A 72,089-nucleotide genomic window follows, 5' to 3' on the forward strand; every position below is an offset into this window, starting at 1 on the left:
CCCAGCTATTTTCCATTTCACATGACAGAGAGAGACAATGGCTTGGGGCTGCCTGCTAAGAGTTTTCCTATGAATTTCACTTGCACCAGCCCTTCCTCCATTCTTGTTTTGCTACTTACAGGGAGGCTGGTACCTTGTGCTCGCCAGCCGGGTGGAAGTAATGTTTATGAAGCACTTACATTTGCACCTGTAATCTCTTATTTGCCCCAGGGCTTTACAAGACATTGCTCAGCAAGTAGCAGCAAATTTGTATCCGAGGAGTGAAACGTCTGCAGGGGAGAAATATCTGGTGTAAATAAGAATCTTTAAGACCGTTCACTCCATTAGGGAACCATTGTAGGACACCACTGCACACTCATCCCTAAGCTGAAATAGTAGGGGCTACTAAGTGTCCCTTGTGTAAATATAACATCTGAAAGGTTTCTGGTGGTGAAGAGCTTGATCCAACAGAAACATCCTCAACTGCCACAGTTTTTAGCCATTTTAATATAAGGATATAGTTATAGTATTTAAAATAATAGAAGGAAGTTTGGGGAGAAATTTAGTTACCACCGACATAGTAAATTAGGTTGAAAAAGACAAATACATGAAGTTCAAGCTTTTATATCTGTATAAAAACTGCCTTACTGCAAGTAGATCCGAAAACCTCAGAGGTGGAAAAAAATCCTTCCTGACTACAAGATGGCAATTGGTCCAGTCCCTGTATGAAGAACTATTTTGAATAACTATGATTCCCTCACTTGCAAAAGAGGCGTCCAACCACTCCTTAAAGGAGAACTAAACCCCCTTGCTAATAAAAATCCCTACCCTCTATAGTCCCCCTCCCTGCTCCCCCCGCACAGGTGTTAACACAGGTAAATGCCCCATAGCCGGTAATTACCCCTCGTTGCAGAGTCTGTGCAGCGAAGCTCACGGGGGCCATCTTCCGGCGCTTCTGTAATTTTCGTCACTTTCGGCTCATACACAGTTGTAACGAACAGGGAAAATGCTCCAACTCCGCTTGTGCCGATACGGCGATAACTTACTGAAGACTCCCGAAGCGCTGGAGATGGCCCCCATGAGCTCCTGTGTGTGTGTTTGTGGGGAGGAGGAAGAGGGGACTATGGAGGGTGAGGGTTTGTATTAGCAAGGGGGTTTAGTTCTCCTTTAAAGTTATCTAATGTATGAGAATTCCACATCTTCACAGCTCTCACTGTAACAAACCCCTTCCCAATATTTAGGTGGAACCTCTTTTCTTCTAATCGGAATCGGTGACCTTGTGTCAGCTGGAAAGACCTACTGGTAAATAAATCATTAGAGAGATTATTATATGATCCCCTTATATATTTATACATAGTCATCATATCACCCCTTAAGCGCCTCTTCTCCAGCGTGAACATCCCCAATTTGGCCAGTCTTTCCTCATAGCTAAGATTTTCCTTCTCATTACAGCGTATCATACTTCATAGGCACCTTTCTTCTCCTAACCAATACATTGATCCTACATCCCTTATCTGCTGGTTATATATACAGATTATATATATATATATATATATATATATATATCGATCGAAACGTCGAGTTAAATAAAAAATTTTTCTTTATTTTGCCTGAAAATCCTGCGAGTGCCGCCATTCTTCACCTATACATTTACCCTGCTGGCTCGGGCACCCAGGTACTCAATCCTGTAAATGGTGTGCACCTTTGGGACTGTATATATATATATATATATATATATATATACAAATATATACATATACACACACAGGTTTATACACACATTGTCCAAGGCCTATTGCAAATGATTTTGACTATTGTAGAGCAGCTGATCCCAAACTATGGGGCTGCCCACCTAGGTGACCAAAGCAGTGGCTGGTGATCCCAGCCTGAATAGCATTTAGGTTTAATTAAGATTATTTGTTTTAATTATAATTTGTTATACATCTCTACAACTGATCTGATCTAAAAGGGGGTCATGTTGATTGCAAAAGTGGGCTTGAATCAGAAAAGTCCCTAAAAGCCAACATTATAGATTAGTTCTATAAGCAGCTAAGGTTGATACAAATACATAACTAAACTCCAACCCAAATGTAATAAATACATAAGTATGAGCATTACATTTGTAGTATGAAGGGCTTGGGTGCAAGATTTGGCCAAATTAGGATCTTGCACAAGAATTACGGAGATTCAACCATATCCCAAGCCTGTACTTATAGTACATCTATTAGGCCATATCAGTAGTTGTTTTAGGCAGCAGAAAAGCAGTTTTCTATTCAGAGGCTCCAGCCAATAAGAATCTGATGGAACAGGACACAAAGCATTGGCCTCGTGAGACAGCAACTCGTAATGAAGAATCACAAAAACAAAAGAATTAGTGTTTAATGGCAGAGAGGTCAAATATATTGAGACTATAATCCTGTTAGGGTGCATGTAAAGCAAAACACTTTATGGCAATTTAGAATTTTCCTAATCCCTAGTAATTACCTTCCCAGGCCAGATAATCTTGTTTAAGGAAAAGTTGGTGCAAATGTTTTCACCAGGACCCAACGACAGGAATCAACTAGTTTAATACTGGAGGCAAATAATCATTTCTGGTACGTTACATCACTCCCCCATTTATTTGATGATCATGTAAACGTGAGGTTTATACTTCCTGATCTATTCTAAAGGGCAACAGGGCATCACAATCCATCAGCTGATGCTCCTTGTATGTCAAGCTGAGTGTGCTGGCACACGGGGTGTTTTTATCCTCTGGTCTTCTCATAGAGAACCATGGAAAACGAACACTAACTTTCCTATGCCCAGAAGAAACTTGTAACAATATATTACAGAGCAGTGTGTTAAAGGGATACTGTCATGGGAAAAAAGTTTTCTTTCAAAATGAATCAGTTAATAGTGCTGCTCCAGCAGAATTCTGCACTGAAATCCATTTCTCAAAAGAGCAAACAGATTTTTTTATATTCAATTTTGAAATCTGACATGGGGCTAGACATATTGTCAATTTCCCAGCTGCCCCATGTCATGTGACTTGTGCTCTGATAAACTTCAATCACTCTTTACTGCTGTACTGCAAGTTGGAGTGATATCACACCCCTCCCTTTTCCCCCCCAGCAGCCAAACAAAAGAACAATGGGAAGGTAACCAGATAACAGCTCCCTAACACAAGATAACAGCTGCCTGGTAGATCTAAGAACAGCACTCAATAGTAAAAACCCATGTCTCACTGAGACACATTCAGTTACATTGAGAAGGAAAAACAGCAGCCTGCCAGAAAGCATTTCTCTCCTAAAGTGCAGCAACAAGTCACATGACTGGGGCAGCTGGGAAATTGGCAACATGTCTAGCCCCATGTCAGATTTCAAAATTGAATATAAAAAAATCTGTTTGCTCTTTTGAGAAATGGATTTCAGTGCAGAATTCTGCTGGAGTAGCACTATTAACTGGTGCGTTTTGAAAAAAACATGTTTTCCAATGACAGGATCCCTTTAACCAATAAAGAGAATGGGAAGTCACCACAAATGCAGCAAAATACTTGCCCCAAGGCCTCTCAAAGGGGATCTCATTCAGACATCCACCTTTGTTTAATGCAGTGGTTCCCAAACTATGGGACCACCCCCCAAATGACCAAAGCAATGGTTGGGGGTCCCGGCCTGAATTACATATGGGTTGAAATAAGACTTGTTGATCGGGATAGCATATTTCATGTATGTCTAAAGTTCTATCTATTTATGGTCCTGTAGGTATATTCCACACGCTCACCAGAGAACATGGCTGATATTTGTAGGTATTTTCCACACACTCATAGAAGGACATGGCTGAAATTTGTAGGTATGTTCCGCAAGCTCATCAGAGGACATGGCTGAAATTGACGAGCGTGTGGAACATACCTACAAATTTCAGCCATGTCCTTCTAGGAGTGTGTTAAAAATACCTACAAATTTCAGCCATGTTCTCTGGTGAGCGTGTGGAATATACATACAGGAGGACATGGCTGAAATCTGTAGGTATGTTCCACACACTCATCTGAGGACATGGCTGAAATCTGTAGGTAGGCCCCGCACACTGATCCAAGGACATGGCCAACACACTCATCCAAGGATAAGGCTGAAATCTGTAGGTATGTCCCTCACACACTTACCCAATGACATGGCTGAAATCTGAAGGTATGGCTAATATACTCAACCAATGACATGGCAGAATTCTGTAGGTATGACCTGCACACTCATCCAAGGACATGAGTGAAACCTGTAGTTATGTTCCACACACTCATCTGAGGGCATGGCTGAAACTAGTGGGCCGGTACACTTATCCAACAACATGACTGAAATCTGTATGGATGCCCCACACACTCGCCTGAGGATGTGGCTGAAATCTATAGGTACAGTGTATGCCCTGCACATGTTTCATGAGAAACCAAAATTTTTGTGATGTTGCTCTGCTTAGAAAACAAAAGTTAGCGAGAAAAGAAAAGTCAGACATTTTTCTGTTCGGTTCTAGCAGTCAACTGAAATTACCAGCAGATGGTGCTGCAATTTTTGAAAAAGCAGCTTGAAAATAATATATTGAAAACAGGAAAAAAAATAAAATAAAATTACACGTGTTTAGAAGAGCACTCTGGGAAAATGTTACTTTCATTTGTTTTGCCCCAATGATCTTAGGCAATGCTTACAATTTAAAAGATTTGGCCAGGAGCTTGCACACACCTAGGGTTGCCACCTGGCCGGTATTTTACCGGCCTGGCCGGTAAAAATTATGCTTGATGCCAATGTTAATAGGAAAAAAACGGCAAGAATCTAGGAAGGCCGGTATTTTTTTTCCAGAAAAGGTGGCAACCCTATACACAGCATGAGTCCAACTTTTTTAAACCTGGACCCGACCCCAAATTGCCATTTTTACGCACTCAGCCCGGCATCAGACTTATCCACAACCCAATCCACAACCTGCCAAACAGGAAGTGCTGCAAACCCAAAGTGATCATCAGAATGATTATTTTTTAAAAAAAAAAAGTATAATAGAGTATAGTATAAATATAATATGGGAAATAGATAAAACCTGCATGTATGCACCCAAATATCCTACCCGCAAAACACCCAGGGTACCAGCTTTATGCAGGGCAGCATGACACATAATAATAGAGATAAACCCTCCTTATTAACAAGAGAATTCTTCCATGTAGAAACATGTTGTTACATTGCGCCGGCATTTCATGTCTTTGCATTTCATTTAGTCTAAAAACACATTGTCCAAGAGGAAGAATGGGATCCAGACATTTATTAATAAAAAAAAGAAAAAAAGAATTACATTGGGCGCAGTTGCTTTGTAATGAGTCTGTGCAGGAAATAATTACGCTGTGAACAAGACCATAATCATTTCTGTGGCCGAGCTTCATGTGAATAACATAAGATCTGACATCAAGCTGAGCTTCTCATTGCCGCAATCTCCCAACAAGCAAATGTAGGACTCCGAGAAAGCAGCGGCGGTATAAATAGCAGGCGTTTGGGTGGAAAAAAGGCTAAAACTATATTTTCTTTTTTAAAAAAAAAGTTGTTTTTATTACAAAATCCTTACATCTGTCTTGTGTTAACGAGTTACACTTGTAAAGGGGAGAGGGGGGTGTGGATGATACAGAAATAGGCGGAGAATATCGCAGCACCTAATAGAATATAAAACCGCACATTCCCTCGTGTCCAGCACTTTATGAAACAGAGCAGCCGTCACTTTAACAGGCAGGAAAATCTCCCGGTAGCTTCTGGGAAAGCCACGGGCAACATGAGCCGACACCTGCAGAAACAATGGCCAACTCATCCCACATAAACTTAATAACTTTACCCAAACACATTGATATGTAGTTATAGAAATTGCTGGGCGGGGCTTTCATTGTGAATAACTCCACCCTCATTGGGCACTGAGATCCTGAGGCCCAAAGTGGTCACATTATTCTTGGCTGGTGCAAAAAGTAAACTTGTAGATTTCCAAAGGCCATACACCTGTTTAGAGAGGTCTCACATTCTGGGTCAAACTAGGCTGATCTAATTGTTGGGTCGGGGCCTTGAGAGTCTCATCAATGCCTTGAGCCAAAAATCAGCCTTCTAAATATGCCATTTTTAGCTTTACAGATTATACTTCTTTTCCTCAAGTCATCACGTTGGCTCTGGATATAGAGAAAAGGGAGGGCGGCACTTTATGGTAATGTTACTCAGGGCAGTTGCAGGTGCTCTGAGCGGCAGGTATTTTTCGGTAGCCCATAAATGAATCATTAGCAGCCCATAGACTAACACTGTAACTGCCAATTGCCAATATGATCAGTTGTCTGGCAGTTGCAGTTCTAGTCTATGAGGGGCTGTCGTGTTGCCACTTTAATGCTGGATGTTTTAGGGCTTATTAAAAGGGATGGTGTTGAAAAAGCCAACAATTGTGCCATGTAGCATAACCCTTATTTGGGATGCAAGTTAACATCCCAAAAAACATCTAATTTTCACTGCCATACAGAATATGCATAGAGACAACCAAACGTACATGTGCATCTTCCAAAGTGGCAGCTAGAAATGGCAGCCAAAAAATGGCAGCTCCCTCTCCACGAACATTTTTCCCTTCTTTGTGATTTTTAAGCCTTCACTTGCTGGTGCCCCAGTTCATTATGTTTGTAAAGATTCTCGTTCATTTAGGTCATGGTATATCTGGTTATTTTAGAACCAAGGAGGTTGAAAGGTTCACCAGCTGAGCGCAGCAAAAATGCCAGAGCCAAACGCCAACAGCTCATTTATGGTAATTAAACGTACAGTTGCTTGGCCAGAAATCTATTCAATATCACTTTGGTGCAGCCGGGCACTTGAGTGGGATCATAGTCTCAGGTTCCCTAAGGATAGGTCTTATGTTTTTAGGAGAAGGACCCAAAAGAGTCAGTGAAGTGGAAATTGTATCTCAGTGGGGCCCAGAAAGCCCTAGAGCCACAAGTATTAGACTTGAACCCTTTCATCCCATTTCTGTCCTGCCAAGATGGACTTCAGCTGCTCACATCCCCACATGGTGATTCTACTATATTCTTCTATATAAGTGTCTGGTCCTGTCAATCCCCCAGATCATTTCTCATGCACCTCCCCCACCTTTACACTGGACAGGTCTGTTACTAAATTCTCTGTGAAATCGACGACAGAGTTTTGACAAGAAAATCTATCCTGGTAAACAAACAAGAATAAACAACATAAACATATATAAGAAGATAAAACATTTAGAGAGATACAGTCAGTGTACATCCATGATATATAGCTATGTACAAATGCTAACTACTATAAAAACATCATTGATAAAAAAAAAATAATTAAAATTCTTCAGATTCCTCCGACAGCTAAGGAGCAGGGGGGTGTATTTGTGCAACATTTATCAGGTTATCACACACCTATGCCTCGTACACCCATGTTCCCATAATGTTTTTTGATTGGAGGATGGAGATCAGATAGTTACTGACCTGTGCAGTTACTGCTGTGATGTCATCATGGGTCAGAGGGATTTCAGTTAATAAGTTACAAATGTATAAATTTCCAACATAGAAACAAACTTTACATTTTTGGTCAGTGATGTTCCCAATAATGAACCAAAGCCCATCAAACGTTTGTTGTACAATATTCCCACGGGAAGCACCAAATGCAGGATTCAGTAGAGGATTTGGCTCCACCCTAGAGCACCTTTTGCCGGAATTGGCAAGTCGAATCTGGAACCTTCAATGAAATCAAAACCCTCAAAAAACAAATGTAAAATTGCTCAATTTTCTTCATTCATGCACTTTTCCAGTTGATATTATTAACTACATATCATGATATTAGCAATTTCTAATTTAATGAAAATGAAACAGTGCCACCTGCTGGTCAGTTCTAGGGATGCACTGAATCCAGAATTCGGCCTTTTTCTTTTCATCAGGATTCGGATTGGGCCGATATCCCCTGCCCAGCCGAACCAAATCCTAATTTGCATATGTAAATTAGGGGCGGGAAGGGAAATCACATGACTTTTTGCTAGGGATGCACGAATCCACTATTTTGGAGATTTGGCCGAATACCGAACCCAAACTAGGGTTGGGAAGGGGAAAAATGTTTAACTTCCCTGTTTTCTGACAAAAAATTACGTAATTTCCCTCCCCTTCCTTAATTTGCATATGCAAAATAGGATTTGGTTCGGCTGGGCAGAAGGATTCGGCCGAATCCTGCTGAAAAAGGCCGAATCCTGGATTCAGTGCATCCCTACTTTTTGCCACAAAACAAGGAAGTAAAAAATGGTTTCCCCTTCTCACTCGTAATTTGCAAACTAGGATTCGGACAATCTTTTGCAAAGGATTCGGCCGAATCCAAAATAGTGGATTCTGTGCATCCCTAGTCCGTTCTATTGACTTTTCCGACAGAAGAAAATTTTCGACGTGGAGGAAGTTTCCCCATGTTTCAAATAGCTCTTATCTGCTCTTTTGCAATTGGAAAAACATCGGACGACTTTCCTTTTCTGAAATTTTCCCCAGACTGTCAGACAATTCAGCAAAATTGCCAATATCTTGAAATATATTAAAATTACGAGTGATTCGAAAAGCACTCCGAGCCATTTATCACTCATTTGTTGTGAGGGTTTACATTCCCTTTAAATGGCAAGTCTGATAAACTGAAAGTTAGAAATTAAGGAATTATGCAAATTAGGGTTCAGCTTTGGTTTGTCATATGGCCAAACGTTTTGGCAGAACCCTAGAATTACAGATTTAGCGCATCCCTAAATCAGAATAATTTCATTATTCAGTCTAAAACATATTAATAAGCATTAATAATTCATTAATCACCTACTACAGTCAAGGAGGGGAAATAGGGGTAAAGATTTATACAGGAATATCAAACTGGAGAATATTAAAAAAAAAAAACACCTCCAAAAATATACAAGTAAACTGGGAGAATTTTTTTTTACCCTTTGATAAATATTGATTTTTTTTGTGCCTTCAGATATAAAATTTGCTCATATTAAAGGACCAGTAACGTCAATTTTTTTTTTTTAAATGTGTTTGTGTATAACAAAAAAAATATTTAACTTTAAAATCGCAGAGTCTTTATTAAAAAATAACTTACCGAAACTCCGCTTGCACTCCTCTTTAGAAAAGGCTAACAATCTATTTCTCCTCCCTGGCTATCTCCTATGGAAGGCAGGGAGGAAAAATCAAGCGCGACACGATGGATCGTCGCCCTGTTGCATTTTCTGAAGAGGAGTGTAAGTAGGGTTGCCACCTTTTCCTGAAAAAAATACCGGCCTTTTATCTCTATTAATATCATTGGGATAAACCATCATTTTTAAAATAAAATACCGGCCAGGATCGCCCCCTGAAGTGCAACCGGAGTTTGAGTAAGATATTTTTTTAATAAAAGACTTTGCGATTTTAAAGTTAAATATGTATCTGTGGTTTTTTTTTCCATTATATACAAACAAATTTTTTTTTCAAAATAAATTGACGTTACTGGTCCTTTAAGCAAGCATTATTTACTCATAGGTGCTGCTAAGATTTGCAGCAATGCGGCACAACGATATTGCAATAAAAAAGACGCTATCTATCTGGGGTGCGGTTCCGCCCCTATGCACTTCTCACGGAGAAGAGAAACGCACCGTTTACCGCTACACGTCTCCTGGCAAATGTAAAGGACACAAGATGTAAATATAGACATATATTGCTTTTCCGTGTATTCATCACGACTTGGAAACAGAACACTGTGAGAATCTGGTCGTTGGAAGAGCAGACGAGGACCTGCCGAATGCCACCGAGCCTTTCCCTGTCCTCTTGCTGCTCTGTCCTCTGGGGCTGCTGCTGATGTTCTCTGAGGAACAAGAAACGCAGGATCAAACCAAGTCTTCTGTACAGTGAATAAGGCTACAGCACTGAGAGGACACTGAATCCAACATTTCTTTGAATAATTCCGCATGATATGTTAAAGGGCTTATTCACCTTTCAATTAACTGTTAGTATGATATAGAGAGGGATATTCTGAGACAATTTGCAATTGATTTTCATTCTTTATTATTGAAGGTTTTTGCGTTATTTAGCTTTTTATTCAGCAGCTCTCTAGTTTGCAATTTCAACCATCTGGTCACTAGGGTCCAAATGACCCGAACAAGCAATGATTGATTTGAATAAGAGACTGGAATATGAATAGGAGAGGCCTGAATAGAAAGGAGTCATAAAAAGCAATAACAATGAATTTGTTGCCTTACAGAGCTTTTGTTTATTAAGATAGGGTTAGTGACCCCCATCTGGAAGCTGGAAAGAGTTTTAAGAAAAATGCAAATAATTTAAAAACTATAAAAAATAAATAAATGAAGACCAATTTAAAAGTTGCTTACAATTAGTCATTCTATAACATACTAAAAGGTGAACCATCCCTTGTGAAGTCCGCTGCCAGAATCTGCGACGAGGGGTAAGTATAAAGTATGGGGCATTTCCCCAGGGGGGTTACAGGGTTTCATTCTCTTTTAAGATATGAAATACAATGAAACCTTGATTTAAAAGGGGTTGTTCATCTGTAAATTAACGTTTTGAACCACCCCTTTAAGTCCCCTGATTTTAAGTTTCCCCGCATTTTACATTATTTATTTGTGGTCCCACAGATTTATAATACATTTCAATGGGTGCATTTCCCTGATTTTAAGTAATGTTTTCTCAGATTTTACACCAACATTTTGTGCTGATATAAAATACTAATCAGATGTATATTTTGCCATGGTTCTGCCTGTAAATGGTCAATTGCAATGAGTCTTCCCCTTATACAGTCCTGCACCAATCACTTATTGCTTTAGGTTGTGTATGTGACTGTCAGAGTCTTGCAATTGTCCCCCATAGTGTAACATTAACACTGCAATGCTTAACCCTTGTTATTAACACACAAACCCACATATGCAATAAAAGGCACTAATTTTGCACAGGAGCAGTAACCCATAGCAACCAATAGGATTTTTGATTTTAAACAGGTGACCAGTAAATTCTACCTTCTGATTGGTTACTGCTCCTGGGCAAAATTAGTGCCTTTTATTACATAACCCCCTAAATATTGTATCTCAAAGAAAAACTGACTCCTGCGCTTATATCCTTTCAGTACTTGAAGAAAAAGTTACTTTAAAGAAGAATTCAACCCATAATAAAACAAAAAAGGTCTATTTTAACATCACAGACAGAGTTGGAAATATTTCTACTACAAACCCTCACCTTCCAGGACAGGCTATAGCCACAGGCAGCATGTGTCAGATTCATATGAATAGGGAGAACTTGCAGGCAGACATTTAGGAAGCTGCAGTTCCACCAATCAAAATAGAGAGACTGCGTGAAATGCTCCAATCAAATCACCTTACCGGATATTGTAGGCGGCTGCTGTGATTTTTTGATTGTGCTCATCTGAAGCCTGGCAATACGGCTTTGAGCCAAGGTCCCTTTCCCTGTTCGGGACATGGATGAACTGTAAAAGAAAGATTAGGGGCATATTTATTAAGGCGAAGTTGAAAAATCGCGAAATTTGAAATTTTCAAAAAGATCAACCGAAATTAAGTTGAAGTTTTTTTTTTTGGCCAAATAGGTCCGTTTTCGATCGAATAGGTCCGTATTCAAATCATACGAATCAAAGTAATAGCGCATTCGATTGAATTCAAATCAAAGTTTTTCCCGAAAAAAAAACTTTGATTTTTTAAAGTCCACCATTTGATTCCGAATAGGTTCTAGGAGGTCCCCCATAGGCTAAAAAGAGCTATTCAGCAAGTTTTAGATGGCGAATGGTCAAAGTCAAATTTTTAAAGACACAGTACATGATAAATTTCCATATTCGAATTTTTTTTAAATTCGAATCAAATCTGGACTATTCTCTACTCGCAGTACACAAACAATAGCTCTAACTACGAATTTTTTTAATTCGAAAATTCACCTCGACGTTTGATAAATCTGCCCCTAAGTGTAACCAAATTTTTGCAACACGAATTCTATATCAAGGGGAAACAAAAACCCTATTGTGATTTTTTGCTTTAACAAATTGATATACCCTTACATGTTCACTGGCTACTTCTATTCAACAGGAAATAAATATCATGGGTACATAAACACATTGTATGTTTTATCCCTCACACTTTGCTTCTGGGCACCATATTCATTGCTGGAAACCATTGGCATAGGTATGGGACCTGATATCCAGAATGCTCGGGACCTGGGTTTTCTGGATAATGGATCTTTCCGTAATTTGGATCTTCATACCTTAAGTCTACTAGAAAATCATATAAATATTAAATAACCCCAATAGGCTGGTTTTGCTTTCAATAAGGATTAATTATATCTTAGTTGGGATCAAGTACAAGCTACTGTTTTATTATTACAGAGAAAAAGCAAATCATTTTCCAAAATTTGTATTATTTGGATGGGAGAGAGCAAATCCGTAATTGAGCTTTCTAACACTTTCCCGCCAGCCTCTTTGACCTTATCACTTGTTTTTGCCATACAAGTGGCGCAGTGTAGATCAAAGAAGATAACGGGAACAGAAAATCCACGGCGCTGGCAGTTACGTATGTGACAGTTGATTTTATGATGTGTGGCAGGCGAGCAGCCTGTAATTAGAATTATACCCAAATATGAAAATGCCTCCATTTACCTATTAAAAGGGGAAATACCATTTATAAATTCAGCTATGGGATCCATTATCCAGAAAGCTCCGAATTACAGAAAGGCCGTCTCCCATTGACTTAATTTTATCCAAATTTTGAAAAATGATTTCCTTTTTCTCTGTAATAATAAAACAGAAGCTTGTACTTGATCCCAACTAAGATATAATTAATCCTTATTAGAGGCAAAAACAACCTTATTGGGTTTATTTAATGTTTACATGATGAAGATCCAAATTATGGAAAGATCCATTATCTATAAGACTCCAGGTCCGGAGCATTCTGGATAACAGATCCCATACCTGTATTTTTTTCTGAGGTATTATACCTAGAATTTCAGAAGTCAGAAGTCCTTGCTGCAAACAAGAATTTACTAAAGCGACTAAACGTTTCCAGGCTCTCGAGAGAATTCCTCAGCCCACCGTGTGACTCCTGACTGTTTACATTGCCTACCTGCTGGAACGTCTCCTCTTGTGTGAGTAGGATTTGGCTGCAGACGCCATCTGATTCGCATTCATGTTTTTTACAGAGAGGCCCTTCATGGTAAAGACAGCAACATCAGAGCTGGGAAGTGCAAACAACTGAGATGTAAACACTGCAATACAATCTCCCTCTCCCGTCAATCGCTGTATCAAATTTATTCAAAACCAGCAAATTCAGTAAACGGACATAAAATTATTTCTTGAAATGATATCGGATTGCATTAAGCTCTAAAGGCTCCTAGTAACAGGTTAAAATGTATAATGTTTTATATCCCCTTTAAAGGAGAACTAAAGCTTAACTAAAGAAGAAGATAGAAATGTTGTACATTATGTTTTGTGCTTCTGTACCAGCCCAAGGCAACCACAGCCCTTTAGCAGTAAAGATCTGTCTCTCCAAAGATGCCCCAGTAGCTCCCCATCTTCTTTTCTGCTGTGTCACTGCACATGCTCTGTGCTGCTGTCACTTACTGAGCTTAGGGACCCACTCACAATATACAGTACACATAGAAATGTCACAATATAAGGCTGATTATTAATTAATACAGATAATTACTACATGGCAGCACAGAAACCAGTGCAATTAGCATCAGAATTTAATAATCAGCCCTGTAGCATCAGCTTATATTACAGACCAACCTCATTTTCTGCTGGATAATTAGTGATGAGCCCTAAGCTTAGCTTCTCAACAGCTGCTCAGAGCCCACTGAGCATGTGAGTGTCACAGACACTTTCCAAGATGGTGACCCCCTGTGACAAGTTTGAAGTCCTGGATCATTGCTGCTATTGACAAGCTGAAACTTTAGGTTGGTGCAATAAGTTCAGCATATAAAATATGACATTTTTAGCCACATTAATTTTTAGGGTTTAGTTCTCCTTTAATATAACAGCATTAAGTGAACTATAGCTTAGAGACCAGATTGAAAAAGGGAAGCATAAGTACCGATATTAAGACATGGAGAGAGAATTCTGCGTTTTAGGAACCAACCTTTTTCCAAAAGTGCTGTTGATGTCGTGAATTGGCACATTTTCCCATCCTGGAAAGTTAGAGGTTCCGAAAGTGACGGTTTTATCCAGCTCCGATACGAAGCATCCCTCCTCAGACAAATCAAAAGTCGTATTCAGATCCCTCGGCCCCAGGGCTGATGCAGGAACAGAGGCACAGTTCTGAATGGCAGAGGTTCCCAAAGGAACCCGGGGTTTAGTGACTGTGTGTGACTGGATATTTGCAGCCTGGGTTGTTTGTTTAGGGGTGCAGAAAGAAGAGAACTGGACAGCAGGGTCTTTTGTATTACTGGCCAGTAAATTTAAGCTGGATCTCAGGGAGATTCGGCATCGACTGGGGATCGAGGATTTTCTGGGTCTCTTGACTTGGACTTCCGGTGTGCGGGGGACCACTGATTTGGTCGGAGTGTTTGCCGCTTCTCTTCTTCTCTTCACCGGCACAATTGGGCTTTGGAGTGAGGGACTGTTGTCTGCAAGAATGTGCCCTCGGGTGCGTTTCTCTGGTTTCCTTTTCCTGGTAGGGGGGACTGGGGCCTCTACCATCTCCTCTTTAATATCCAAAACAACATCTACAATAAAACAGAGATAAAAATGGCACCGCAAGAATTTCATCTACTGCCCCCTGTCTACAGAGGAGATATCATGGCAATTTTATTGAAATGTTTTTACATAGTTAGTTACATAGTTAAATTGGGTTGAAAAAAGTTAAGTCCATCAAGTTCAACCCCTCCAAATGAAAACCCAGCATCCATACATACACCCCTCCCTACTGAATGTCCTCTAATGTACTTGTAAAGTGTAATCATGTTCCCTCGCAAGCGTTTACAGAGAGTTTACAGAATGTTTATATGATTTTTTTTAAAGGAGCAATTAAAGGGATTCTTCCAGTTTGCAATTTGATTGTGGTGAGCCGTTAAAGTAAAGGGACAATATGTGCAACATGAGTACAATTAATGTTTGTGCAGAACGTACGTTTTACCAATTGATTTAATCATAAAATCTGTGTTTTTTGTTATTTCTTGAGAAGCAGGTGAAGCAGGGGATTAAAGATACTTCACTTTGGTCCTTGCGCGGTAGATAATTAGATTATCTGCATAGTTAACCCTGCCAAAAAAAGCAGTCACCACAAAGGACAAAGTGCGGGGTTATAGGTCTAATTATTCACCTTGCACAGATCAAACATGGAGTAACTTCAATTTCCCTGTTAACCTGAAAAAGAAAAACCAACGAAAAAAGTTTTTCTTTTATGATGTAAACAACAGGCAAATGGGAGGGCCAGAACAAGCCATATTCATTGCATGCATGTTAAAGGACCAGTAACAGCAAACAATTTCTAAAAAAAAAAAAAATCGCCAACACATATTAAACTTTAAAATCGCTAAGTCTTTATTAAGAAATAAAGACGAAGATCCATTTCCATTTCCGCTCCATTTCTCCCCCCTGCCTTCCTTATAGGAGAGGGAGGAGAAATCAATCGCTGCACGATGGATCGTATCCCTGTCGCGGTTTCTGAAGAGGAGCGCAAGCAGAGTTTCGGTAAGTTATTTCTTAATAAAGACTTTGCGATTTTAAAGTTTAACATATGTTGGTGTCTTTTATTCGTAGCATACTACATTTTTTTTTAGAAAATTTTTGCTGTTACTGGACCTTTAAACAAACGAGGGTAATGTCCTTTTAAAACATCCTGGTGGCTCACCTATTACAGGGCAATTACCATCTACAGCAAATGGGTTGTTCACCCTACACCAACGTTTAGTATGATATAGAGAGTGATATTCTGAGACAATTTGCAATTGTTTTTCATTTATTATTATTTGTGGTTCTTGAGTTATTTGGCTTTTTATTCAGCAGCTCTCCAGTTACCATAGCAACCATGCCTTGATTTGAATGAGAATATGAATAGTAGAGGCCTGAATAGAAAGACGAGTAATAAAAAGTAGCTATCACAATAAATGTGTAGCCTTACAGAGAATTTGTTTTTAGATGAGGTCAATGACCCCATTTGAAAGCTGGAAAAAGTCAGAAGTCAAATAATTTGAAAATTGTAAAAAAAAATAAAGACCAATTGAAAAGTTGCTTAGAATTGGTAATTCTATAATTACTAAAAGTCAGTTTAAAGGTAAAACCCCTTGTCCTTGCGGATTCTTATTTTGGACCTTTATGGAAAGAGCAGTTTGTGTAAAGTAGGGCTCCACCAAATCCAAGATTCTTTCTGACCAAATCAAGTACCTGGCTGAAATGAATTGGAATCCTTAACATCACATCACTTTTCATTATTCGAACAAAGATCCTTATCTGGGTTCAGGATTTGTCCGAATCCCAAAATAGTTGATTTGGTGCATCCCTATGGCATGTCCAGACTAGAACTTTTTGATTGTGTGTCATTCTGTATATCAAGGAGCTAGATTACATGAATTCCCTTAAAGGAACAGTTCCATGTAAAAATAAAAACTGGGTAAATAGATAGGCTGTGCAAAATAAAAAATTTTATTAATATAGTTAGGTAGCCAAAAATGTAATATATAAAGGCTGGAGTGACTGAATGTCTAATATAATAGCCAGAACACTACTTCCTGCTTTTCAGCTCTCTAACTCTTGAGTTAGTCAATGACTTGACGGGGGGCCACAAGGGACATAACTGTTCAGTGAGTTTGCAATTGATTCTCAGCATTCAGCTCAGGTTCAAAAGCAACAGATATGACCCATGTGGCCCTCCCTCAAGTCACTGATTGGTTACTGCCTGGTAACCAATCAGTGGAAACCAAGAGAGCCGCAAAGCAGGAAGTAGTGTTCTGGCTATTATGTTAGACATCCACTCACTCCAGCCTTTATACATTACATTTTTGGATAACCAACTATATTAGAAATATTTTTTATTTACAAAGTTTTTATTTTTATACTGAACAATTCCTTTAAAAGCAAGACATTGCAATCTTTCCACTTACAACACAAGACAACCGAGCCTCACCTTCTAGTAATGGACTCCGAGGGACCTCTTCTATTTGCTTCTCATTGCTTTCCATTTCACATGCCTCTTCTGTCTTCTGTTCATTCTCTGTAACCTTTTCGGCTGGTGCCTTCTGTCCTCCCAGGGCTAAATATTCCAGTTGCCTCAGCTCATCCTCAAGTTCTGGAGTCTGCAGGCCAGCACACTTCAGAATCTCACACTGCTTCCACACAAAGTTTAACAGAGACGTGACCAACCTGGAACAAAATGTGATTGTGGTGAAATGGATAACGGTTAAAAAAAGCTAAAAAATACTAATTGCGGGCACTGTGCTCCAATGTAACAGGATTATACAGATCTAATCCAATACAGAGTATTATCTTAAAGGGGTGATTCACCTTTTTGTTATCTTTTAGTATGTTATAGAATGGCTTATTCTAAGCAACTTTTCAACTGGTTTTCATTATTTATTTTTTTTATATTTTTTAATTATTTGCCTTCTTCTTCTTCTAACTCTTTCTAGATTTGAAATGGGGGTCACTGACCCCATTTAAAAAACAAATGCTCTGTAGGGTTACATATTTATTGTATTGCTACTTTTAATTACTCATCTTTCTATTCAGGCCTCTTCAATTCATATTCCAGTCTCTTATTTAAAACAATGCATGGTTGCTAGGGGAATTTGGACCATAGCTACCAAAATAGCAGACTGGAGAGCTGCTGAATAAAAAGCTAAATAATGACAAATAATAAAATATGAAAACCAATTGCAAATTATCTTCGAATATCGCCCTCTACATCATACTAAGAGTTAAAGGTGAACCCCTTTAATGTGTTCACCTCTCTGACTATTACAGGTGGTGATTCACAATGTATTTATTTATTAGGAATTGAATAGAAGATGAACCATACTGTAAAAAGGTATATATATTTCTATATACTGTAGCTGTATGCGAGGTTCTCTCTAGTTAATCATTATTTTAACTGCTTGTATATTCAGGCCATGATATTAATGTGACCTTTCCTCTCTAAATGCATAATTAGACTGTCTGTAGAAGCATCCTCGCACATAGTCTAATTATGCATTTAGAGAGGAAGATTTTTTTCAGGCAAGTAGAAGATCAGGAATTTCCACCCAGAGTATTATGCATAGTGAGCCCCATGTGTCATACCCCAAGGATGCATACCCCCAAAATATTTGTTTCTTGCCAAGACTCACTTTGTAAATGTAATACATGTATTATTCTTGAATGGCCAAATCAGTCACCTGAACCTGCATTTCACCTGTTAAAGACTAAATTTCGGACAGAAAGGCCCACAAACAAACAGCAACTGAAAGCCACTGCAGTAAAGGCCTGGCAGAGCCTTAAAAAGGAGGAAACCCAGAATCTGGAGATGTCCATGAGTTCAAGACTTCAGGCTGTCATTGCCAGCAAAGGGTTTTCAACCAAGTATTAAAAAAAAGGCTTTAGTTCCTCAAATTTTTATGCAATCTTTTAGCTCAACCCAATGAATTAAAGCTGAAAGTCTGCAGTTCAACTGCATCTGAGTTGTTTCATTTAAAATTCATTGTGGTCATGTACAGAACCAAAATTAGAAAAAAAAAAAAGTTGTCTCTGTCCAAATATTTATAGACCTAACTGTACAGCATCAGCCACACCTCCAGGAGCACTTACGTCTCTGCAGCATTATCTTTTAAGGCTTCATGATGACAAGGATTCTTCTCAAGGTCTTCTCGTTCTAGACTGCAGTTTAGTGGTATGTCGTCCTAAAATGAGAATAAATGAAAGGCTAAGTGACAGTCTGAGCTCTGGGACAGTGAAAATGCTTGATTCCTGGCTCTGTCATGATTTTTATGGTGTAGTTTATATTTCTAAATTACACTGCAAATAATTCACGCTACAATATAAAATTTCATTCCTGAACCAGCAAGTGTATTTTTTCAGTAATACTGGTGTGTAGGCAGCTATCTCAGTTCATTTCGCCTGGTCATGCGATTTCAGAAAGAGCCAGCACTTTAGGATGGAACTATTGTTTCTGCTACTCAATGTAACAATGTGTCGACCAATGTGTGGGACCTGGATTTTACTATTGAGTGCTGTTCTTATATCTACCAGGGAGCGGTTATCTTGTTTAAGGGAGCTGCTATCTGGTTACCTTCCCATTGTTCTTTTGTTTGGCTGCTGGGGTGGGGGAAAGGGAGGGGGTAGCATCACTCCAACTTGCAGTCTAGCAGTAAAGTCACATGACTGGGGGCTTATGGGAAACTGACAATATAGCCCCATGTCAGATTTCAAAATTAAATATAAAAAAAATCGGTTTGCTCTTTGGAGAAATGGATTTTAGTGCGGAATTCTGCTGGAGCAGCACTATTAACTGATTCATTTTGAAGAAAACATGTTTTTCCATGACAGTATCACTAACGTTTTTCCTTACCCTCCGATCCAGGATTTCCCTACCACTCCTACTCTTCTCCCTTTGTGCAATTAAGACATTTAATAGTTTGCTACCAGTTGCAAGTTACTTCTTTCCTTTCTAAAGTGAGAATTAATAAAAGGCACATTGAGAAGGGGCCAAGTCTTCAATGCTTCCCAGTGGATCGAGCTACTAAATATATAACCATATCAATAGAGCTTGGCTTTAGGGACTGCATCTTATACTGTGTAGATCCCAGCTGGGTTACCAGACTTGATGGTTTACTGGTTAAAGTATATTACCACACTGCAAAAGTTGTAAGGGTGACAAGCGTGTGACTTTGTGTAACTGATGAACAAATTAGGCTTAGAAACAGATGCTACATACATTCGAGAGGAAGCAAAACATCCAGGATACGACCTCGTGGGAATAAACCTGACAAAAATTGCTACCAAGCAAATAGATTCCAAAAAATAATGAAGCCGTCAACGTCAGTTTCCCTATGTAAAAACATTATGAAGTGAACATAAAAACAATAAGCCAAATTTACCGAGTTCCATAAAGAATGTTGTCTATATCTCCAAATGGCAATTACACACATTCTTTTATTTCATATCTTTAAAGGAGAAGGAAAGTAATTTTATATACTTGGGGGTGCCAAAAAAGTTATGCACGCCAAAGTGATTGTATATACTTACCTGAAACCCCAGGCTGGAGCTCCTATCAGCAGAAAACTGCACCGGCCCAGGGTTATTCCAGGGAGCACCACGTAGCGATCCTCTTGCTTCCTTCTTTCTTCAGGTGGCTGAACATGTGCATTAGATTGAAAAGCCGAACTTTTACAAAAAAAAATCAGCTATTTCATTCCACTGCACATGTCTCTGCACCGGGAAATTTGAAGAAAGATGAAGCAGGAAGACGATCGGTCCGTGGCGCTCACTGTAAGAATCCTGGGACGGTGTCTGCTGATACGAGCACTGGCCCAGGGTTTGGGTAAGTAAATACAATCACTTGGGGGGGGGGGGGGTGCCTAACTAACTATAAAATTACTTTCCTTCTCCTTTAAAAGGCTGTCAGCAATGGCCATAAAGAATGCCGCAGGCAAGAGCTTGGAGCTTCCAACTATTAAAGGGGAACTAAAGTTAAAATGAAAATTTAATAATAGGCTGTGCAGAATAAAAAATGTTTCTAATATAGTTAGTTAGCCAAAGATGTAATGTATAAAGGCTGGAGTGACTGAATGTCTAACATAATAGCCAGAACACTACTTCCTGAATTAGTCAGTGACTTGAAGGGGGGCACATGGGACATAACTGTTCAGTGAGTTTGCAATTGATCCTCAGCATTCAGCTCAGATTCAAATGCAACAGTAATGGCCCATGTGCCCCCCCCCTCAAGACTCTAATTGGTTAGTGACTGGTGACCAATCAGTGGAAACCAAGAGAGCTGCAAAGTAGAAGTAGTGTTCTGGCTATTATGTTAGACATTCAGTCACTCCAGCCTTTATACATTTTATTTTTGGATAACTAACTATATTAGAATAATTGTTTTATTTTGCACAGCCTATTTACCCAGTTTTTATTTTTACAATGAACAATTCCTTTAATATAGGGGAGCGTGTAAAAACGTATATGGAACTAATTGCACATTCTTTCTCCTGCTTCGGGCAGCACAGCCTGGAGAACATGCTACTCACTGACATTTATCATTTACCCATTTGCTGTGGTTCTTCTTAGCGGGTTGGCAATCCTGCAGCTGGCAATTTCGAGGCTGGCAAGTCAACGTGCTTAGTCGATGGACTTCGGATCCCTGTTCCGGACTTCCTAGGTCAGAGTGTTCTTCCAGCCTGTGGCACAGTACCAAATCAAAGAATAGAGTTTATTTTCCCTTCAAAGCCATTCAAGCATGGAGAGCTGCAAGTATACAGCAACACACTGTTGGGCATCATAAAATGGTTTGTAAAGTGCTTTATAATATGGAAAAGCCCTAGAGCAGATGTTAGAATCGTTAAAATTCTGATGTGAGCATTGGCAGCAGAGAGAATTGTTGCCCTGTCCCATGCTAATGATTAAAAATACAATTTTGGGGGGAAACAATTCTGCTACACAGGTTTCACTAATCAGTAGAACCCCAATTTTCCATTTTTCAGGGGACCAGGAAAAATGATGTAAAATTCGAGATTTTACGTTTTTCCGCATTTTACATTTTTTATTTGTGGTCCCACCAATTTCTAATGCATTTCAATGGGTGCATTTCCCTGATTTTAAGTAATGTTTTCCCCGATTTTACATCAAAATTTTGTCCTGATGTACCAAAAACTGCTTTTTTTCCTCTATTAATATTATTTGTGAAATAAAGAGGTTTAAAATAGTAACCAGATGTATATTTTGCCCTGGTTCTGCCTGTAAATGGTAAATTCCAATGAGTCTGCCCTTATACAGTCCTGCACCAATCACTTATTGCTTTAGGTTGTGTATGTGACTGACAGAGAGTCTTGCACATGCCCCCCATAGTGTAACATTAACACTGCAATGTTTAACCCTTGTTATTAACACACTAAATATTGTATCTCTAAGTAAAACGGACTCCTGGGCTTATATCCTTTCAGTACTTGAAGAAAGAGTTACTTTAACACATTTCCCTGATTTTACATTTTCCTGTAGTTCCATAATTATTTTTGCCTTTCCCTTGAAAAAAAATGTAAAATGGGGTTTCTACTGTATATGATTAATTATTGCCTTCCAAATTAGGAAGGGGGTTCACTACTCCTATATGTCTCCTTTAAAGGTGAACTACCCCTTAATAGAAAAGTGTGCAAACTAGGGTTGCACCGAATCCACTATTTTGGGTTTGGCCGAACCCCTGAATCCTTCGCGAAAGATTCGTCAGAATACTCAACCGAATTCTAATCTGCATATGCAAATTAGGGGTGGGAAGGGGAAACCAGTTTTTACTTCCTTGTTGTGACAAAAAGTCACGCGATTTCCCTTCCCTAATTTGCATATGCAAATAAGGATTTGGTTTGGCCGAATCCTGCTGAAAAAGGAGGAATACCGAACCGAATCCTGGATTCCGTGCATCCCTAGTGCAAACCTTACAAGTCTGGAACTAGACACAGAACTCCCTAATTGGCTTTATAAAAGCCTAAAAAAGTATTGTGTTCATTCAGCTAGATACCAAAAATATATAGGGAAAAATTCCTCCTTTTAGGCATCAGCTTATTTAGTCTGACTTATGTATAAAAAAACATGATCTAAACTGTCAACTGTGAGAAGGTCTGATCTTCAGGTTGAAGGACAGCTTGTGTGGCATGGTCTGGGGTAGGCACAAAAAAAAAAAAAAACCCATTACTCCCAGAAGGCACGCAATAAAATCACACGTTCATTCAATGAATTCCAAAGCCCCAGCAGGGACAATGAAGCGTGTGGATAATATTAAAGAGAAACATCAAATAACTGGACTTGGCAGCATGTAAACAAGATGAGCATGAAAGCGGGAGGCAAACATATTGCTCTGCTGGGATTGCTGTTTCCGTGCCGTAAATATAACAATAATAAAGAAAATACTAAGTGAAAAGAAACATTTAAAAGAGAACAAAGCCTAACGTTGAGGAGCCCCATATTTTTTTTTTTTTTACTTCTTGCAGACCTTAATGGTGAGAAATAAAAGAGAAAAAGAGACAAAGCTAAAAGGAGAGAATTTTTCCGATGCCCTGCAGCAGGCTGAGCACATGTAATGTATTTCAGTTAAACTGTTCCAGACTCCCGGGTCTGCTGGTGCTGTATTGTGAGTAGAGTGTAACATCGAGCGAGGAGCTCGAGCTGAATTGTTGTCATTGCAGAGACGATATTCATTTGCTCTTCCAGCAGCAGCAGCGGCCATTCACAGGTCATTTCATTTACACTCCTTCGGCAGCGGAGCTTGTAATTACAGCGGACAGGGGTTTAGATATACAGGTATGGGACCTGTTATCCAGAATGTTTCGGGACCTGGGATTTCCAGATAATGGATCTTTCCATAATTTGGCTATGTATACCTTAAAGGAGAAGGAAAGTCCTTTTTTTACTTGGGGTGCCAAAAGTGATGCACCCCCAAGTGATTGTATTTAAAGTTCACCTGTCACCCAGACATAAAAAGCTGTATAATAAAAGTCCTTTCCAAATTAAACATGAAACCCGTATTCTTTTTTTTATTTATTTATTTTTTTTTTTAAAGCATCCATACCGGTTTTAAACCCTTATGAAAATCTCAGCTGTCAATCATATTTTGCCTGCCCCTCCTCTATGCCTTAGGCATAGAGGTGGGGCAGGCAAGTACTTTCACTTTCCATTTTGCACTTCCTAGATGTCACTGCTCTCCTCATATTCCACCTCCCTCCTCAACATCTTATGGTGTAGCCAGAGCATAGGCATCAGCCCCCCCCATTCAGGCACATAAATAAGATTTTGGCATGATGCAAAGCTTGCCTTAATAACAGAGCCCATAAAATGGCTGCTGCCTGCTTGTTGTGATTATGAATTCCAAGACTAAAAAAAAACAAGATTTAAATAATTTTTATAGTGTAAGTAAAGTTGATTTTGCTTGACTTACATCATAAAATAGGATTTGATATTTCTTAAAGTGGGCCTGTCACCCAGACACAAAAATCTGTATAATAAAAGTCCTTTTCAAATTAAAGGGATACTGTCATGGGAAAAAAAAATGTTTTCAAAATGAATCAGTTAATAGTGCTGCTCCAGCAGAATTCTGCACTGAAATCCATTTCTCAAAAGAGAAAGATTTTTTTATATTCAATTTTGAAATCTGACATGGGGCTAGACATTTTGTCAATTTCCCAGCTGCCCCATGTCATGTGACTTGTGCTCTGATAAACTTCAATCACTCTTTACTGCTGTACTGCAAGTTGGAGTGATATCACCCCCCTCCCTTTTCCCCCCCAGCAGCCAAATAAAAGAACAATGGGAAGGTAACCAGATAGCAGCTCCCTAACACAAGATAAGAGCTGCCTGGTAGATCTAAGAACAACACTCAATAGTAAAAACCCATGTCCCACTGAGACACATTCAGTTACATTGAGAAGGAAAAACAGCAGCCTGCCAGAAAGTATTTCTCTCCTGAAGTGCAGGCACAAGTCACATGACATGGGGCAGCTGGGAAATTGACAATATGTCTAGCCCCATGTCAGATTTCAAAATTGAATATAAAAAAATCTGTTTGCTCTTTTGAGAAATGGATTTCAGTGCAGAATTCTGCTGGAGCAGCACTATTAACTGATTCATTTTGAAAACATTTTTTTTTCCCATGACAGTATCCCTTTAAACATGAAATCCAATTTCTATTTTTTATTAAAGCATTCATAGCTGTTGTAAGATCATTTAAAAATTTCAGCTGTCAATCAAATGCCTTAGGCATAGAGGCGGGGCAGACAATTACTTTCACTTTCCATTCAGCACTTCCGAGTAGCCAGGACATGGGGATGGACATTAAGTCTCCCATTCTGGTGCACAAACAAGATTCTGAGATGATGCAAGACTTGCCTTAATAACAGTGTCCACAACATGGCACCTGCCTGCTTGCTATACTTTTGAGTTCCCAGACTGAAGGAAACAAGATTCAAATAATTTATACAGTGTAATTAAAGTTCATTTTGTTTGACTAATGGAATAAAATAGGATTCTGAATATTTTTTTCGGAGTTAGGGGGCCCCTTTAAGGTGACAGGTCTCCTTTAACTGACTTGACTGGCCCAGGGTTCTTCCAGAGAGCACCGCACAGAGATCCTCTTCCTTCTTCAGATTTTCCAGGGCAGACGCATGCACAGTAGAACGAAATAGCCGACTTTTTCATTCAAGTTCAGCTTTTCACTCTACTTCGCATTTGCAGCTGTGAGAAGAAAGAAGAATCAGGAAGAGGATCGCTCCGTGGTGCTCACTGGAATAACCCCGGACCTGCTGAGCATCGGCCTTGGGTGTCAGGTGTGATCACTTGGGGGTGCCTAACCCCCAAGTATAAAAGGACTTTCCTTCTTTGAGTCTACTTAGACATTAATTAAACCTAACTGGCTGTTTTTTCTTCTAACGAGGATTAATTAAGGTGGACATACACTATTAGATCCACTAGTTTGACGAGGTCGCCAAACGAGCGGATCTTAACCTGATATGTCCACTAATGGTTGGGCAATATCAGGTGAATCCAAATCAACTAGCTGATGCGGTCCTGGATCGCAGAAAAAAAAAAAATCAAACTTGACCAATCGATATCTGCCCGATTTTTGGCCCAATAGAGATTCGGAGGATCCGTCGAGAGCCCTGACACACGGGCAGTTAAGCTGCCAAGTCGGTCTAAAGGACCTGTATCGGCAGCTATAATCTGCCCGTGTATGGCCACCTTTAGTTGGGATCAAGTACAAGGAACTGTTTTATTATTACAGAGAAAAAAAGAAATAATTATTAAAATTTGCATTATTTGGATAAAACGGTGTCTATGGGTAACAGACTTTCTGTAATTCGGAGCTTAGTTTCTAGATAATGGGTTTCAGGACAACGGATCCCATACCTGTCTATACTAGTAGTCTGTAACAGGCAGGAGAAATGGAGAAGGAACAAATGGGAGACTGGGCACTAGCACTTTTTTTAATTGCAGCACTTACTGGCTCTGTGGATGGGCGGACAAACATTTTAGGGTGTTTGAGCACCACACGTCTGTTACTAGACAGAACCCGATGTAGGACAGCAGTTCAGATTCACTTTGAATAAAACAATTGGGCAGGAAAATGATAAATTTCTCCCAGTCGGTCAATAAGAAAACAGCTTGAAGGAGAAGTAAAGGTATAATCACAGGGAAGTGCCAGAGTGTTAGGAATTGCTTATTCAATACCCCGGGCGGTGATGTCATCAGTTATAAACGGTGAGTAGCGATGCCATGAATGTCACATGACTCACTAAAACTTGTGTATTATAATAAATAAAGTACCCCTTTTTGGATAGTACGAGGATATTTTAAGTCACTACAAAGTTCCATGACCTGTATAAAAGCACGAGGCCGATCATGGAACTCCTCTGTGACTTATAATATCCTTATATTGTATTCACTATATAATCACTGGGGGAGCCTAACATATTAGGAACTTCACACTCCATTATAGATACACAGGTAATATACAGGTATGGGATCCATTTTATCCAAACAATCCAAATGATTTTCTTTTTCTCTGTAATAATAAAACAGTAGCTTGTACTTGATCCCAACTTAGATATAATTAATTCTTATTGGAAGCAAAAGCAGCCTATTGGGTTTATATAGGCGGTTATTTACTAAACTCCGAATGCAAAAATAATGAAAAATTCCTGAATTTTTTTTAAATAAAATCAGACTTTTAAAAAATCACGAATTGTTTGGAATTTATTAAACCCTGAGTATGGAAAAGTCTGAATCTGAAAATCCGGCATCTCAGACCTGTCGAGGTTGCATATAAGTCAAAGGGAGAAGTCCCAATGATTTTTTGATGTGCACTGGGTTTCGTGCAATACCCCGAAGTTTTCGGGTGAAAATTGTGGGAAAAAATCGTAAAATTCGGATGGAAAAATCTGAAAATTTTTTCAAAATCTGTTTTTTTTTCTGCAAAGCAAATTTTCAGGAAAATGTATTAATAAATAATTGTAAAACGCGAGCGGATTAGATCGGAGTTTGCAGCAGAAAATTCGGACTTTGATAAATAACCCCCTTAATGTTTACATGTTTTTCTAGCTGACTTAAGGTATGAAGATCCAAATTATGGAAAGATCTGTTATCCAGAATACCACAGGTCCTGAGCATTCTGGATAACAGGTCCCATACCTGTACAACAACCCTTGTTGACATAATTCCCATGTCCAAGATCCAAATTATGGAAAGATCTGTTATCCAGAATACCGCAAGTCCTGCACATTCTGGATAACAGGTCCTGAGCATTCTGGATAACAGGTCCCATACCTGTACAACATCCCTTGTTGACATAATTCCCATTTGTTAAAGTTAGTCAGAAAAGGAAAGTCTTGAGATGTTGCTCTGGTCAGAAAATGAAGTGAACGGGTCATTTACTGCTCCCCAGGGCACAAGTGTTAGATTCAAATTATGGAAAGATCTCTTATTCAGAAAACCCCAGGTCCCAAGCATTCTGGATAACAGGTCCTATACCTGTACTGGAATTAGTTATTTGTGTGAGCTGTAATACATCTGCTAGGTAAGGAAGCCCCCCTATAAGATATATTGGATCTAACTGTCAATTAATATCTGACACCCAACTGCTGCATGAAGACAGAATGAAGAGAAACAGATGAGGAGAGAGGAGTAGAGAATATAAAATTGATTATTTTAGAAACAGTGCAGAATATTTAACCAATTGTATTTAGAAAGTTTCTTATTTCAGTATGATGAAAATCATATTAAATTTTCATTTTCGCGATAGTTCCCCTTTAATGTTTACACGATTTCGAGTAGATATGGTATGATCATTCAAATTATGGACTGATCCCTTATCCGAAAGAGCCCAGGTCCCAAGTGTTCTGGATAACAGGTCCGATTCCTGTAATTACAAGTTTAATTCCCGGTGCCTATTTATGATCACATAACTTCTTGGTGCTTTGTCACATCCTTATAAAAAAAGGTTACATTGTGACATAAATGAAATAAATAATCATCCAAGTAAATTCGCTACAATTTCTTCAAAAGTAAAGGCAGATCTGTGAGCATGGTTGTAGAATATAAAAGGAGTCACGTGGGGATTTTGCTGACGCGCAACACATTTTCTTTGATGCTTCGCAGCGATATCACCACCTCATTCCTCATACAGCACAAACATATGTTTAATATAAGGCCGATGCAAGAGGCTTACTGAGAATGTTCTGCCTTTTGTGTTCAAAAAGGGAACTTATCAGTTAAGTCCAGAAATCAGCAAAGTTGTGACTCGCTCTAGAAGACTGTTGAAAGAAAAGGGGAATGATTTTCCCACAATCCCGGTAGAGTACTGTGCGGGTCCATTTTTTGGAACCCGGACCCGACCCGCAACCAGCAACCCAGACAAGCATTCTTACCCGCTTGGATCTGCTACCCGACCCGCAAGTACCTTATCCACAACCCGGACCCGCTGATCATCAAGAATCAGGAAGCGATGTCATTGTAAACCGCAATTAACATCATTGGAAGTATGCGTGATCAGAAAAAAAAGTAGTAAAACAGTAAGTACTGTCATTGTAAACCAGAAGTGACATCATCGGAAGTAGGCGTGATCAGAAAAAAAGGCGTCAAACAAGAAGTGCTGTCATTGTAAACCTGAAGTGACATCATCGGATGTAGATGTGATCAGAAAAAAGGAGTAAAAATCGCTATTGAGAAGACCCGCGTCTATCCCCCCATTGGTGTGTAGGTGCATCTCAGGTAATTTTGCCTGGTCATGTGATTTCAGAAAGAGCCAGCACTTTAGGATGGAACTGCTTTCTGACAGGCTGTTGCTTCTCCTACTCAATGTAACTGAATGTGTCGCAGTGGGACCTGGATTTTACTATTGAGTGTTGTTCTTAAATCTACCAAGGAGCTGTGAGCTGTTATCTTGTGTCAGGGAGCTGCTATCTGGTTACCTTCCCATTGCTCTTTTGTTTGGCTGCTGGGGAGGGGGAAAGGGAGGGGGGTGATATCACTCCAACTTGCAGTACAGCAGTAAAGAGTGACTGAAGTTTATCAGAGCACAAGTCACATGACTGGGGGCACATGGGAAACTGACAATATGTCTAGCCCAATGTCAGATTTAAAAATTATATATAAAAAAAATCAGTTTGCGCTGAAAAAAAGTAATTTCAGTGCAGAATTCTGCTGGAGCAGCACTATTAACTGATGCATTCTGAAAAAAAACACGTTTTCCCATGACAGTATCCCTTTAACAAATGAATGACTAGGTTCTTTGTGGAAGGAGCTTAACGCCCTTGGCTTCCCCTTTACTACAGCTCTGTCCCTCTACAATAGAACAAATAGAATTTGTATAGCAAATCAGCACCTAATCCTAAAGCAACAGAAAAGAGGAAGCCAGCTGATTGGCGAAACGCGTTAGGCAGGAAGTGACATCACACCAGACTCACAGGGAGAGCCACGAGGGAGCTACACACGCTGGCAGGGCACCTCTATAGAAGCTGCACAGCCTATGTAACGCAGATGTCTTTGTGTGATTTAACTTCAAACAAATGTGAGTGCAAACTTGTTTTTTAAAGTTTTTATTCTAATAAATGGTATTACACTATCTTGGATGTGTATCTTTCCATATTGGGACCCGGAAAAACTGACTTGGAAGGAGAGAAGGATCGGCTAACATTACGGGCAATTTACCATATTGTAAGTAGGCATTTTAGCCAAATTGTGGATACAACTAACTGGATATAAAGGGACCTTTTTATGCATGCTATCAACAACATTTTTAAACAAAATTTAAAGGGAAAGTACACCTTATAAAAGTGAATTTTGACAGTGGCTGCCGTCTGATTATCCAAACACACCACTTTTTTTTTTTTCTTCTGTGTTACCGTAGGCACTGATCTGCTATACAAATGAGTTTTTTTTTTTAATACAGCTGAGAGACAGTGTGAGGATCGGCAGGAAAAATCTAAAAGACTATAAAAAAAAAAATTAAAAATACATTTTTTTTTCCTTGTAATTTTCTGTTTTGTACTCTAGAATCGAATTTCAGATATCTTTGGTCCACACATCATAAATCAGTGTGTTTCAATAGCAGACAGTTCATAGGTAAAGAATAAAGAATGGTACCTGGGGGATGTTTTGTCTTGCGGACTGTGGTCTGAAATAACATCATCAGGCTGCTCTTTCCTTTCATAGAAATGAAGCTTTGCTCTCAACTCCGCCACCTGTTTAATTAATCAGCAACACAGCAGCTTAGAAGGGTCCATTCTCTTCCATGCCCCGGTTGACCATTCATACAGTACAAGAGACAGCCAAAAGTGCTTACCTCAGCCTTCAGCTCCTCACACACAGCTGCGTATTTACTTATGTGGCAATCCAAGTTGATCACGTTGCTCTTCATCTGGAAGAGGCAAAAAAAAAAAAAAAAAAAGATTGGAATCAAAATAGCCATGGCACATGAAGGACAAGACCTATGGATACATTACACTTACCCACAACCTGTGTTTTGGAGCCTACTCAATAATGGCTTCATGGATGATAGATCCCATGACTATGTAATATGACACCCTTAAAGGAGAACTAAACTCTGAATAAATACGGCTAAAAATACCATATATTATATACTGAACTTATTGCACCAGCCTAAAGTTTCAGCTTGTCAATAGCAGCAATGATCCAGGATTTCAAACTTGTCACAGGGGGTCACCATCTTGGAAAGTGTCTGTGACACTCACATGCTCAGTGGGCTCTGAGCAGCTGTTGAGAAGCTAAGCTTAGGGCTCGTCACTAATTATCCAGCAGAAAATGAGCTTCCCCTGTAATATAAGCTGATGCTACAGGGCTGATTATTAAATTCTGATGCTAATTGCACTTGTTTCTGTGCTGCCATGTAATAATTATCTGTATTAATTACTAATCAGCCTTATATTGTGACATTTCTATTCTATGTGTACTGTATATTGTGAGTGGGTCCCTAAGCTCAGTAAGTGACAGCAGCACAGAGCATGTTCAGTGAATCAGCAGAAAAGAAGATGGGGAGCTACTGGGGCATCTTTGGAGACACAGATCTTTACTGCTAAAGGGCTGTGGTTTCAAGCTACTTCTTAATTTAAGCTTTAGTTCTCCTTTAAGTAAATGTTTAGTATGTAATAGATTCTATTCAACTTTCCCATTGGTTTTATTTATTTATTAATTTATTTGTTATAGTTTTATAATTATTTGCCTTTTTCTTCTGACGTTTTCCAGCTTTCAAATGGACGTCACTGACCCCATCTTAAAAAACGAATGCTCTGTAAGGCTACAAATTTATTGTTATTGCTACTTTTTATAACTGATCTTTCTAGTAAGATCCTCTCCTAGTCATATGCCAGTCTCTTATTCAAATCAATGCATGGTTGCTGGGGTAATTTGGACCCTAGCTACCAGATTGTTTATAATGAAAATTGAAGAACTGCTGAATAAAAAGCTAAATAACTAAAAAAAACCTTAAATAAAAAATAAAAACCAATTGCAAATTGTCTTCGAATATCACTCTCTGCATCATACTAAAAGTAAACGCAAAGGTGAAAACCCCCTTTAAATAATTGATTACGTTGTTTCTTTCAGAACTTGCAGGGCTCATTTATAATAAACATATTTACAAGTTAAGTTGCCCATTACAACCAATAAGCAGTCTCAGGCTACTGTAGAGTGATATTCTGAGATAATTTGCAATTGGCTTTAATTTTTTATTATTGAAGGTTTTTGAGTTATTTCACTTTTTATTCAGCAGCTCTTCAATCTGCATTTAAGCAATCTGGTAACTAGGGCCAAAATTACCCCAGCAACCATGCATTGATTTGAATAAGATTTAATAATACAGTTGTAGCCTTAAAATGCTCTTTAAGGCTACAAGTGTATTGTTATTGCTACTTTTTATTCCTGATCCTTCTATTCACACTCTCTCCTATTCATATTCCAAGAGTCAAGTCTTGACTTGATGTTTTTTAGAAAGGGTCAGCGACGCCCATTGGAAAGCTGCAAAGAATCAGAAGAAAAAGACAAATAACTATAAAACTATAAAAATGTAATAATGAAAAGCAATTGAAAAGTTGCTTAGAATTGGTCATTCTTTAACATACTAAAAGTTACCTTAAAGTTTAAACCAAAGTATCAGCACAGAGGCAGAACAATGTCCCATCTGAAAAGAGAATTTATTAACGCTTGGTAGCACAGAGCTACATCAACACATCTGGTTATATTCAACTAAGCCTTTAAATCAAGCCAAACAGTATAACAGCAGTGCAATATTTCATTAAAGGGTCACTATACTGATCAATGACGGATTCTAAAGTCAATAAAGGCTGCTCTTGGCTTTTCAGGTTATATTCAGAAGTCATCACTGAATAATGTCCAGCAAGCGGATGACAATATTTAGTGATCATTTGTGTAATGGAAGAGCAGTTTTACTAGAATTCTATAATAAATAACAGTCTGATGTGCATTTCTTCCAAACATTTATAGAAAATAATAAAGTTAAAATAATCCTTATTTATAGGGCAACATGTTCCCTTTAAACAAGAACCATATCACAGCTTGAGAGGAGGAATTTGTCATTGAGCTGCATTTAAAAGGGAACCATTGCAAAAATGAAAACGTTATATTAGCTTCCTTATACTGAAATAAGAAACTTTCTAAATACAATCAATTAAAAATTCTGTACCATTTTTAAATAATTAAGTTAAAGTGGTTGTTCACCTCTCACACACTTTTTTCAATTCAGTTGTTTTATGGTTGTTCCCCAGAAATAAAGATCTATTTTAAATTACTTTCCATTATTTATTTTTTACAGTTTTTCCAAAATCTAAGTTTAAAGTTGAATGTCCCTGTCAGTCTGGCAGCTCAGTAATTCAGGTGCAGACTCTGAACTGTTACAATTTTGCAACATTGAGTTGATACATTTCTCAGCAGCATCTCTGGAGTATTAGCAACTATTGTATCAATTCTAACAGCTGCCTGTAATGAAACCCAGGATTCTGCTCAGCAGGGGCAAAGATAAGAAATGTATCAACTAAATGTATCCATTTAGAATATGGGTCGGCGACCCCCCGATCTGCTTCAGAAGGTGAAAAATGACACTTTACACTTCAATATTAGAAAAACGGTCACACATTGAAAATGTAAAGTCATTGGAAAAAGCGGTTATTTCTGGTGATCTATATGAAAACAACTAGTTGTTTGAAGGTGAACCAGCCCTTTAATCTTCACTCTTCCTCTTTCAGCTTCTGTTTCTCCTCGTTCTGTCTTCATTAAGGAGTTGGGTGTCAGATATTCATTGACAGTTAGAACCAATATATCTTATAGGGGGGCTCCTTTTGCCTAGAAGATGTATTAGAGCTCACTCTATTAAAATCAACAGACATCATGTCTCTCTACATGCAGGATTTGTGCAAAAGGCAGTTATTTTGTTACATTTTGTTTGTACTGGAAAAAGTTATTTGAATGAACTCTAATACATCTGCTAGGAAAGGGACCCCCCCTATAAGATATACTGGATCTGTCAATGAATATCTGACACCCAACTGCTGCATGAAGAGAGAATGAAGAGAAACCGATGCTGAGAGAGAGAGGAATAGTGAAGATAAACTTGATTATTTCAGAAACAATGAATATTTAATTGATTGTATTTAGAAAGTGTCTTACTTCAGTATGAGGAAGCTTATATAAAAAAAGGCGATAGTTTCCCTTTAAGGTCCTAAAAAGTTCTCTTGCCTAGCCTGGTAATTGACTGTAACAAGTAAAGCTGTGCGCTTGAGTAACATTTACATACTGTGAATAGCAGGGAATTAGGGAATCAAAGGAATTTACCGAGAGCTTTATTTCCTTTGCACGGTTGGCGTACTTTAGAGTGTTGTAGGTGTCATCATAGCTAAGAGAAGATGGACTGATGGCAGCAATCATAACAGTCCGACAGTTTCCACCAATGGAGTCTTTCAGGAGCCTGGTCAGCTTGCTGTCTCGATAAGGGATATGAGCCTTCTTGCTCTGCTGAGCATCAGAGAAAGGAATAAGGAATTAAAGGCCTTTTCAACATGTGCACATAAGTCGCTGTCAAATACATATTTCATTTGTCTACGGACAACTCTACAGATGCTACAAAACAGCAGCAGTGCTCTGGGAGATCACATGTTCCCAATAGTCAGTTGGGTTGGAGTTGTTTGTAATAGAATAAGGTGAAAGGACAAGTAAACCTTAAAAATAAGTGAATGTAAATTTGATGAGAGCGCTATTCTAAGCACTTTTGCAATGTACATTCATTTTTTTTTTTTTAATTACAAGATATTAAAGGGCATGTAAAGGCAAAAAAATAAAATCCCATTTGTACTTTCTTTAATGAAAAAGAAACCTATCTCCAATATACTTTAATTAATAAATGTGTACAGTTTTTAGAAGAAACCTGTCAGTATGCAGTGAAATTCTCCCTTCATTTACTGCTGTGGATAGGAATTGTCAGACGGTCCCTAACTGCTCTGCAGGGAAACAATCATACTTATGAACAGCAGGGGGAGCCCCCGCCTTACTTCCCAGCCATGCAGAACTCAAGCAGCTTTGTTTGTTTCCCTGTAGAGCAGTCGGCGACTGTGTAGAGATTTGTATTGGATTTTATTTTTGCCTTTACATCCCCTTTACTGTTTCCAACTCCAGCTGCAGGGACAAAGATCATGGAGCCAGATTTCAACAGATAAACTGTGATTCTATTTGGAGGATTAGTTTGCTGCAGCCACTGGTTCTGCAGAGTTGGAGAAAGTATAAAATCCACATTAAATTACATGACAACACAGGACCCAGTGCAGTCTGCATATTCTGATTATTAATCAGTCTATTTGCTTCTGGCAGATATTATTTGACTTGTGCTGTTTTGATAATTTATGATGACCCCTAAGCAGCCCAGACCACACTGAGCATGTGCACAGTCTTATTCTTGCAAATATGTTTAACAAAATTACAAGATGGTGACCCTCTGTAGCCAACTTTGAAAGCATAAATCATTTGTTTGATTAGGCTCGTGGTGCAGTAAGTTCATGTTTATGTTTAGTATACAAAATACAGCATTTCTAGCATTATTCTATTTCAGACTTTACTTTATGTTATAATGGGAGAAGATGCTTTTGTAGAAATAGGTACATTTTTGTTGCAACCGACTTCTCAGTGGTCTGTAGGAACAGTACCATTCATAGAGAAAACTGAATCATTTGTATTCTGTGTACATAAGACTCGTGGTGAAGGCACACAGGGTACCAGTTTGAAATATGTAAAAAAAAAAAAAAACATCTAACTTTTATTGTCTCCTCCCTTTTGATTGTAATACAAACTGCCTAGAGCATGTACAGGCCGTTAGCATTAGTCAGAGTGGCGTGAGTATTCCCACCAGCTGAGAAAATTCCCAATTCATAAAAATGATAAAGGACATAACGAATACTGCCTCTTTTGAACAAAAGGGGAAAAAGTGATGCAAAGTTAGTAGACAGGGAAAATAAAGAGATTTATCTGGGGTGGCAGCAAATGAGAGGTTTCAGTGCATCAAAGTTTCCAGCAATTTTTATTCCCATAAAAGAATACAATGAAAGGACAACATTACTAAATACAAAGCTAGACAGTGCACAAAGCAGAAACATCTGCTACAATCATGGTTGTGTGGTGCAACATCTGCCCTGAAACATTTGGTTGTTGTGAATTTTATAATGTAAACAAATCTGGTCTGTATCGTGTGCTGCATAGAGTTCTCAGAGCTGAATTCTGGGGGAACCTAAAGCATTAGATTCTCACAAGCGAAGTCTTTTGGTATTGAATGGGTGCCTTTACCTTTGCATCAGCTAATGCGTTGATGACATTGATGAGGGCCAGCAAGGAACGGTTGATGTTGGCACCTTCTCGAAGACGTTCACCTTTAGCGTTTGTGGTGGAGGCTCGTTCTGAGCCAGCCAGATCAATGAGGCTCATTTTGGCCACCCGAACATCCTGAGATATACTGGCAGTGCGATCTTGCTGCTTCACATAGATCTATACAGAGGTGCAAAGAAAGTGAAAACTTTATCACAGTCAGGGGGTTATTCATTAAAGTCCGAATGCCAAAAGCTCGAAAAATTCAAGATTTTTTTGACTATAAAATCCAAATTCTTAGTGAAATTTTTCGCCATTTATTATACCCAGAGGATGGAAAAAGTCAGAATCCTAAAATCCGGCATCTCAGACCTGCCGAGATTGTATTTAAGTCAATGGGAGAAATCCCGAAAGTATCCTGATCTGTGTTGTGTTTCGTGCAAAAATCTGAAGATTTTGTGGTTTTTAGGCAACAAAGTTTTTGGGTGGAAAATCCGGAAAATTCATATGATTCAAATTTTCCGTCGATTTTCACGATTATTTCCACGAACTGTAATTGTTAGGGAAAATGTATTGATAAATAACGAGAAAAAAACCCATGTGGATTTGGTTTAAGTAGATTTCAGAAAATAAATAAAAAAATTCTGATTTTGATAAATAACTCCCTTAGAGTAGGTGTGATTAATATAAAGCCTTTCACTTGGAATGGTAGCACAGCAGTCAAGACTGCCCATTTCTTAGTAATATTAGTCCATTATTCTTACTAGGGTTGCTTATATTCCTTGATTTGGGGATTTGCTCCTCAAAGATTCACTGCAAAAACTGGATATGAACCCTAAATTGATAATGCAAATGCATACAATGGATAAAAAAACATTCTGACTCTTGTGTTTAGAGCATTAAAGGGGTGGGTCACATTTGAGGTAACTATAAGTATGTTATAGAATACCCAATTTCTAGCAATTCTACACTTGGTCTTTATTTATATTTTGTAGTTTTTAAGTTATTGGCCTTTCTATTTTACCTCCTTCCAGCTTTCAAATGAGGTCACTGTCCCCATCTAAAGAACAAATGCTCTGTAAGGCTACACATGTATTGTTATTGCTACTTTTTATTACTCCTCTTTCATATTCCAGTATTTTATTGAAATCAATGTATGATTATTGGGGTAATTTGGACCCTAGCAACCAGATTGCTGAAACTGTAAACTGGAGAACTGCTGAATAAAAAGCTAAATAACTCAAAAACCACAAAGAATAAAAAATGAAAAGCAATTACAAATAGTCTCAGAATATCACTCTAGTCTACATCATACTAAATGTTAATTTCAAGGTGAACAACAACTCATTTAAAGGAGAAGGAAAGGTTAAAACTAAGTAACCTTTATCAGAAAGGTCTATATAAATATACCAATAAGCCCTCAAAGTAATGCTGCTCTGAGTCCTCTGTCAAAAGAAACACAGCATTTATTTCCTTCTATTGTGAACTCATGGGCTTCTGGATCAGACTTCCTGCCTTCATCTTAAACCTCCCGGCCCCCGGGCATGAGCATGCTCAGTTTGCTCCCCCCCCCATCTCTGCTGTAATCTGAGCCCAGAGCTATGAGTGAGCAGGGAGAGACTCAGGCAGGAAGTGATGTCACACCAATCTAATATGGCAGTTGCTATCCTAAACAAACAGAGCTTCTAGAGCTTTTTACTCTGGTATGGTAAAACATTCTACAGAATAGATATAGCATTCTAGCTTGCACTATTGCGGCTAATCTATTGTAAATAAAATGCCTCCGTAGCTTACCTTCTCCTTTGTCACATGACAGTATGGGTTTGCAATTGGTTTGGCTCAATCTGAATCTTGAAAAAAAAAGAGATTTCTGCCTCCCTACTTTTAAAGAATAATAATATTGGTGTTCTGTTCAGTTCACAGCTGTGAATACCCACTTCAACTGTCCCAACAGATGATTAGCATGCACTGGATGTATTTGATGACAATGGAAGAAAGAGAGAATGATCAGCCCCTGTAACCAAGGAATGATCCTTTCTTGGGTTTTAGTTAGCCTTTAATATTCTTTGTTTTAACCTGCTAGTGTGTTTATGTTAACAAAAATGCTCTATATAAATGAAATACAGTATTTGGGTTGACGTTTCAGGAATATCTTAAAGGGGTTGTGCACCTTTGAGTTAACTTTCAGTATGATGTAGAGCAGAGATCCACAACCAGTAGCTTGTGAGTAACATGTTGCTCACCAAGCCCTTGGATGTTGCTCCCAGTGGCCTCAAAGCAGGTGCTTATTTTTGAATTCCAGGCTTGGAGGTTTTGGTTGCATAAAAAACAGTTGTACTGCCAAACAGAACCCCCTGTAGGCTGCCAGTCCTCATAGGGGCTACCAAATAGCCAATCACAGCCCTTATTTGGCAGTGCACCCCCAGGAACTTATGTTTGTGTTGCTCCCAAACTCTTTTTACGTCTGAATGTTGCTCACGTGTGAAAAAGGTTGGGGACCCCTGATGTAGAGAGTGGTATTCTGAGAAAATTTGTAATTGCTTTTCATTTTCTATTATTTGTGTTTTTCTTTTTATTAAGCCTTTTATTCAGCAGCTCTCCAGTCTGCTATTTCAGCAATCTGGTTGCTAGGGTCCAATCTACCCTAGAAACCATGCATTGATTTGAATAAGAGACTGAAATATGACTAGGAGAGGGTCTGAATAGAGAGGTGAGCAAAACAATACATTTGTAGCCTTGCAGAGCATGTTGTTTAGATGGGGTCAGTGAGCCCCATTAAAAAGCTGGAAAGAGTCAGAAGAAGAAGGCAAATAATTAAAAAAACTATAAAATAAACAATGAAGACCAATTGAAAAGTTGCTTAGAATTGGCCATTTTGTAACATACTAAAAGTTCACTTAAAGGTGAACCACCCCTTTAAACAGGTACCGTATATACTCGCGTATAAGCCGAGTTTTTCAGCACCCAAAATGTGCTGAAAAACTCAAACTCGGCTTATACGCGGGTCATACCTCTGCTCTTCCCTCTGTCCTTCCCTCTGTCACCTCTGCCCCAGCCGGACTGCCTGTGACTGCCTGTGTCGCCGCCCGGAGCAGGTCCAGGAGCTCCGGGCGGCGCGTCCTTCCCTGCCGGCGTTCGCTTTCAAAATGGCGGCGCCCATGGCCGCCACGTGGGTAGCGGCGCCGGCCGCTACCCACGTGGCGGCCATGGGCGCCGCCATTTTGAAAGCGAACGCCGGCAGGGAAGGACGCGCCGCCCGGAGCTCCTGGACCTGCTCCGGGCGGCGACACAGGCAGTCACAGGCAGTCCGGCTGGGGCAGAGGTGACAGAGGGAAGGACAGAGGGAAGAGCAGAGGTGACAGAGGGAAGGACAGAGGGAAGCGCAGAGGTGACAGAGGGAAGGACAGAGGGAAGAGCAGCCAGGGTGGGGAGAGCGACAGATGGGGGGGGAAGTGGCAGAGGGAAGCAAACATGAAATAGGGGTGGCAGAGGGAAGCAAACATGAAATCCGGTCGGCGACACAGTCAGTCACAGACAGTAACAGGTACCTGCCCAGTGTCCCCCAATTGTTGCGGCTGGGTCACATTCACATTTTGAAATCTGACATGGGGCCCCTAGGCTTATACACGAGTCAATACATTTTTCCAGTTTTCTTAGGTAAATTAGGTACCTCGGCTTATACACGGGTCGGCTTATACACGAGTATATACGGTAGTTAACCTAAAAAAAAAAAATTAGCACAAATCACTTACCTGGAACACAGCATGTGAGCGTGAAGATGATGCATTAGCGTCTGTGGGATGCTGAGTGCGATTAAGGTTTCCACTGGCCAGCATTTGCAGCAACTGATCTGCAGATTTGGGCTGCATAGATAAGAAAAAAAAAAAAATATTGTTATAAGGCTGTTGTCTCCACTAGTATGTCATTGATCTACAACTCCAAGTATCAGCTTTGAGTGTCACAGGAATGCTAGTGATTGCATGGAACACTAACTCACTCACCCTCTCTACAGAGACCCAAAACGGGGAGGCTCATTTATCAAAGGTCGAATTTCGAAATCATGCAAATTTTTTTAACTCTAATAAATTTGGTTATACTCTAAATCGATTGGGAGGTTATTTAATAAAAAAAAATAGAATATCTGAAACTCAAACTAATATTACCGACCCGAAAACTCGAATCGAATTTTAATAAACACGAATAGTTTTTTTTCACCGAAATAAAACTTGAATGTCAGGAAGGTTGTTAACATCTTCAAATGGGTCACTGGACCTCTCCCATTGACTTATACATGATCTCAGCAGGTTGTAGGTGTCGAATTTGAATTGTTAAAGATTTGATAAGTCTCGATTTTCGAATTCGAATCAAGTTTGGATTATTCCCAAATCGAATGAGTTTTAACCAAAATAAATAAATAAAACAATTTGAATTTACTATTCGACCCTTAATAAATCTGCCCCTTCATGTAGCCAAGTCACCTAACAAAAAGTCTAAGGGGTATATTTATCAAAAAGTGAAGTTAGAGGTCGCCACAGTCTGCTTGAGTGAAATACCACCTCTCTCCATTCATTTTTATGGGATCTTCAAAGGCGTATTTTTCAAAGGATGAACTGATAAATACGCCTTTAGAAATCCCATAGAAATGAATGGAGAGTGGCGGTATTTCACTCCAGTGGACTGTGATTATCTCTAACTTTACTCTTTGATAAATATACCCCTTAGATGGCAAAAATCATACAACAAGCTGCAATAATAAGCGTTAGATTGTACTGTCCCCTGCCTGTAAAACGAAGAGGAAGAATAGGGCAGAGGGAATGACAGATATTATAAAGCTGCCAACACCTGGGCAATTTTAGGGATACACTTTTTATTTTTAAAAAGTTAATATAGGAAAGAACTGCCGGCAATTATCAGTCTTACAACTGAAAATACATGTAGATCCAGGGGAAGCCCCCCAAGTAAGCAGGTTGTAGGGATTTCGCAATAATGATGTAAAGAAAAAAAACAAAATTTTACACGGAGACAAGAAAACATTTTTCCTTGAAATCAGCATTATACATCAATGAAATATTTTAAGTGCAGTCTCTTTTAACGATCAGATTCATAGCATACTCTATAAACAGGTGGCCAGAAGGTGGGATATAGAAAGCTTCCTTTGCTATTTGCTTTCAGAGAGCCTTGCTAGATGTGTATCTCACCAGAACAAATCCCATTAGCCAGATAACAAAGTGTGACTTGTGGATTCAGTGCCGTGGATAAAACGACATCAAATATAGTAATTTGTAGCAGATGAGAACAACGGAAAAACAGTGACATATGTTTGTAAATGAAAACCTTAAAGGGATTCGGTCATGATTTTTATGATGTAGTTTTTATTTCTGAATTACACTGTTTACACTGCAAATAATTCACTCTCCAATATAAAATTTCATTCCTGAACCAGCATGTGTTTTATTTTAGTTGTAATAGTGGTGCCATCTCAGGTCATTTTGCCTGGTCATGTGCTTTCAGAAAGAGCCAGCACTTTAGGATGGAACTGCTTCTGGCAAGCTGTTGTTTCTCCTACTCAATGTAACTGAATGCGTTGCAGTGGGACCTGGATTTTACTATTGAATGCTGTTCTTATACCTACCAGCCAGCTGTTATCTTGTGTTAGGGAGCTGCTATCTGGTTACCTTCACATTGTTCTGTTGAGTGACTGAAGTTTATCAGAGCACAAGTCACATGACTGGGGGCAGCTGGGCAACTGACAATATGTCTAGCCCTCATGTCACATTTCAAAATTAAATATAAATTAAAATCTGTTTGCTCTTTTGAGAAAGGGATTTCAGTGCAGAATTCTGCTGGAGCAGCACTATTAACTGATGTGTTTTGAAATTTTTTTTTTCCCCATGACAGTACCCCTTTAACTAACAAATCATGTTCCTAGCTTTGGCAACAAATAGGTTCCACCCCACAGACCAACTAGACCAGTCGATTCCATCCATGTTGAGGACGCTCTGTCTCTCTAGATAGGTCTGCTTTGTAATCACTACTACTACTATACAGAATACCACAAAGTAGCGTATCTGCTTTGAAGCTCCTATATAGTCTTTATTCTGTGCATTAGATAAATTTAGCAGCCTAAGGGCAGAGACACGCTCAGATTGTGGCAGATTTAGTCGCCCCGCGATAAATCGGCTCTTCTTCGGGGGGACTAATCTCCCCGGACTGCCTCCCGCCAGCTAGAATCTACATTGCCAGCAGGATGGCACTCTGAGCTCTTCATTTTCTGAAGTCGCCCGAAGTTTCCTTGTGAGGCAACTTCGGAAAACAAAGCGCACCGATTGCCGTCCTGCCGGCAATTTATATTCTGGCCTGCGGAAGGCAGTTAGGGGAGATTACTCACCCCAAAGAAGAGGAGATTTGTCGCTGGGCAACTAAATAACCCCCAATCTGAGCGTGTGTCTCTGCCCTAAAGGTGGCCATACACGGGCATGAATGCAAGTGTCTATCTGATAAAGAAAGAAGATGTTGTGTGTAGAAGTCCCACACCCAACTTTGCATTTTCACATCATGTCTATCCATATTTCCGAAAGCCTTCCACTTACTGTGTGTGCCTCCCACTCCTGCTGCCCTTCCCTGTTAATGGAGAGCAACGAGCTGCTCATTATTTCTAATCAAGCTTTCCTGCCTGCCCTATTACTGGACTCAACACTGAATTTATTTATTGTGGTCACCCATATATGCTCTATCTGCTTTCAACCACAAACTCTCCTGTACACAATGGTTCCTAAAGGGTAAGAACTACCAGAATATACCAAGGGGCATAGTTATTATGCTGTGTAAAAAAACGGTGAGTTAATACACCACATTTCGCCGTCTAAAGAACAACGTCAATTTTTATGTTTCTTCTCGGAAGCAATGGCGTTCAGATGGCATAAAATTACACAAACCATGCAATATTTTACACAGCTTTTAACACAATTTTTTCAGTGAATTTCTTTTTAAACAGCAGAATAAATATGCACGGATATGTATAATTTTTTGAGTAAGCTAAATATTGAAACCTCAACCAACTGGACTTACAAAACTGCAGCATCATAGAAATATTGTTCGATTTTTCCAGCACTTTATTGAAATATGGAAATTTAGTTTCCATATTTAGTAGAAATATTTTGAAATTTAGTTCTGCCAAAGATTAAAGGAACACTAACACGAAAACAGTGAAAGTCTTTTAAAGTAATTAAAATAGATTGTACTGTTGTGTGCACTGGCAAAATTGACATCAGTAATGCTAGAATAGTTTATATAAATAAGCTGGGGCAGCCATTCAAAGCTGAAAAAGGAGAAAAGGCTCAAGATACACAGCAGATAATAGATAAGCTCTGTAGCATACAATGGGATTCTTCGGGATGTATCGACACATCTACTGTGTATCCTGTGTTTAAAGGACCAGTAACATCAAAAAATTTTATTTTTTTTAAAGTAATAAAAATATAATGCAGTGTTTCCCTGCACTAGTAAAACTTAATATAAATAAGCTGCTGTGTAGCCATGGGGGCAGCTATTCAAAGGAGAAAAGGCTCAAGTTACACAGCAGATAAACTCTGTAGAACATAATTCTGTTATCCATTACTTATCCTGTGCCATATAGCCGTTTTTCAATTTCCTCCCTTGCTACTCAGCAGCTTGTTTATATGAACTATAGTAGTGTTTCTGAAGCAAACAGATCAGTTTTACCAGTGCAGGGCAAAACTACATGATATTTTCATTACTTTAAAACACTTTCAATTTTTGGTGTTACTGTTCCTTTAAATAGCTGCCCCCATGGCTACAGAGCAGCTTGTTTATATAAACTATAGTAGTGTTTCTGAAGCAAACACACCAGTTTTACCAGAGCAGGGCAACAGTACATTTTATTGTTGTTCCATTAAAACACATTTTTTGGTGTTACTGTTCCTTTAAGGATTTCACTAAATCCTCCTTTATGTTACCTATATATATTCATGGGTACTGGATACTTCAAAGGACACTCTTATTACACAGAGGCAAAATATTAATAAAAATTCTAAATATTAGAACATTTACCTGATGGAAAGACAGCCCATGTACAACAACACCCTTCTGTGGATCCTCCCGGATTGCTAAAGATCCTCTTGGCTCCAGCAGGTCCTGTATCTGTTCATTATATACCTAGACAGCCAGGAAATATGGGTGGAACAATCATTCTGATTAAAAAAAGTAAGGAAAAAACATCCATAAGTGGGAGAACACTGATACGAGATTATTAGTACTGATCTGTGGTCTGAGGGCATTGGTCCACCAAGACTTCACTGGACAAATTCATAGAGACATAAAAAAAATTGCAGACAAATGGCAGGGTGTGACATTATCCTTATGCATCTGCCTTTTGTTCATTTAGAAAATGGTACCATTTACATTTTAAATTTACATTTAAATGAAACAGTTTGGGCCTATATCTGAATTGGGACATCAACTATACAGGAAGTCTTTCCCCAGATCCACAATTTCATGCACATGGCGCACAAGAACCTGTATCTTAATAGAATGCACTGATATAAATATGAATATAGATAAATTCTCTGCTTAAAGGAGAACTAAAGCTTAACCAAAGAAGAAAAATTACCAGCCCAAGGCAACCACAGCCCTTTAACAGTAAACATCTGTGTCTCCAAAGATGCCCCAGTAGCTTCCCATCTTCTTTTCTGCTGATTCACTGCACATCCTCTGTGCTGCTGTCACTTACTGAGCTTAGGGACCCACTCACAATATACAGTCCACATAGAATAGAAATGTCACAATATAAGGCCGATTAGTAATTAATACAATTAATTACTACTTGGCAGCACAGAAACCAGTGCAATTAAAATCAGAATTTAATAATCAGCCCTGTAGCATCAGCTTATATTACAGACCAACCTCATTTTCTGCTGGATAATACGTGACGAGCCCTAAGCTTAGCTTATCAACAGCTGCTCAGAGCCCACTGAGCATGTGAGTGTCACAGACACTTTCCAAGATGGTGACCCCCTGTGACAAGTTTGAAGTCCTGGATCATTGCTGCTATTGACAAGCTGAAACTTTACGCTGGTGCAATAGGTTCAGTATATAAAATATGGCATTTTTAGCCATATTGATTTTTAGGGTTTAGTTCTCCTTTAATACTCAGTCTTTATCAAACCAAAAGTGCCTTGGTATAGTCTTGTGCCAAAAGGGAATTGTCCAGCACTCACCTCAAGGTAGGAGATAAGAACCTCACATGTCTTCTGCTCTTCGATTGCCTCAATCCTTCTGTATAGCTCGACCATAGTAAGGTACATAACGCCTGGGTCAGCTTCACTGCCAAGCATTGTGTGGGTCTTCCCAGCACCGGTAGCTCCATAGGCAAACACTGCATTAAAACAACCAACATAAATCAACTCAGGGGGTATATTTATCAAAGAGTGAAGTTAGAGATTACTACAGGGAAATTCCGCCACTCTCCATTACTTTCTATAGCATTTTTAAAGGTGTATTTAACAAAGGGTGAACGTTTACTTTCAACCATTGATAAATACTCTTTTAAAAATCCAATAGAAATGAATGGAGAGTGGCGGAATTTCACTCTAGAGGACTGTGGCGATCTCTAACTTCACTCTTTGATAAATATACCCCAAGGACTCTCTGCACCTTAGACTTAGTTCCCTGCAAATCACTGGTTCAGCTCCAATGTACTTTTCCTGTGGTCTCTCTCTCTTTTTCTGAAATTATATCATTATCTCTGGCTCAGGTTTCAAGTCCTTGTCCTCTGCCCCTCCTATCATTACCTGCACCTTTAAAGGGATACTGTCATGGGAAAACATGTTTTTTTCCCAAAATGAATCAGTTAATAGTGCTGCTCCAGCAGACTTCTGCACTGAAATCCATTTTTCAAAAGAGCAAACTGATTTTTTTATATTCAATTTTGAAATCTAACATGGGGCTAGACATATCGTCAGTTTCCCAGCTGCCCCAGTCATGTGACTTGTGCTCTGATAAACTTCACTCATTCTTTACTGCAGCCTAACAACAGAACAATGCGAAGGTAACCAGATAGCAGCTCCCTAACACAAAATAACAGCTCCCTGGTAGATCTAAGAACAACACTCAATGTAAATGAAGGAGTCTCAGTGGGACTTGGCTTTTACTATTAAGTAGGAAAGATAACAGCTTGCCAGAAAGTAGTTCCATCCTAAAGTGCAGGCACAAGTCACATGACTGGGGGCAGCTGGGAAACTGACAATATGTCTAGCCCCAAGTCAGATTTCAAAACTGAATATAAAAAAAAAATCTGTTTGCCCTTTTGAGAATTGGATTTCACTGCAGAAGCCTGCTGGAGCAGCACTATTAACTGATGTATTTTGAAAAAAACATGTTTTCCCATGACAGTATCCCTTTAAGGATTATCTTCCAAACACTTATGCAACAGCAGGCAACTGAATGTTTAATAGCCGCTGTTAGCAAAGGACAACTGAAACAGCTGTTAGAAAAGTACAAGATGGAAAGGGAAAAGGTGTTTGGGTTGATATTACAGGGGGATAGAAAGTAAAGGTACTTATGGGTTACTTTTACACCTGCCAGTCACTTATTTCTGATGCAACTAATTGGTTAGAATTAGCAACTTGGTCACAGCAGTCAATTTATAGCAAAGGGTGCTTTTCTTAAAGGAACAGTAACACCAAAAAATTAAAGTGTTTAATGGAAAGACAATAGAATGTACTGTTGCCCTGCACTGCTTGCTTCAGAAACACTACTATAGGTATATAAACAAGCTGCTGTGCACCCATGGGGGCAGCCATTCAAGCACAGGATACTCAGTAGATAACAGATAAGTTCTGAAGAATCCCATCGTTTACTACAGAGCTTATCTGTTCTGTATCCTGTGCCTTTTCTCCTTTTTCAGCTTTGAAAGGCTGCCCCCATGGCTACACAGCAGCTTGTTTATATAAACTATAGTAGTGTTTCTGAAGCAAACACACCCGTTGTACCAGTGCAACGCAATAGTATGTTACATTCTCATTATCTCCAAACACTAATTTTTTTGGTATTACCGTTCCTTTAATAATAAGCAACGATTTAATCAAAGCAAATCGACCACAGGAAAAAAAGCCAGCAGCATCAGCATAAAGAAGCAACCAGACAGACATTGCTTAGACATTTTGAGAGGCAAAAGTTAGATATTAGACATGGATATTGAGCAGGTACCACTAATGATTGAATACTAGTCAAATACAATAAAAAAAAATGTAGGTACCAGAGCAGTTGTATCCATTTAGAACACCATCCAGGATCTCCTTTGTTGTATGTTCAAACACATGCTGCTGTCTGGAGTTTTCCCCAAAAACACGGTCAAAAATAAACTTCATGTCCTTTCCCTTGCGTTTTGGTCCATCGGTCCCCCTTAGGCTGGAGAAGACCCCCGTTGTCTCTGGCTCATCTGGGTCAAACACCAACATATTGTGATCCACAACCTGCACCACCGGGTGATGGTTTCCTTCTAGTTCACGCTGATTCGGTGGACGCACTCGGACCACCACCGATACATTGCCTTCCTCTGTTGTAGATGAAGCCGTCATAGTCATGGTTATTGCCGAGAAAATGTGCTTTCCTGGGAAACAGGGAAGATGATATGGATTTAAAAAAATTAGTTATCAACAGGCAAAACAGTGCAATGGCTCATGTACAGAACACTAAGGGGCAGATTTATCAAGAGTCTACGTGAAAATTCGATTTTGTTTTTTGGTCAAAACTCAAATTCGAATTGTGAATTATCTAGACTCGATTCGAGTTTTAATTCTAATTTACAGATTTATCATACCCTGGCCCTTTAAAGGACCAGTAACATCAAAAAATCAATTGGATTGTTTTGCTTCATAGTGACATAATTAAATCAGGTTGAAAAAAGACAAAGTCCACCTTTTTTCTGGAAATCGAAAGTAATCCCTACACTTAAAGACTGGGCGCTCAAAGTGAACGAGATTTACCAGTTCGAACAATACAAGACAGAGGCAAGCAATCTGCAACAATAAGAAAATTGAACTCAGAAATGGTTCTACTGGCACCAGTTTACTGAATCGCCAGAGTACTTAACCCATATAACGTGAAAAGGTCAAAGATAATCCGATAGCATTAGCGAGATCCTTCACATTCAATCACTATATACTAAAGGACTACTTATCCCACACGTGCTCACTCCTCCAATTACCACTATGATAACGAATGCGATGTTAGAGATATGCCCAACACAGTTTGACATTATATTTTATGGTTTCATGTTTACAAAGAGCGGTTACAGGACATGTAGGCTACAGATAGCACATATTATTCCTAGAGAATGTTTGAGATGAGATCAAAAACTGTACTATATGCATAAATTCTATATACCCATATCTATACTAACTATAGAGTTTAGTATCACAATAGCCTTTGATATTATGTCTGTCCAAGAAATCATCCAAGTCATTCTTATAGTCATTAACTGAATCAGCATCACAACACCAGATTGCTTAAGATGCAAATTGAAGAGCTGCTGAATAAAAAGCTAAGTAGCTCAAAAACTGCAAAGAATGAAAACAAATTGCAAATTGTCTCAGAATATCACTCTCTACATCAGTGATCCCCAACCAGTAACTCGTGAGCAACATGTTGCTCTCCAACCCCTTGGATGTTGCTTTCGCAGGGGCTTATTTTTGAATTCCATGCTTGGAAGAAAGTTTTAATTTTATAAAAATGAAGTATAGTGCCAAGTAGAGCCTCCTGTAGGCTGCCAGTCCACATATAGGCTACCAAATAAACAATTACAGCTCTTATTTAGCACCCCAAGGGATTTTCATGCTTGTGTTGATCCTCAACTCTTTTTACATTTGAATGTGGCTCACGGGCAAAAAACTTTGGGGACCCCTGCCCTACATCATACTAAAAGTAATCTCAAAGATAAAAGAGAAGGAAAACTACCAAAGCAGTTTATTGCTAATAGATTAGCCAAAACAGTGCAAGCTGCAATGGCATATTTATTCTGTAGAATTCTTTACCATACCCAAGTAAACAGCTCTAGAAGCTCTCTCTGTTTGTTTAGGATAGCAGCTGCCATGTTAGCTTGGTGTGACATCACTTCCTGCCTGAGTCTCTCCCTGCTCACTCATAGCTCTGTGTTCAGATTACAGCAGGGGGGGGAGGAGGGAGAAGGGAGAGAGGAGCAAACTGAGCATGCTCAAGCCCTGCCCTGGTTGTTTAAGCTGAAAACAGGAAGTCTGATACAGAAGCCCATGAGTACACAATAGAAGGAAATAAATGCTGTGTTTCTTTTGACAGAGGACTCAGAGCAGCATTACTTTGAGGGTTTACTGGTGTATTTATATAGACCTTTCTGATGAAACTTACTTTCCTTCTCCTTTAAGTATTCTCACATTTTCCTGCGACTTTCCTCAATTTCAGACAATTTGGGGGCAAAAATCTGCAGACCACCAGAATATCTAGAGGTTGAGCTCTTTTACCAATTTTTTGAAATTGTATATGAATTAGGGCCTTGTGGGCCCCCTATACCTCCCAGGCCCCCCTCTGTACTTACGCCCCTGGTAACAGGTGAATCTGTGATTTTACTTCATGGAAAAATATCAAAAAGGTGTATTTTCACATATACTTATGTTTTTTAGACTTTTTCCCAATGCACACATTGTGCTATTTTTGGGTTACTTTTAAAGGGCCTCTTGGCTAGTTTTGGGCTGGTTTTGAAAACTAAACCCGACAACCCTGCTCCTGCTGTAGAATTGGAGTGAGGTGACAGAGGCTGAATACTGCTCATGTAAATACACAATATATACAACAATTAATACGGAAAGTACCATTTGTTCTCCCCCCTCTCGCTCTCTCTCTCCCTCTGTGTGAGCCCAATAAGGAAGGGTAAAGCAGCAGCTAAAACAATTCAAGGAAGCAGTGAAACTCCTGAGGCCTCTCAGAATGACTGTACCGAGTCCCATTAGACATTGAGACAAATATACATAAGAGAAACGTCTCCACGACGACACGTCATAGAGACCAGGCCCGCAGCATATAACTCATATCACAATACATACCGGCAGAAGAAGGGGGTCTTCCTGACGGGCCCAACGTTACACGCGTAACATTACTAATATAGCGATGATGTGATCAGGATCCAATAGTATCCAAGACTTTCGATGGTCCCTGTCTTCCTTTCCAAACACTTCCGCCAGCCTAAGTTCAAAACACGCGGGTCTTTTTCGTCGGAGGTTCTGATTGGATGGCGCGGCGTCACTCCGATTCCTGGAGGAAGTGATGTAAGTGATAACGCAAGGCGTATAGGGAGTTGTAGTTTTGGGAGAATATATAAAATACATTTGCTGTCTGTGGGGAGTGGGGGTCTGGGGAACAGGAGTACTGGTTCTCGGGTTATAAGCAGGTTCTCTGAAACTGCAGGAATAAGCTCTAAGCATTGTTGGCTTCTTGAAGGGAGTCTTGTATATAGAAGTTACACTTGGGTAAAGAAAAAAACTACCGGCACTGAGGACTAAGTGCAAGCGGGCCAAGTGTTTATTTGCAGAGTAACATTTCGGGGGCACGCCCCTTCGTCAGACTAGCAAACCCACATCGGTAGTGAACATTTAACCCCACTTATTAGCATAATCATTAACATGCAATTAAATCAAAGTCCAATATATTTGCGTAAATTACTTCCGTCCCATATTAGGTTTTTTGATGAAGGTTCCAAAGAAAAAAAATTCTAAAGAAAAAAATCCAAGGAAAAAATCCCAAGAAAAAATTAAACCTATTACATGTTGTATAAGAGAAAAAAGTTTTTATATATACTGCGTATACTGGCACTTTGGCTTATTTTTGGATTCTATATATACAAAAAAAAATGTTTGCAGTGTTCTGGGACAATTATCTGGACTATTTTTTCTTTCCCTTATGGATTTTTTTATTTTTTTGGACTTTGTTTATATAAAAACTTTTTTCTCTTATACAACATGGAATAAGTTTGTTAATTTTTTCTTGGGATTTTTTTCTTGGGATTTTTTTCTTGGGATTTTTTCCTTGGATTTTTTTCTTTGAATTTTTTCTTAGAATTTTTCTTCTTTGGAACCTTCATCAAAAAACGTAATAAGGGACGGAAGTTTAGACGCAAATATATTGGACTTTGATTTAATTGTATGTTAATGATTATGCTAATAAGTGGGGTTAAATGTTCACTACTGATGTGGGTTTGCTAGTCTGACGAAGGGGCGTGCCCCCGAAATGTTACTCTGCAAATAAACACGCAGGGCTTGGCCCACTTGCACTTAGTCCCGAATGCCCGTAGTTTTCTTCTTTACCCAAGTGTAATTGAGGGTGCCTAACCCTTTTATTACTGAGCACCAGACTAATATACTTCGAGAGGTAAGGGTGTGCTGGTGGTTTTTTCTTTTGTATATAGAAGTTAGGCACCTTTTCTGGAAAAAAATACCGGCCTTCCTATATATTTATCTTTTTTCCCTATTAATAACATTGGGATCAACCATCATTTTTACAGGCCAGATGGCAACCCTAATAGAAGTACAAATGAAACGTATTTTATACTGACTAACTTATTGGCTATTGTTTCTATACTCCATTACTTTAGGGCCTTCTCATAAACCTGGGAAATAGGACATTTTCCTTAAAGGAGGAGCAAACAGAAAATTTAAAAAAAACCATACCCTACATAGACCCCCCCTCTAGGGTTGCCACCCGGCCAGGATTTTACCGGCCTGGCCGGTAAAACACCTGCTGGGCTGGTATTACAAATTTACCGTCGTTAATTTGTAATACCCTTAACAAAAGCCCTTGCCCTCCGGTGGAAACGTACATTTTCTTAGTCTTCTGGCGGCTTGGCCCCGCCCCCTTTTGTGCCATGGGCTCCGGGCCGGTAATTTATTATTTTTTTTAAAAAAATTTGGCAACCCTACCCCCCTCCCTTAGGGTTGCCACCTGGCCGCTATTTTACCGGTCTTGCCGGTAGAGATGATGGTTGATGCTAATGTTATTAATAGGGGAAAAGATAAATATATAGGAAAGCCAGTATTTTTTTCTGGAAAAGGTGGCGACATGGTTTTTTGTGTAACCGATCTTGCTAAACAAATTTAAATGACTTTTTTATGTAGGGATGCACCAAATCCAGGATTCAGTTCTGGATTCGAGCTTTTTCAGCCAAGCCGAACTAAATCCTAATTGCATATGCAAATTAGGGGCAGGGAGGGAAATCGCATTACTTTTTGTCACAAAAGAACGAAGTAAAAAATGTTTTCCCCTTCCAGCCCCTAATTTGCATATGTAAATTAGGATTCATTTCGGTATTCAGCCATATCTTTTGTGAAGGATTCGGGGGTTTGGCCGAATCCAAAATAGTAGATTTGGCACATCTCTACTTTTATGAGAAGGTAAGCAGGGACCTCGACTCTGCAATGGAGGTGGATGTGATCTACTTGGACTTTGCTAAAGCATTTGATACAGTACCATACAGTAGGGTGGTGGTTTAATTAAAGGGCACCTATCACAGCCAAAATCAAACACATATTAACAATCTGACCAGTACAAGCTAAACATGTTTAATCAAACTACATTTATAGTTTTTTGAAAAAAACTGCAGGTTTTAAAAAAATCCCTTACTTTGCCCAACCACACCTACATTGGTTCAAAAACATTGGGGATGCGCTGGAGATACAAAAATTTTTTACATTTCCTGTGCGCCAATTACCATTGCTCCAGTCCAAATGATGAAAATTTGCACGAATAAAGAGGGGAATAGAGGGGACAGGGGCGATGAAAGGCAGTGGGCCTACAGGCGCCCACTATGTAAATCCGACCCTGGAAGGTATAGTGAGCTGATGATTTACATTAAACAAACAATTCTAACGGTTTTAAAAATTTGATTTCTTGAACGTTCACATAGTGTATTTACGTAGTAAATGATTTTAGTTATGATTGGGTGCCCTTTAAGGGGATACTGTCATGGGAAAAAAATTTTTTTTCAAAATGAATCAGTTAATAGTGCTGCTCCAGCAGAATTCTGCACTGAAATCCATTTCTCAAGCAAACAGATTTATTTATATTCAATTTTGAAATCTAACATGGGGCTAGACATTTTGTCAATTTCCCAGCTGCCCCTGGTCATGTGACTTGTGCCTGCACTTTAGGAGAGAAATGCTTTCTGGCAGGCTGCTGTTTTTCTTTCTCAATGTAACTGAATGTGTCTCAGTGGGACATGGGTTTTTACTATTGAGTGTTGTTCTTAGATCTACCAGGCAGCTGTTATCTTGTGTTAGGGAGCTGCTATCTGGTTACCTTCCCATTGTTCTTTTGTTTGGCTGCTGGGGGGGGGGAAGGGAGGGGGGTGATATTCCATCTTGCAGTACAGCAGTAAAGAGTGATTGAAGTTTATCAGAGCACAAATCACATGACTTGGGGCAGCTGGGAAATTGACCCCATGTCAAATTTCAAAATTGAATATAAAAAAATCTGTTTGCTCTTTTGAGAAATGGATTTCAGTGCAGAAATCTGCCGGAGCAGCACTATTAACTGATTCATTTTGAATTTTTTCTTTACCCATGACAGTATCCCTTTAAGGAATATTGGCCTGGAACACAGTATTTGTACCTGGATGGAGAACTGGCTAAAATATAGACTACAAAGTGTGGTGGTAAATGGAACATTTTCTAATTGGACGAGTGTTGTTAGTGGAGTACCGCAGGGCTCTGTACTTGGTCCTTTACTTTTTAACTTGTTTATTAATGACCTGGAGGAGGACATTGAAATTACTGTTTCTATTTTTGCAGATTTCCATGCATGATGCTGCCACTTTGCAGAGTGATTTTTGATTAGAAAAATGGGCAAGAAAACTGGAAAATGAGTTTCGATGTTGATAAATGCACTTTGGCAGAAATGATATTAATGCAAGTTATACACTAAATAGCAGTGTTGGGGGTTTCCTTAAAGGGGTTGTTCACCATCCAAAACTTTTTCAGTTCAATTGTTTTCAGATTTTTTACAGATTTTTCAAGTTTAAAGTGTAATGTCCCTGTGTCTGGTGTTTGAGTCTGGCAGCTCAGTAATTCAGGTGCAGACTCTCAACTGTTAAAATTTTTTGTACATTTCTCAGTGGCATCACTGGAGTATTAGCAACTATTGTATCAATTCTAACAACTGCCTGTAATGAAACCAGGGGATTCTGCTCAGCAGGGACAAATATAAGAAATGTGTCAAATTAGAACAGTTTACAGCAGAAGTGCTCATACTTTACTAATGCAAGGCCTACTTTTAGTGATGTTGTCCTATGATGATCTACATCAGCGGTGTCCAACCTTTTGTCTTCCCTGGGCCACATTGGAAAAAGAAAAATGAAATACACAAACACTTTTGATTTGTAAAATTACAGAAAATACACAGAAAAGAACTACAATACCAGTCGGATAACCAGATGGAGCTATACATTGGAATATGGGACACCTGGATATTAAACAGACTCATTTTTATTATATTATTATTACTAACTGGGCAATAGGCCAGAGTCCCCCATCCCCCCTACTCCATAGGTCACAACAAGATGACAGACTGAGGTGGTTAATGTGTATGGACTTAGAGAGCACAAAGTGTTATTTCACTCTTGTTTTCTCTGTATTTCCATACATTTATTTTTTATTTTTCCATTTTCTTCCTTTTCTCTCTCCTTCAAGCTGGGCCGCATTCATATCCATCCTGGGCCGCAGGTTGGACAAACCTGATCTACATCCATGATAGTATTGTTAGCATTGTGTTTCATGGTAAATATAATTACTTATTTATGGGAAAATGTATATTTCTATATTCTGTATATTTCTTATGTGACCATAACATAATAAATATTTGAATGAAAAGAGGAGGGTGATTTAGTCAAGCTGTTTGTTGACAGTGTCTTGAGATCTACTGATCACCAGCTAAAGGTCTACTGGTAGATTTCGATCTACCTTTTGGACACCCCTGGTTTACAGGGTTGGCAACCCCCCCCCCCTCCTAGAGCTGGTTTAGAAGGTGAAAAAATAAACTTTACACTTCAATATTAGAAAAACGGTCAGATGTAGAAAATAGAAAGCAATTGGGGGAAAAAGTCTTTATTTCTGGTGAACTATCTGAAACCAACCGAACTGAGAAAAGTTGGAAGATGAACAACCCCTTTAATTGAGAAGGATCTCTGTTTTTTTTTGTAGATAAGTTGTCTCTTCCAAGCAGTGTCATTCTGTGGCTATTAAAGCAAATACATTTCGGTCTTGCATAAAAAAGGGCATTAACTCAAGGGATGAAAACATAATTATGCCTCTTTATAGGTCCCTGGTGAGGCCTCATCTGGAGTATGGGGGCAGTTTTGGACTCCAGTCCTTAAGAGGGATATAAATGAGCTGGAGAGAGTGCAGAGACTAAGTGCAACTAAACTGGTTAGAGGGATGGAAGACTTCAATTATGAGGGTAGACTGTCAAGGTTGGGGTTGTTTTCTCTGGAAAAAAGACACTTGAGAGGGGACATGATTACACTTTACAAGTAATCCAAAAGGTCAATTCAAAAATGTATTATATCCGTTCAGAAGTTTGTGGTTTTCCTGGCTGATGATATTCCTGCACAAATATTTAAAGCATATCGGCTTGTGCTTTTTCGTCACCATACTTGATCTCTCTATCCGACACCGGATATTAAGTGACAGATGGGAGTCTCGAGTTACTCCTCAGCATCTAGAGAGCAAGAGTTTCTGATGTTGTGCGGCTACAGAGAATAGAGACACTGCTGAGTGAGCAGAGGCTAGAATGGCACCGATAGACCTTCCATCTGTCATCATTCAGCAGCTCTGGGATGTGAGTGAAGACTGGATGGGAGGGGGCAGACTACACTGAAATCATCGTCGCTTCTTCCTTAGCAGGGATCTGCATGGGAAAACTTGATACAGTTGGGTAGCCATCAAGATCTTCAAACGTGCTGCCTAGTATCACTGTTCCTTACTAATCTGTTATCTTTTTTTGCACATGTTTTAATAAGACACCAGACTTGGCCACCGTCACACTTTGAAAGAGTTATAATTCTTTTCAGATAATATTTAACATGTAGAGAATATGTCTACACTGGCTAATACAATTCTTCATTTAAGAGCTACAGTGTTACAAATAAAACTCCAGAGCTGGTATCAGTATCTCCTTAGATTTAAGCTCTGTGGAGCAGCTGGTGTCATCCTCGTGTTTCTTGTTTTTGCCCTTCTATTTATTTTGCTGGAACCACATTCTATTTTTTCTATTAGATATATTACTGCAAAGCTTGCAAAGTACTGCAAAGTCACCCTATGACATTATAAAAATACGTATATAAGACAAATGTCTTGAGGCTCCACTAGGTAGATTTGAGATAGGGTGGCACAGGTAATCAACTGTATAGAACTTCATCATTCCAGGTGTTACAAACAGAGTCCCAAACGCAGAACTAGCACCAAGGTCCTGGTCACGGCTCATAACAACCACCTTTTCCTTCGGTAAGAGCCCTCTGCTACTCGGGTGTGAGAGGACCAAGGAGAGATTTCTGGGCAGGTAAGGGAACCAAACATTGTAACTGGAACAAAGAACAAGGTGAGTGGTCAAGGGACAGCCCAGCTCAATATCAGAAGAAGCAGTACAGATTCAAGGGACAGGAGAGTAATCAAGGTCACAGGGCGAGTCAAACACACCAATCTCAGTACACAACAGGATCCAAGAGAGTCCATGTTGGGGCACACGTACACGCATACGCATAATAAGCGAATGCTGCAACTGCTCGTTATGGGCATGCGTGTCATGTCAGAGCCACATTATGCGCATGCACTATGTAAGACATGGCCCCTCGCACCAGGAGCTCCCTCCTGGTGAGAGGATAAATGAAAAACCCCTAATTTTGTAGGCAATTATGTATACCATATGGTGTTGGTTCCACGTTGTGTTAAAAATTAATGCTATCTTTAAAAGTTTCCCCTTATATTTAAGCTCCCTATAGATGTCCCTGTTTCAAATGAGGGGTGGGCTAGTGATGTGCGGGCCGGGCCGATACCCGCGGGTCGGGCGGGTTTGGGCTGACCTCGCACTGTTCTCCCCGCCGCGACCGTCAAATATCAGCTGCCGACTTCCAGGTTCATCTTTTATAGACACTGCATCTGCTCGCCCCGTCCCTTTTGTGATGTCATCGGTGGGGTGGGTCGGCATGGATCTATAAATGCAACCTGAAAGTCTGGTGCGGGTCGGGGTAATCCCAACCCGCACATAACTAGGGTGGTCGTGTCCTAACAATTCCTGCGAAAAGCACAGTAGGAGGGGGTCAGCCAATCACAGCCCTGCAATCACACACACACGCAAAGACAATCTTCAGTTCCCTATCGGGTCAGCGTAGCTGCTGATTGGTTCCTATCCTACAGTACAGTGTGCTGCTGGCTCCCCTGCACAACCTGGGAAAGGAGGCGGCAGGAACAGATGGGCGGGACTAGTAGGGTTTTTGCAAAGATTTTCAGTAAAGTTATCAGAAGCAAAACATTGTAAAGCACATTCCTTCTATACCTAAGAGTCTAATGCACTGGTACCTTCTTGTTTTTTACATAATATGTCTCCTTTAACATGCACTGCTATAGAATGACACTGTGGCACCACTGTCCTGCACTCTTGGGTTTCTATTTCCCCCTTCAAAGAGAGTGTGATAAAATTGCCCCAGGGCTGTTTAAATGGTATAGCTGTAATCTGATACCAATATCAGTTTTGGGGCCCAAGCAGGGGAGATCTGGAAAGTTCCAATCTGCACTACATTTCTAAATGAAATACTGACGTTATGCTCATTACACTAGAAGTGTAAGGGTGGCTGCAGGTAAGGTTGCCACCTAGCCGGTAAAATACCAGCCCAGGCCGGGGCCGGTATTACAAATTTACTGGCAATCAGGTCCGGACTGAGAATTAAATTAAGCCCTGGCATTTCAGGTACACAGAGGCCCACTAAGCCCACAAAGAGGCCCAAACAGCCCCCACCAGCCCACTAAATACTGACTTTCAATGGGACATTATAGCAGCCCCTCTGGCATTTGCCAGAACTTACAGATTGCCAGTCCAGGCCTGCTGGCAATGTAGCTGCCGGTAAAATTTTACCAACTGCTCCCGACCTGCTTCCGATGCACCCTCAGCCCACCCTTTTCTTCCCTCTATATCAAAAAATACTTACCTATTCCACAATCCACGACTCTGGGCCGCCCCTTGACGTCATAGCCACACCCCCAGTGACATCGCTATGCCGTCCCATGACATCACAGCCCGCCCATTTTAGAACGCTCCTCCACCTCGTGGACCCGCCCCCTTCCCTGGTAAATTTTTTTCAAAAAGGTGGCAACCCTAGCTGCAGGTCTGGACTGAGAATCAAAATAGGCCCTGGCATTTCAGGTACACAGAGGCCCAATCAGCCCACACAGAGGCCCAAACAACCTCCACCGGTCCACTAAATAGTGATTTTCTATGGCACCTTATAGCAGCCCTTCTGGCATTTGCCAAAACCTACAGATTGCCAGTCCAGGCCTGGGTGGCTGTGCTATGGCTGCTTTAACCATCCTATTGACCGTCAGCTTAGGAGCCACAAAATGACCGTGATGGCTCTCGCTGCAGGATAGTAGTTCTTGCTAGAGATCTGAGGGTACCAATGATTCACTAGAAGACAGCTGGCTCCCATCTGTTGCTGATGCCCTTGTTTGTAGCCTTATTCAGGATACAAGTCTCAGACTTATGTAAAACCACTACCCAGCAAAACCCACCTCCTCCTCTAAACTTCAGGGTAGATCTGAGGATATTTCCATTTTAACATGACATAAACACCACTTAACCTTCTTTTTCATGTTTAGACGATGCCGCTTTATTGCGCCAGCTAATGACAATTGCCATCTGCCGGCTGAGTAAAGTGCCCATTATCGCCTCGTTCAAATTCAAAAACTTAATCAAGAGGTTCATTTCCTCAGCAGACTCCAGACAAACAAGAACAATACACATGCTTGCTATAAGCACCGCCACCGACTTTAGAGAAAGTGCATTTTAATGAGATTCTAGACTGTGTGGCCCTGTCTCAGTCTGACACCACTCCATTATATTTCATCATTAATAGCTCAGCATTAAAAAAAAAAAAATTTTTATAAAATGGCAAATGTTCATGCAGTAAAGCACTTTAATGGGCAGTTCTTAAACTATTTATTTAGCTATTTTCAATAGCAATGGAATTTATTTTAAAACCAATGAATATATATTTATTGATGTATCTTGGAAAGTTGTTGAGAATTATATTTTATTTCGTCAGGCACAAAAAAAAAAATTAGGGCTGGATTTCTGAATTCATTTTTCAGCCAGCTGTCCAATAAATTCCAACAAAAATGCAGATCAGCATTTGCTTATTAGCATTGCTTTCATTATTGGTTATTTCATTATTTCTACATAAACAAATAATAATGTGTTTTCGCTCATGAACATCAGAGCCCCGCATTTGTTCTCATGGACGTTAATGCAATTTGTTAGTGTTCGAGTCCAGATGTAGCCGCTGCCTGAGAAGTAAGTACTTGACCAAAGCCTTAAAGGAGTTGTTCACCTTTAAATTATGTTGTAGTTTGATGTTGAGAGTGATATTCTGCGACAATTTGATTTTTATTTGATTTATTTTGCAGTTCTCCAGTTTGCCATTTTGGCAATTTGGTTGCTAGGGTAATTTGAACTGATTTGAATAAGAGACTGGAATATGAATAGGAGAGGACCCAATTAGAAAGATGAGTAATAAAAAGTAGCAATAACAATACATTTTGTAGCCTAAGAGAGCACAGGTTTTTAGTTGGGGTCAGTGACCCCCATTTGATAGCTGGAAAGAGTGAGGAAAAAATGGCAAATAATTCAAAAACTATAAAAAAAAATAATGAAAGTCAGAAGAAGAAGGCAAATAATTAAAGAAACTAGGGATGCACCGAATCCACTATTTTGGATTCGGCCGAACCCCTGAATCCTTAGTTAAAGATTCGGCCGAATACCAAACCGAATCCGAATCCTACTTTGCATATGCAAATTAGGGGTGGGAAGGGTAAAACATTTTTTACTTCCTTGTTTTGTGACAAAAAGTTACACGATTTCCATATGCAAATTAGAATTCGGATTCGGTTCGGCAGAAGGATTAGGCCGAATCCCGAACCGAATCCTGGATTCGGCTCATCCCTAAAAGAAACTATAAAAAAAAGATGAAGACCATCTCAAAAGTTGCTTAGAATGAACAATAACATACTAAAAGTTGAACAACCCCTAAGCAATCACTCAAGGGCAGAGACACACGCTCAGATTTGGGGAGATTAGTCGCCCAGCGACAAATCTCCTCTTCTTCGGGGGGCGACTAATCTCCTCGAAATGCCAGGCTAGAATGTAAATCGCTGGCGGGATGCGCTCCATTTTCCGAAGTCGCCCGAAGTTGCCTCACGAGTAAACTCCGGCCGATTTTCAGAAAACGAAGCGATCCGAGTGCGATCCCGCAGACGAGACACCTGAGACCAAAGAGGCTGCATACTTAACACGATCCCTAAACCAAACCAAGCAGAAAGGTCCCCAATGTCTCTCTGTGTACAACCTTTTGTTTTCTGCATGTCTTCAGGATCTATCATTTCTCTTGATTTGATGCATATCGCAACAAAAATATTAGTGGCCTCTAGAAGTGCGTGGGGTAAACAGACAAAAAATGCTGTTTTTCGTCTTTGCGCAATGAGACAGGGGAGAACTTGGTCTGTCTGTGTGACACTCATAATGATACAGAGGCAAATAGCACAAAATCTATTTTATTTATGTATTTTCTAGACACTTGTGCCTTGCAGTGAGTGCAAAGCTGCTTGATTTGCGGGGGATTACATAGCGTCTTGCACTGATTTTATTGCACTTAGCCCACTGTTAGTAAATCGAAGCCAGTGAAGCAGACACAGCTCATCATCACACCACGGCCGCTGGAATGAAACAGAAGCATTTGTCAGAACTGAATTACAGAAATGGAATGGAGAAAAGCAATGAAAATTTTTTTGAAGATAACCTGCCCCCTATTTGAACCATGAAATTGGGAAGGAAGGTAGAGTGACAAGCTGAGATACTAAACCAAAACAAGAGTAGCTGGTTAAACAACTAATTCAGAGGAACCAGACAGAACTCAAAACTGGTTTGTAATGAATTCGATTCCGATCTGTCACGTCTGCAGTGCTGTACACACCCAGAATAATAGTCTCACCACTGGAAGGCTTGGGGTCATATGGGTTCAAGGCAATATTTAGTAGACTCTATCAGCAGTTGCTTGATCTGATGAGTCACTGTGGGAGGTAAAGAGGCAGATGGATGGCAGACTTAAGCTGGCCATAGATGTTGAGATTTTTAAAAGATCAGATCCTGATCGTGAGACCACGATCTTCTCAGAACGATCGCACGATCGTACGAATTTACCATCAACTAAAAAGACCAATTTACCAGGAAAACAAAGGGGAGCTGCCTGCTTCGCCCTGCTAACATAGAGAGATTGCACTGGGACCGACAAAGATATTTTGACCTGGCCGATCAATTTCCCGACAGATGTCGGCCGAAAAATCGTAAGATGTACGATCGTTCGAATACCACTAACCACACAATAATTGGTCGGGCTTCCCTAAAATCGGTCGTTCGGCAAGAAGAATCGTCGCGTCTATGGGGAGCTTTACTTCCATGATGACGCTACTGCCAGGTTTTCCTTTTGACCATTGGATGTATGATTTTTTCAGTTGAAGATACAGTTCTCCAGGTGCTCCCCAACTCCAAGCATTGAAGGCGCTTCAGTCGGCACTGAGCATCTCTTTTGAAAATGCAATAAGCACTGGGCAAATGTGCAACTTCCCCATGACAACCAATCAGATGTTCACTGATCAACCTGCAGCTGGCTGAAAAAAAAGTGAATCTCTGATTGGTTGGTATGGGTTACTGCCCAGCTGCAAAATCCCCCAATGTTTATAAATGAGACTATTTACCAAGAACAACAAAACAGTCTCTTACATATACATGTGCCATTGTGTCCTTTCTGCCTCTTTCACTGAATTGTGCACAAATGAGTTTACTGAAGCTTTGGAACCCAGCCAGGATTGGGCTCTGATGTGTGTGGCTCACTGGGGCTGCTACCCCACTCACTTACCCACCACCAGACCTTCCCCTGTGCCCATGCCCCATCCCAAAACTTAACTTGGGTAGGGTTGCCACCTTTTCTGGAAAAAAAAACCATTCCTATATTCTTGCAGTTTTTTTCCTATTAATAACATTGGCACCAAGCATAATTTTTACCAGCCAGGCAGGTTAAATACCAGCCAGGTGGCAACCCTAGCAATGGTGAGTGGCGGAGGAAGCCACAATTGAGTCTTTATCGAAGGGGGCAGGATCAAGGGAGGGAGGGCAGTGAGGGAGCCACGGAGGAAGCCAGATTGGGTCTGGGTTGGTGGGGCCCACTGAATTTTTTACCGGTGTCCCAACGGCCCAGTCCAACCCTAAATCCTGGAGCTACCCCCGTCACCCAGTGTGGGAGTTAATCCCAGGGTTCCTTTACAGCAGGTCAGAGGCGCAAAACTATCACATGCAAACATCATTGTAAACTCACTTATCACTTTGCATTTGTGTAAATAAATGAGATTCAAATCCTTTTATAAACTCTTGCAGAAGTGCTGTCAGCCAATTACAAGTTAGGGTGGTGGCACACGTGAAGATTCAGGGGAGATTAGTGCCCAGTGACAAATCTTCTCTTCTTCAAGCGACTAATCTCCCCAAAATGCCTTCCCGCCGGCAAGAATGCAAATCGCCGGCAGGATGGCATATGAATCACTTCGGATTTCCTTGTGGGGGAACTTTGGAAATGTATGCCATCCCGATGGTGATTGTATTCTTGCCGGTGGGAAGGCATTTGGGGAGATTAGTCACCCCAAGTAGGGGAGCCTTGATGCTAGCCGACTAATCCCCCTCGAATCTTCACGTGTGCCGCCACCATTAATGGACGTGACTTCGAACTTTTCTTTGGGCTTTAAAACAGTAGCACTAAAATGCAAACGCAATGCAGTCTGTGTGCAGATAACCTTATAGCCTTTTTAATTATACTTTGTCAGCAGTTAAATCAGCAGTGCCTTTCAGAAGGAGACATGCATTTTGAGAGGTAGATAATTATACGGCAGTACATCTGTGAGCAGTACGTAATAAAGAAACTACAAGCCAGTCAGTACATATAGGCAGCAACTTTGCTGAATTCCCATCCAGTAAATATATCACAACTTTAGTTACTCACACATGCATTCAGGCTGACACAGATACATCCCATTGTATTTAAGGAAAAATCCCTTTAAGCCCTCTGGTGTCAAAGGGCCTCACAGTTCCTAATGTGTTTCAGAACACTCTGGTTTTCATTAAAGCAATCACATATACTTCCACCAGCGATCCCTCTATACTTATCTGTTTGCCTTTGATGCTGGCCATGCAGGCAATAGAATGCCAACAACTGAAGCTTGCAATAATCTCCATCTTTATTCCGTCACGTTGGTCCACTGCTGACTAAAACGAGACAGTGCCATGCAAGAACAAAAGGGCACCGATCTCTCCATAAGTTTCCTTTCTAGCTTTCATCATGTTTTTGAAACACATACTAAAAATATACCAAATAATTTTAATTTAGGGTCAGATTCGACAACGTGTGAAAAGCGCACAGATTTCGTCTAGACAGCCATTCCTGGGGGACGAAGAGGAGCAAAAATGCTGCCATCAAATCCATAGTATGTAAATTTTCAATCTGCAGGAAAACCAAATAACTGTTACAATTCCACACTGGATAAACAATACTAATAGGCTTTCCTCTTTTGCACAGTTTCCCCAGTCAAAGCAATTATTAAAGGGGTTGTTCAGCTTTGAGTTGACTTTTAGTATGATGCAGAGAGGGATATTTTGAGACAATTTGCAATTGGTTTTAATTTTTTTTTTTATTATTTGTGGTTTTTGAGTTATTTGGCTTTTTATTCAGCAGCTCTCCAGTTTGCAATATTAGCAATATCGACCCCAGCAACCACATTACCTTAGCAACAAGGCACTGATTTGAATGAGAGACTGGAATATGAATAGGAGAGGCCTGATTAGAAAGATGAGTTATAAAAAGTAGCAATAACAATAAATTTCAAAGTCATGAGACGACGTGGCTCCAACTAGTACATATCACAAAAAGGCACTTAAAAATACACAATAAATATGTAAACATGAAATTTGCAATATATTGGCAGGAATTGGATATATACATGTGTAAACCTTTAGAATTGTGCAAATAAATTAACAGTTCACAAAGTTAAGTTCACAGTTCAGGTGTGTCTGGAATGTAGTGGGAGGGCAGGCAGTGAGTTGAGGTGTCTGATCACTTGCGGAAAAAAGCTTTCGCGCAGCCTGGTTGTTCGGGCTTTAATGCTGCAAAAGCGTCTGCCGGATGGGAGCAGCGTGAACAGTCCGTGTGAGGGGTGTGTGGAGTCCAGTGCAATGCAGGAGGCCTTTCTTGCACAGCTGCTCTGACAGTCCGCTGTAGAGTTTTCCGGTCAGCAGAGCTGGCACTACTGTACCAGATGGAGATGCAGCTTGCCAGGACGCTCTCTATGGTGCCTCTATAGAACACTGTGAGGGTGGGAGGCGGAAGGCTGGCCCGTTTCAGTCGTCTTAGGAAGTGAAGACGCTGCTGAGCCTTTTTGGTGATGGAGGCGGTGTTGGTGGTCCAGGTGAGGTCATCAGAAATGTGGACTCCCCAGAATTTGGTGTTCTTTACTGTCTCTACTGTGGAGCCTTTGATGTTGAGTGGTGTGTGAGCAGGGCGTGTTCTCCTGAAGTCAACGACCGTTTCTTTCGTTTTATCCACATTCAGTGACAGGTTGTTCTCACTGCACCAGACCGCCAGCTGCTGAACCTCATCTCTGTACGCCGACTCGTCGTTGTGGCTGATGAGCCCCACCACAGTTGTGTCATCGGCAAACTTGATGATGTGGTTGTAGCCTTACAGAGCATTTGTTTTTATATGGGGTCAGTGACCTCCATTTGAAAGCTGGAAAACGTCAAAACAAGAAGGAGATAATAATTAAAACCAATCGAAAAGTTGCTTAGAAGTGGCCATTCTATAACATTCTAAAAGTTAACTTAAAGTCGATTACCCCACTTTAAAGGAGGACCAAACCTATAGTTTTAAGTCTTAGCACCCTTGCGTAGGTCCCCTGCTTCCTGTCCTATCACATTGTTAGTATTTATATAAATCTGAAGTTGTCCCTGGCACCCTTCCACAATCCACAATCCATAATTGTGAAGTAAGGTTGGCATTACCATTGGCCCATCATGTGTGGCTTTAGGTTCTGCCAGCCATCACCCAGCAGGAACCTGCACACTGACAACTCATTGGGTTTGGGAGATAAATAGGGAAGTGTAGGGGTTATACACATATTTGTATTTGGGTTTAGGATGTGATGAGTTCCTAGTGGGGACTCCTATGCAAAGCACAGAACTAACTGTGGCCCTATTCAGAGGTTTGGGGTGGAAGGCAGTATTGTAATCACAACTCAAACGGGATATATGTGTTGAACATTTGTTTTTTTTAGATGGGGTCAGTGACCCCCATTTGAAAGCTGGAAAGAGTGAGAAGAAAATGGCAAATAATTCAAAAACTATATATATATATATATATATATATATATATATATATATATATATATATATATATATATATATATATATATATATATAAAAATTATGAGGACCAATTGAAAAGTTTCTTAGAATTGGCCATTCTATAACGTGAACCACCCCTTTAAGGCAGCATGCAAAGTGCCCAAAACAATGCAATGGACATTTTTTTTGGCACTCTGCTGCCCTTGAATGTAAAATTGCCGAAGGTCTCTGCGAGCACAGAGACCTGCTGCTGCCCCCTTGAATGCAATGCTGCCTGCATTTGTCAACGCTGTACTCAAGAGGGACGTGTGGCTGTAGCACCCCCTCCTCCCATTGGTGGCAACAGGACACAGACCTGAACCAGGGCCCTATCCTTATAGTCTGTCCTAAGGTAGTCATTAAGGACAAGGCACCCCCCTAACACTGCAGTCTGATGCAAGGCACTGACCATAGCCAGACCAGGGGAAGAAACACTGGATGAATGCACAATAATCTGCAGCTAAGACCTTACATTCAACAAAGACCACACCACAATAGTGTTAATTGTTAATTGTTTAAGTATAGGTAATTGTCACATGGCCAGGCACATTTTTGGGTGACCCATATGCCACTACCATGTTTTGTATGGCACGTTCTCTCCAGTGCAGCTATAGATGTGACTGCACAATGGGCGAGGATATTAATCTTTATCTTATCTAGCAGGTCCTCCATTACCATTTCTCACCTAACCATTCATATTGCGCCCAGTACCTGTGCCAGCACCTATCAAATGCTACCATTTATATGCTACCCCCAATCATATTGCCCCTTGTGCCTATGCCAGGAGCCAAAAATCCATCAAATTGCCCCTTGAACTTGTGCCAGGAGCCAAAAATCCATCATATTGCCCCAAACATATGTGTACCTGTGCCAGCAGACAACATATTGCCCTATGTACCTGTGCCAGCAGCCAATCCCTCATATTGCCCCAATCTGTACCTGTGCCAACAGCAGCCAAAAAATCCACAATATTGCCCACAAATATGTACTTGTGCCAGTAGGAGCCAAAATTTCATCATATTGCCCCTAATCATCTGTTTACCTGTGCAAGTAGCAGCCAAGATACTGCCCACAAATAGGTACCTGTGCCAGCAGCTGCTAAGAGGGAGGTAGGAAATGCTTCTACCCACAGTACGAATCACGGGAAAGAGGGGGTTGAAAAAGGCAGTTTATAAAATTGAAAAACTATAAAAGGCCAAGCACACCAAGGTTTGAAAAAAGAAATTCCCTAAAAAGTGCGCCCCCCCATGAGTGCACTCTAGGCTGGCACATACTCTGCCTAACTCTAGTTCCGGCCCTGCTAGCAGGAACATGCATCTTTTCCCAGAAACAAACCTTGTTTATTTCTTCCCTTGTCCCAAATACAGCCAGCACTGAATTTTATAAAGATTTGACTTTTTGTCGCATACAGTCCCAATAAATTCCAACGCACAACGACAAATTGTCTAATACCCATATTAACTAGCGACGAAGGATGTTTGATTTCGTTCTAGTTGGTCTCAATGCTCGATTCCAATCTTGGCCTCGGCGGCCATAGAGAGCAAGAGATAAGATTCCATCTCGATTACCTGGAAATGTATTCATTAATGCTAATGGCTATTGGACTGATTGCAACATGAGGCTTCTGCTACAGGATCCAGTTCACTAGTAAGTAACTGCGATGAGAGCTAAGATGGTGCTGATAAACTGCTCACCCGAAGCTTAAATATTCAGGTTTTGTTCTTTTCAAGGAACCAGGGTTCTGCAGAATAACCGAGAAGCCTCTAGATACGAAGTTTCCAGAGATTTCTCAATACTTTGAGACCCAATATTCTATGGTATAGAACACTGTGAACTGGTATACTTACTAAGTCAATTATGTAGCAGGATGAGTGGGTTCTGGCACAAACTGAACAGAATACATTTGCCAAGAACATTTCATGCTGGATTGAAAGTGGCTTAAATTTCTCGGATACATTGATGATAGCTTATGTTAGTGCTGGATGCATATGTTGATATGGGCATAGTGATTGGCACATTCTAAGCACTGAAATTACAGCTTGAGGCAGCTGTGTCTGTCTGCATAAGGATACATTGGTATATAAACCCAACAGGAACCTGATAAAATTGCTGCTCATACTTAAATATAGATTAATATATGGGTAGGGTCTCATACATAAGCAAGTTGCAAGTATATCCAACCCATAATTCCCAGGTGTTTGTCTATGACATCCAAAAGTACTACAGGTACTGTATCCGTAATCCGGAAACCAATTAGACTTCCATAGACTCCATTTTATCCAAATAATCAAAATTTAAAAAAAATTATTTTCTTTTTCTCAGTAATAATAAAACAGTAGCTTGTACTTGATCCAATCTAAGATATAATTAATCCTTATTGGAGGCAAAAAAAGCCTATTGGGTTTATTAAATGTTTACATGATTTTCTAGTAGACTCAAGGTATGTAGATCCAAATTACAGAAAGATTCGTTATCCGGGAAAACCCCAGGTCCCAAGCTTTCTGGATAACAGGTCCCATACCTGTATAAGGTAATGGCAGATAGAGAGAGGACCAGGATTAGAAATTGTGCACATATATTATGATGCTTTTTACTCACTGTGCAGCTGTTCTGTCTTCGGTTATTGCTGGAATTCTTGCTATCCTTATTAAATGATAAGGATCTCTGCAAAGTTATTTTGTTTTAAAGGGCAACTATCAATTAATAGCTTTTCTCCCCACTAGTTGACAAAGGTCATCACCAGTTGCAACTAGATGTTACAGCACATTGAATTTGGGGCCCCAAAACATTGGTGAGTTGACCTATTGTACCAAGATATACGTTGCTCATTAATTTTGGCCTTTCTGGGCCCCTTAAAGGAACAGTTCAGTGTGAAAATAAAAACTGGGTAAATAGATAGGCTGTGCAAAATAAAAAATGTTTCTAATATAGTTAGTTTGCCAAAAAGGAGCTGGAGTGAACAGATGTCTAATAAAACAGCCAGAATCCAACTTCCTGCTTTTCAGCTCTATAACTCTGAGTTAGTCAGTGACTTGAAGGGGGGCCACATGGTACATTTCTGTTCAGTGAGTTTGTAATTGATCCTCAGCATTCAGCTCAGATTCAAAAGCAACAGATATGACCCATGTGCCCCCCCCCTCAAGTCTCTGATTGGTTACTGCCTGGTAGCCAGGGTAACCAGTCAGTGTAAACCAAGAGAGCTGAAAAGCAGGAAGTAGTGTCCTGACTGACATGTTATACATCAAATCACTCCAGCCTTTATACATTACATTTTTGGCAAACTAACTATATTAGAAACATTTTTTATTTTGCACAGCCTATCTATTTACCCAGTTTTTATTTTTACACTGAACAATTCCTTTAAACTCCAGTGCCCCCCTGCAACCACAGGATCTGCTTCCTCTGGCCCCTGGCCAACACATTCTGGATGGGGAACAATTCTGCTCTGCTGCCAGAACCAGGACACTGCTATTCCTCACAATGGAAAGGAGTTCCCTGTAGGGCAGTTGTCTAATGGAATGTAACTATAACAAGATTATCTCCTATTTTACCCCAGACTACAAACCACGGTGAGTTAGCCTCTATGTATCTCATATTAGTATGGGGTTAGAGAAGAAGGGTCCCCAGGAAATGTATGAGGGCTGGGAGATATGTCATTTGGTTGAGTTGATACTGGGATTGTACAATTGTTTAATAAAGATAGTAAAATACAGCATATTATTTAAGTGTCATCCCAATGACTTCCTCTCAGTTTTGTTTCTTTGCTTGTTTCTGTAAGTACTTTTATATCACCTACCCAGTGCAATCGTTTTATGTTTGGCCAATGCTCCAACCAGAAACCATGGTGGTCATTAGGAACTGCCATCCCTTACCTGATCTCCTTGTCTTATATCTACTGCCCCCCCCCCAGTGGTAAGCTGCCTACCCTTTTGCCCCGTCTCCTGTGTCTTTAGCAGTTAGTTCTTTTTTGTTATCTCTTTGTTTTTCCCTGTAAAATACATTTATTTATCTGAAATAACTTGCTTGCTTTATTGTAACTTTTATACCTTTTATGTATTCAATTCCTTTACCGCTGCCTCTTTTTTATATTGCCCTTGCTTGCACTAGTGACTATTCTAATTGGGAGAAACATGATGTCAACATGTAGCCATTGCCTGAGCCTCTGGATCGTCTCTATGCCACATTCAAATGTAAAGAGTCAAAGAGTTGGGGAGCAACATAAGCATGAAAATGTTCCTGGGGTGCCACATAGGGTTGCCACCTGGCCGGTATTTTACTGGCCTAGCCGGTTGGTTGATCCCAATGTTATCAATAGGGGAAAAAGATAAATATATAGGAAGGCCGGTATTTTTTTCCAAAAAAGGTGGCAACCCTAGTGCCACATAAAGGCTGTGATTGGCTATTTGGTAGCCCCTAGGTTGACTGGCAGCCTACGACCAAAACTTGCCTCCAAACCAGGAATTCAAAAATAAGCACCTGCTTTGAGGCCACTGGGAGCAACATCCAAGGAGTTGGGGAGCAACATCCAAGGAGTTGGGGAGCAACATGTTGCTCACAAGCCACTGGTTGGCGATCACTGCTCTACAACATACATGTATCCAATTAAAGCTTGACTTTAGTCTTCCATGGTTGAAATAACAATACCTGGGTAGATTTAAGGTGCCACCAGTAATAAATCATATTCTATTTATTTATGAAAGCATTTTAAACAAGATACGAGATTAATTTTTGTTTTTAGCTTACATGTTCAGTGGATCCTTAACTTTGCTCTAAACCAAAAAATAACTGAAGTATAAAGAGTTTAGTTGCATTCAACGTCCCAAAAACAGTTCCCCCGTGATGTTACATGCCCCTGTGACTGTCAGGCTATCAGACTGGGACCAATGCCACACAATCATGGAAAGCTGATGGTCACTGAGTACTGGGCAGTAAAACATTAATCATTTAAAAATACCAAATACAACAGAAAATGACAATAATTTAAAGTGTGTGGCCTGACACATTTTTGCTTATTTTCACACTTATTATTTTCAATAGTGGTATTAATGATCTTTTATTTCTGTCAAGAAGAAACATGGTGTTGCAGAGCCGTGCTGAAAACCATCGCTTATTACAGTCACTTATTCGAATACATTTTTAGCTGTAAAAACACCAGGTGGAATAATATTCCATCACTTGTCATGGCCGTGCCGCTGCACGCACACCAGCTCACTATTAATAGGGCACACAGCCCGTCGGCACGTCTCCCATTACATGCTCAATGATATCAAACACTTCAAGGGAGAAAGGGGAGAAAGACAGACAAAATGGAACCCCGGCTGAATTATGAGCCGCACATACTTTGTTGAAATGCACCTTACTCTCAGGTCATGAACCTCTTCTACAGAAATACACAAAAAGAATGGGGGGGGGGTTGTGGGAGCACTCCGAGTACAATATACAAGTACAGGTATGGGACCTGTTATCCAGAATGCTCAGGACCTTGGGTTTTCCGGATAACGGATCTTTCCGTAATCTGGGTCTTCACGCCTTAAAACAGTCTACTAGAAATTAATTTAAACATTAAATAAACCCAATGGGCTGTTTTTTTCTTCCAATAAGGATTAATTATATCTTAGATGGGATCAAGTACAAGATACTGTTTTATTATTACAGAGAAAAAGGAAATAATTTTGAAACATTTGGATTATTTGGATAAAATGGAGTCTATGGGAGACAGCCATTCCGTAATTCGGAGCTTTCCGGATATCGGGTTTCCGGATAAGGGATCCTATAGCTGTACAATGGAAGTGCATACAAAAGAGGGAATTGATCGATGCCCGTTCCCTTGGTATGGTGGCTTGCCAGTTTTTGATCATAACTTTGTAACTAAAACCCACTGTTTATGAATATACACCCACTTGCATTGATACTAAGGGGCCGATTCACTAAGGGTCGAATATCAAGGGTTAATTAATCCTCGATATTCGACTAGGAACTAAAATCCTTCGACTTCGAATATCGAAGTCGAAGGATTTAGCGCAGATAGTTCGATCGAACGATCGAAGGAATTATCCTTCGATCAAATGATTAAATCCTTCGAATCGAACGATTCGAAGGATTTAAATCCAACGATCGAAGGAATATCCTTCGATCAAAGAAAGTTAGCCAAGCCTATGGGGACCTTCCCCATAGGCTAACATTGACTTCGGTAGCTTTTAGATGGCGAACTAGGGGGTCGAAGTTTTTTTTAAAGAGACAGTACTTCGACTATCGAATGGTCGAATAGTCGAACGATTTTTACTTTGAATCCTTCGATAGTCGTAGTCGAAGGTCGAAGTAGCCCAT

General features: G+C 39.9%; 1 protein-coding gene across 3 annotated transcripts; it reads right to left on the reverse strand.

The window, feature by feature from the left end:
- Nucleotides 1-5,514: 5,514 nt before the first annotated feature.
- kif18b.L (kinesin family member 18B L homeolog) lies at nt 5,515-50,278 on the reverse strand. Of its 3 annotated transcripts, none has more exons than XM_018224533.2 (16): nt 50,081-50,278; nt 47,263-47,616; nt 45,224-45,381; nt 44,058-44,162; nt 39,740-39,850; nt 35,970-36,167; nt 33,975-34,151; nt 30,454-30,528; nt 30,255-30,352; nt 21,181-21,313; nt 18,729-18,820; nt 17,074-17,309; nt 14,089-14,674; nt 13,075-13,185; nt 11,335-11,438; nt 9,374-9,809 (listed from the first exon to the last, which is right to left on the reverse strand). In XM_018224533.2, the coding sequence occupies exons 2-16, from the start codon at nt 47,588-47,590 to the stop codon at nt 9,682-9,684; spliced, it is 2,640 nt and encodes an 879-aa protein (XP_018080022.1). In that variant the 5' UTR covers nt 47,591-47,616; nt 50,081-50,278; the 3' UTR covers nt 9,374-9,681.
- Between the last annotated feature and the right edge of the window lie 21,811 nt (nt 50,279-72,089).

Source organism: Xenopus laevis, chromosome 7L (assembly GCF_017654675.1).
Source record: "Xenopus laevis strain J_2021 chromosome 7L, Xenopus_laevis_v10.1, whole genome shotgun sequence".
Classification (NCBI taxonomy): Eukaryota; Metazoa; Chordata; class Amphibia; order Anura; family Pipidae; genus Xenopus; species Xenopus laevis.

Bases quoted from the DNA above. Each gene is read 5' to 3' on its own strand.
- kif18b.L (XM_018224532.2), bottom strand. From the start codon at position 47,590: ATGACTATGACGGCTTCATCTACAACAGAGGAAGGCAATGTATCGGTG. The intron at 34,155-35,969 runs GTAAAGGCACCC...TCTGATGCTCAG, and splicing joins ACGCATTAGCTGATGCAAAG to CAGAGCAAGAAGGCTCATAT. The intron at 21,314-30,254 runs GTACCATTCTTT...ACTGTGCCACAG, and splicing joins CAAGACAAAACATCCCCCAG to GCTGGAAGAACACTCTGACC.